The sequence below is a fragment of the Pinus tabuliformis genome, chromosome X (genome assembly GCF_031772625.1).
Source record: "Pinus tabuliformis cultivar Carrire ecotype Pingquan chromosome X, CPIR1, whole genome shotgun sequence".
Classification (NCBI taxonomy): Eukaryota; Viridiplantae; Streptophyta; class Pinopsida; order Pinales; family Pinaceae; genus Pinus; species Pinus tabuliformis.
The window spans coordinates 409,037,483-409,109,571 of NC_142308.1; the positions used below are offsets into that span (position 1 = coordinate 409,037,483).

The 72,089-nt window shown below is 39.2% G+C and overlaps 1 protein-coding gene across 1 annotated transcript; it reads right to left on the reverse strand.

Moving 5' to 3' along the window:
- Positions 1 to 11,776: 11,776 nt before the first annotated feature.
- Positions 11,777 to 53,666, reverse strand: IBR5 (indole-3-butyric acid response 5). The gene is made up of 5 exons (XM_089452894.1): positions 53,168 to 53,666; positions 50,035 to 50,134; positions 13,323 to 13,380; positions 13,122 to 13,228; positions 11,777 to 12,592 (listed from the first exon to the last, which is right to left on the reverse strand). Exons 1-5 carry the CDS (start codon positions 53,402 to 53,404, stop codon positions 12,297 to 12,299), a joined length of 798 nt encoding a protein of 265 aa, XP_089309020.1. The 5' UTR covers positions 53,405 to 53,666; the 3' UTR covers positions 11,777 to 12,296.
- Between the last annotated feature and the right edge of the window lie 18,423 nt (positions 53,667 to 72,089).

Below are 72,089 nucleotides of genomic sequence, written 5' to 3' on the forward strand. Positions count from 1 at the left end.
GAGTAACAATTATATGGAAATTATCTGGACTTTGCACTTAAATAGTAACTAAGCAACATGGAAAGTCGGAAAGAGATACAAAGTGAGGATTATTAGAAAGACTTGTATATTGGTTATAAAGGAAATGTTTAGTTTTCAAAATCACATACAGATTATTTTGATGCATTGGAGATTTTCTCATTGAAGAAGCAACAAAAGTGAATGGATCACATACATGGTCTTAAGATTGAAAATTATCAAATGCTTTAAACCTTCATGATGAGAAGGCAAAGGAATGGTCTCGATATGTAAATTTGTTAAATCAAAGTGTTATCAAAGTTTTATATCAAAGAATATTTAATAAAATGGTCCAGAAATAAAGGATCAAGGTAATACACAACAAAATTGGGCCATTTAGAATTGATGGGGGAGTTCTAGATAGGAGACTAGGCCAGATCATGGGTATACTAGGAAACTTTCTTCTTAATATGAGGCAAATAATATTCCTTAATTCAAAAATATTTCGATATTCTAGGTGCACCAATAGGGTGTGATGAAAATTGATTCTGGGAGTCTGTCAAATTCAACCCCTTAAGGTTCAATCTCCTGAACCTGTGGGTTATGGGCCCACAGCTTGACTTTCCTTGCCTTAATTGCAACAATGTGGACTCATGGGTTTCCAAATTCCCCCATGATTTAAATGTTCCATCCTTGGCCAAACCACATACAGGGCCACCATCCTCCTCGCCTTCTCAATTGCCTCATATCTAAACTCGCCTACGCTTCCACGTTCTCTTCTAATCCCAAACTCCAATTAATCGGCTCAACGATGGCGCTGGTGTCTTAGGTCCACTAGCGGCGTCGTGTGAATTTTGGACCAAACAACTCTCGACTAACCACACTCATCGAAGGGAAAATAAGAATCCACTTTGCTGGGGCCCAACAACTTCTACGCACATCTCCCGTGGGCCCAAACTCACAAGTCCCACCCCACATTCGGGGGTAGGGGCTTCAGGCTTGTCCCCCTTTTCTCCTCTTGGACTACCCCAAATAGTCTAGATCTCGAATTGTTCGCGCTTGGTCCCACCAGTTAGGACTTCAGTGAATTCCGCTATGGTTCGGTCTTTTTTGGTAATTCAAGGGTTCGTTTTTCTTTCTTTGAGCCACTTCGCATTTTTTCCCAAATGTTGAATAGTCCACTTTGAGGTCTTCCTTTGTGATCCCAATGTTGTCTTGCATTCTACTCCTCGTGGCTTTGACTCTCTTTGTCGAAGGGTACATTGACAAGCTCCCTTAGGACCATGACTGCACTCTCATTTGAACCTTCCTAACTCGTAATTCATGTGGCTCTCAAAAACCATCAAAAACAAGACATCATAACACACACAAAATCAGACACGGGTTGAATAACACATTTAACACACAAGAATTCTTATATAAAAAAACACAATTACATTTGACCTCTCAGGCCTGATGATGCTCAGCGTAACTTTACATTCTTCTAGCCACTTCCCTCGGCCTGATTTTACAATGATTTGGTCGCCCCCTTGACATTTCACAGGCAACCTCTAAACACCAAGAAAAACAAACCCTAAAAGAGACCAAGAATCTCATCCTCTACCAAATCGCTTTGTAGTGGCTTCAAAATATTCATTAAAATTTACATCAAAATAAGGGAAAATCATGTCCTTTGTCCAGGACTGCCATGTCACCCTTCTAGAAGCTTCTAAGAATCAAATCTAATTTGGGGTGGGTTTTATGCCCCCACATCATACTCACGTAGTTGAAAACATTCAAGATCCCTTGATCATGTGTGGTCATTGTTGCATCTCAATCATCTCCATTTCGGTCTTTCTTTTTCATCATGTATCATTGTGCTTCTGCTCGTACTCATCAGTGTGTTGCAACCAAGCCTCGACTGACACCTCCCCAAGCTCTCTCCTTTGGATTAGTGTTTTGGTATCACGGGTTCACTTCCTCTAGAAGATCTCAAGTTTCCTCTACTCCTTTGGTCGTTGCATGTTGCTGACCTCTCTCGACAGTCTACTCACAATCGCGATTGTGGAATTGTCTCAACAACTTCTACCCAACTACAGCTGAAAGTTGTTCTCCCTTATTTTGCAGGAAATCTTTCCCTACTTTGGTAACATTTGATGAAAAATGATTATGAGGGTCTATCAAATTCGACTCCTCAAGGTTCAATCTCCTAAACATGTGGGTTATGGGCGCACAACTTGGCTCTCCTGGTCTTAATTGCAACAATGTGGACTCATGGGTTTCCAAATTCCCCCATGATTTAAATGTTCCAGCCTCTATCCAAAACCATTTACAGGGTCATGATCCTCCTTGACCTTCTCGGCTGCCTCATATCGGAACTCCCCAGCGCTTCCACATTCTCCAATCTCAGACTCCAGTTAATCGACTCAACGATGGCGTTGGTGTTTCAGGTCCATTGGCAGCTTCATGCTCGAGCCCGGGCAGTGCGCTAACCACACTTAGCGAAGGTCAAATAACAATTCTGCCCGAACAACTTCTACGCACATTTCCCCCATGCCCAAACTCAAAGGTCTCACCCTCAGTTCAGGGGTCGGGACTTCGAGCTTGTCCCTGCTTTTCTCCTCCGCGACTTCCCTAGACAGTTTAGGTTCCAAATTGTTCGGAACGGGTCTTGCTAGTTCAGACTTTGGTGAATTCCACTATGTGTCAGTGCTTTGGTAATTCGAGGGTTCGTTTTTCTTTCTTTGCCCCGCATCACTTTTTCCCCAAAGGACGAATATTCCGCTCTGGGTTCTTCCTCCGTGGTCGCAACATTGTCTCGCATTTTCTCCTCATGGCTTTGACTCTCTCTGTCAATGGGTACGTCGACAGGCTCCCCTAGGAACATCACTACACCTTCATACGACTCTCCCAACTCGTAATTCATGTGACTCTCAGACACCACAGAAAACAGGACATCATAACATACAAAATTAGGCAGGGATTGATTAACACAAATTTAACACACATGAATGCTTATATAAAAAAACGATTATAAGCCTGATAGCGCACAACCTGACTTTACATTCTTCTTGCCACTTCCCTCAGCCTGATTTTACAATGAACTAGTCGCCCCCTAACATTTCGCAGGCAGCCTCTAAAGACCAAGAAAAACAAACCCTAAGAGAGATTAGGAATCTCGTCCTCTATGAGCTCACCTTCAAGAGGCTTCAAAATATTCATTTAAATTTACATCAAAATAACGGAAAATTGTGTCCTTTGTCCAGGACTGCCACATCAACCTTTTGGATGCCTCTAAGAATCAAATCTCATTTGGAGTGGGGTTTATGCCCCTACATCAAGGTGCCTTGTTAACTTATCTTACAATGAGATTCTTTAGGTACACACTCATCCTTGACAGGTAAGAATTGATACTCTTAAAAAATATTATTCCAGGGTATTAAGTGTTTAATTCTCTCCTGGTTTGCTTATCTCAAGTTCTTCTAACACCTTCGGCCACAAGCTTGTTCCTCCCATACCTTGTTTTCCCTGCCAAAATGTGCTCGAACTCCATCAAAATTCTAACCATAATTTCTTGCCAACCAATTAGCGACTCCACGTCCTTGATTCATAAACATATTAGTTGTGAATACGGTATTTAACTCTCCCCCAAGTTAGAATATACAAGCATGTCATCAGAAAAAATACACATGTACTTATCCATAGACTCATTAAAACATTGTTTCATCAGGAACACAAAATTTCGAGTGTTTATGAATCATTATGGCACTGCAAAAAATTCGCAGCGCTTGCATTTTGTTTTGACAATTGTTTTATGAACTTCTTCATCCTTGATTCTTTTCTGATATGTGCATTTAAAGAATATGTGCACCTCATTTGATTGAAGATATTGTCGATCTTGAGCAAAAAGGTATTCTTTATAATATCATTCTTCACTTATGCTTAGTCAATGCATTGAAGGGTTCCATTGTTTTACAGAAAGAAAAAGACAGATTTAGTTTAAGAAGCTTAGGTGTACCTTGTAGAAATAGTTCGAAATTTGTAATTGCTAATGAATTCAAACTAAAAACAATAAACACAAATTTCTTGTACTCAATCTAGGAAAAGGAAAACATACAATAAAAACACATGCAATACCCTGAAACCATTCAATCACAATGAACACAATATTTTTACTGGGGAACCCAACTGGGAAAAACACCTCATCTGTTTTGCATTAAATTAAATGAAAATATGGATCTATTACAATGGCAGCGTCAATCCTTGAAGCACCACCTGCACTGCAATATTGATCTCTTGTTTAATGACCTATTCTGACCAACACTAAGCCAAAATAGGCCTTAGCCTTCCTCCTATTTCCCTGTGCAATCCTTGAAGAAATTGGCCCCTAAAAAGATAGGAGAATTCCCTATTTCCTTGTGCAAATCCTGAAGGAATTGACCACTTGCGCCAATGCAAAACCTATACACTAAACTAGTATACAATTGACAATTATAATGTGTCTTTTCTTCCACCTCAACTAGGTAATTCGAATTCCATGCATGACTAAGGTTATTTTTAGTAAATTGATCAATTAACTGAGAGATCGGTGAATTAACAATAATTACTACTATTCAATTGAACTCCTACTAACTATATTCTAGACTAGAGCTCAGATAATTGATTTTAACTAACAATAACTCCACTAGATTGCTAGATTTTAGCAATCAACTCATGCACAACTCTACTTCTAGCCTACAAACTCGAATTAACTGATTTATCTGAGTGATTTGACCATGTCACTCGTGCTAATTGCAACTCAAGTCATCCTGCTAATGTGGAAAATCAAATTTCTCCATTTGACTAATGCATAAATCAAATGAATTCTTTTCTTGCTACAATTTAACACTCCCTCTTAGCAAGAAAAAGGGTTTTGAACCACCCCTAACCTGCTCCTATGGAATTCAAAATTGTCTCTTAACAAAGCATTTGTCAAAATGTTTGCATCCTGCTCCTCTATAGGAATGTATTGTAACATGATGATCCTCCTCTACACACAATCTCTCAGGTGATGGTACCTGATGTCTATATGCTTGGACCTATCATGAAACACCAAATTTTCAGAGAGTTTGATGCAACTCTGATTATCACAGTGGATCAATATAAGATCCATCCCCTAACTAACATCCATATACTCAGAGTCTGTTGAGTTGAGTGCTACAAAGCTTTATTTCTTGCTATACCAAGAAACAATTGTTGACCCAACATTGAAGATAGCTCCTAATGTGTTCTTCATGTCTAATTGACTCCTTGCCCAATCTGCATCTGTGAAGCCTTGGAGCTTCACTCCATCAGTGCTCATGTACCATAAACCAAAATCTATTGTGCCTCTAAGGCCTCTGAGAACATGTTTTGTTGTTGTGAAGCTTGGTAGGCTCCACCATAAAATGACTAAGCATAAACTGACTAAGATTATTAACTGCAAAACAAATATTGGGCCTAGTGTTCACCAAGTACATCAAGGACCCCACTGTCTATAGATAGTGCCATCCACTGCCTCGCCTGTAGAAGCATCCTCTTTCCTCCAGTTTGTAGCTGGAGGAGTGTCCATGGGCTTGCAATCTTACATATGGAATCTCTTAAGGATTTCAGAGGTGTACTTCCCCTTACCAACAAATAGCTCTCCATCTCCTTGCCACACCTCCAAACCAAGGAAGTAGTGCATCAAATCCATATCCTTCATCTTAAACTCTTTTGCAAGGTCCTCCTTACAAGACTGAATCAACCTCTCATCTCCTGTCAATATCAATTCATCTACATACAGGACTAAGATGAGCAAATTATCATCTACCAAAATGTAGTAGAGATTGGCATCTGTTTCACTCTTAGTGAAGCCCAATTCACTGGAATAGAAATACATGCGAGTGTACTAGGCACGAGGTGTCTGCTTGAGACCATAAAGGGCTCTCTTGAGTCTATACACGTGTCTCCCTATCAAATGTCTCAAATCCCTCAGGTTGCTCAATGTAGATCTCTTCCTCAACCACTCCATTGAGGAAGGCAATCTTAACATCCATTTGGTGGATCTTCCACCCAAACTGTGTTGCCAATGCTAGTATGGTCCTGATAGAAGAATATCTTGCCACAGGGGAAAATGTCTCCTCATAATCAACTCCCTCTACCTATGAGAAGCCTTTGGCCACAAATTTGGCCTTGTACTTCTCAACACTGCCATCAGCTACATGTTTCACCTTATACACCCACCTAGATCCAATAACAAATTTTCCCTCAAGTCTAGGCACAACCTCCCAAACATCATTCTTCATGATGGAGTCATACTCCTCCACCATGGCATCTACCCACCCCTGTTAGGAAACTGCCTCATCAAATGAAAAAGGATCAAAATCAATAAGTTTTGTCATGAGTGTCATATATCTGGTATATATGTCCAATGATCTCCTATGTCTATGCAAGGAGCTAAGAGCTCCAACATGCTCTTAAGCATCCTTCACCAATATTTTTGCCTCCCTAGTTCTCTTCCTCAACCACTCCTTTGAGGAAGGCAATCTTAACATCCACTTGATGGATCTTCCACCCAAACTATGCTGCCAATGTTAGTATGGTCGTAATAAAAGAATATCTTGCCACGGGGGAAAATGCCTCCTCATAATCAACTCCCTCTACTTGTGAAAATCCCTAGGCCACAAATCTGGTTGTGTACTTCTCAACACTGCCATCAGCTACATGTTTCACGTTATACACCCACCTGGAGCCAATAGCAAATTTTCCCTCAAGTCTAGGCACAACCTCCCAAGCATCATTCTTCACGATGGAGTCATACTCCTCCACCATGGCGTCTACCCACACCTGTTAGGAAATTGCCTCATCAAATGAAAAAGGCTCAAAATCACTATGTTTTGGCATGAGTGCCATATATATGGTATATATGTCCAGTGATCTCCTGTGTCTATGCAAGGAGCTAAGAGCTCCAACATGCTCCTGAGCATCCTTCACCAATCTTTCTACCTCCCTAGTTCTCTTCCTCCCTTCTCTGGAAGTCTCTATGTAAGTGGATGCCTCCACTCTACCTCCTCTCTACTCCTTCGCGTGTGGTTGCTCCACAACATCTAGTGGATCTGACTGGGGCTCCTCCTTTGGAACTAGAAGCTCCTCTGGTGGAATGCTCAGATATCGCTCTAGAGAGCTTATCATGGCCTTCTCCTCATCAAATTTGACATCTCTCCTCATCATAGTCATCTTGAGTGAAAGCATATACACCCGATAAATTTGAGGTGTCTTTGTGTATCCTACAAAGATTCCCCACTCTGTAGTAGGCTCCAACATTTTCCTGCTATCCTTGGAGACATGACAATAGACCATGGATCCAAAAATGCGAAGTGGAATACATCTAACTATTACTTAGTCTTGGCTTAGTCCTAAGATACATACAGGAGCTTTTGTGAGAGCTCTTGTTCTGCAAATAAATTGTTGTATTGCATGCTTATGGCCATAGGTATAGTGGCAGTCCCTGATAATGCAACATTGTTCTTGCAGCGCCTACAATGCTTCTATTTTTCCTCTCTGCCACCCCATTTTGTTGTGGGTTGTGAGGTGTAGTCAACTCCCTTCTAAAACCCTCCTTAGCACATAATTCTTTGAAGGCATTAGACACATATTCTCCTCCATTATCACTTCTCAAGGACTTATTTTTTGTCCAATCTCATTTTCAACTAAGGCTTTAAAGTCAACAAACTTTGAATAATCCTCATCTTTCTTCTTCATGAAATAGATCCAGCATTTGCGAGAAAAATCATCTACAAAAAACACATAACACATGTGCTTTGAAACTGAGACTATAGAAAATGGTCCTCACACGTCTGAGTGAACTCGCTCCAAGATGGCTCCAGATCGCAACAACCCTAGAAGGAGGATTTAATATATTTTCCAAGAATGCATCACTTACAAACATCATGTGGATCAAGGGTGCATTTTGGAAGTCCAGTGGTGATCTGTTGCATTATTTTCAAGGCTCCATGGTGTAAGTGTCCCATGCACTTATGCCAAAGCTCTCAAACATATCGGCCCTGAACATGATTTGCTTTGCTGCTCAATGAATCGCATGCATCCACCTCTAACTTGTAGATATTTTTAACCCGAACACCAATTTGTTTTACTTGTCCAGTAGCAACATGCTTCAAATAACCTTCCCCTTGTTAAACACCACATCATATCTACAATCTTCAAGTACAGCGACAGAAACTAATTTTTTCTTCAAACCAAGCACATACATTACATTCTTTAGGTGAAAATCGCAGTTTGACTCCCTCTTAAAGGTAACAGTGCCAATCCCTTTAGTACTATACCTCCCATCATCTCCAAGTTCTATCTGTAATTGTAGGTCCTTCTCATCTAGGCTGCCAAAGAACTAGTTATTTAATGTTCGGAATCTAAGTACCATACACTAACATGTACAATACTTGCCATGCATGTAATGAGGGTGAAATCCAACTCGAATTGTGATGTGAGAGCATCTACTCCTACAAACTTCTTACTGGATTTCTTGTGCGCACACTTGGTTGCATATTATCCATATTCATGGCAATGAAAACATTTGATTTTACTGAGGTATTTCTTCTTGCCATGGTTCTGGTTGGATTATGCCTTGCCTTGGGCCTTCTTGCCCTTGGTCTTCTTTCCAAGCACAAAAATTTGAGGTGCCCTCCAATGCATACTCAAGCATCAATCCATTGAAAGACATTTTTCCTGCACTAAGGAAGATTTGCACCAAAAAACCTTGCAAATCGAAATTTCTCTGAGAGAAGATCTGGAACTTGGTTTCTATGTAGTCTTCAAAGGCTCTGATACCATGTAGAAATAGCTCGAAACTTGCAGTGGCTAATAAATTTTCATTGAAAACAATAGACACAAATTTCTTCTCTCAATCTACGGAAAGGAAAACATACAATAGAAACACATGCAACCATTCAATCACAATGAACACGGTATTTTTACAGGGAAACCCAACTAGGAAAAACCCATCCTCTGTTTTGCATTAAATTAGATGAGAATATGGATCTATTACAATGACAGCGTCAATCCTTAAAGCACCCCCTGCATTGCAATACTGATCTCCTGCTCTGAGCAACACTTAGCCAAAATAGGCCTCAATGTTCCTCTTATTTCCTTGCCCAATTTTTGAGGAAATTGGCCCCTAAAAAATAGGAGAATTCCCTATTTCCTTTCGCAAATCTTGGAGGAATTGGTCACCTACTCCAATGCAAAACATGTACACTCAACTAGCATACAATTGACAATTACAATGCCTTTTCTTCCACCTCAACTAGGCAATTCGAATTCCATGCATGACTAGAGCTGTTTTTAATAAATTGATTAGTTAACTAAGAGATCAGTGAGTTAACAACAATTACTACTACTCAACTGAACTCCTACTGACTCTATTCTAGACTAGAGCTCAAATAACTGAGTTTAACTAACAATAACGCCACTAGATTGCTAGATTTTAACAATCAACTCATGCACAATTGTATTTCTAGCCTACAAACTTGAATTGACTGATTTCACTGGGTAATTTGGCCATGTCACTTCTGCTAACTGCAACTCAAGTCATCCTGCAGAAGTGGAAAATTGAGTTTCTCCTTTTCTTGCTATAATTTAACACTATAAGGTGTCTTTGACATGCAGCGTTATGATCCTTGAACAATGACTAGCAAAATCAACCTCCTTCAAGGTGGTAGTCCTGGTAACGCTTCTCATGATACACAGGGAAACCCCTACAAGACTCGTAGTTAATTATTTCGGTTCTTTATCAAATGATGGGCCAAATACATGGGTTGCAAATAGCTGGAACCCCTTTTGTAGACATCTTAACTCGTATTGAGGATATTTGTTTTTAGGATATCGATTTGGGCATTTATTGGACTAGCCAGAAGTTGAGTCTCACCTAAGGCAGCAATGCAAATGTCTTTTAACTCATATTGAGGGTACTTGTCTTAATGAGACGTTGGTTTGGGAATTCCATGGACTAGCTAGAATTTGTGTTTCATTTATGGCAGCAATCCAGCTTAGCTCTATGGAGTTCTAACAACTAATCCAATCAATGCTTCATAGCAAATGTCAAGACATTAATCTTTGTGTTAGCAGGGGATTGCATTTGTTTCTAGAAGAAATCCTTGGCTCTCAGATATGTCTTCTAGTTCCAATGGCTATCACTGCACCAGCCATGGCTCTAATGTAGTTTTGTTTTTATATTGAAATCTGTCACTATTCTAGGATATACAAAGTTATGGCTAGCTTCAGCATCTATCAAAATTGGAATGGATCATACCCAACACTCAATTGCCTGTTTATATTTTAACAAAGACTCTAAAAATGATCAGAGAATAGAGGTCGTACAGGATAGGTTGAGGCAATTAACTACCCAGTAGGAGAATAAACATAACGATATGTGTCCTCCTACCCTTCGTTGTTGTTCACCCTCACAAAGACCAACTGACATTCATTCTCTCTCTCCAAATTACGAAGACAATATCGATTGCAAATAATGAAACACATTGATGATTCTCTCTCTCCAAATTATGAAGACAATATTGATTGCAAATAATGAAACACATTGATGATACAAACCCGCCAAATAAATAGTAATAGACAAGAAAAAAAAGGAAAACATAAACTTCTTGAATTTAGATACAAAACAGAACAAACTAATAGTTCAGAATAAGCACTCTACAGGACTGAGAAATCTATTGTCACCTCCAAATGCAAAAATTATTCACCAACAGTCCAAAAAGGTAATAGGGAGACTGCCCTTCTCTCATCATTTTCATATGGGAACGTTAATTTCGTATTGTTTAGCACATTCAGTCATGTTTACTGATAAAAATAGCAAGAATGATGAAAATTGTTAATGCCATGTCTGAAAAATTTAAAACCGTGCTTGGAATTTATGTTTGCCATCTTGTTTTGCATGAGATGCATATTTTTTCAATGATTCTCAGTCACTGAACGAGGAGACAGACTCATTCCCGTGACATGAGACGCATGATAAATACAGTGAATTTTCAGATAGTCACTCTTCTTTGCCCTCTTGATCCTAATATGCTAACTGCCTTGATTTTTGCTCATTCCCACTCGAATATTATCAGTCTATGTATAGTCAGCACTTGAAAGAAAAGAACCTAGACATTCTACCTCGGGCTGGAATGATGATGCGGAGCCCGCAAAGATCACATCATAGTAAAGAAGTTAAAGAAACAGAACTCAGGCCAATTTCACGTTCAGAACATGCCAACAGACCAAAACTACCTAGAGCTTCAATCTCTGAATGCAGTACGGAAAGTGACATTAGGATAATATAAAAGTACCAAACTATTTCTATATAGAGAATTTCAACCGACAAAACATATAGTAAATACAGAAAGTCCCAAGCAACCTCGACTGAGCCAACTCTCCATGTTATTTTACTTTCTTAAAATTCAAGACAACAATAATCTTAAATAGACAGTCTTATCATCAATACTTAACCTGTATAATCCTTGAAAACTGCTTCATTTATAACTTTCGTATAAAACCTTTTTAACAATTGTTGTGCATATCAACATTATTTTGCAAAATATATAGAATGTCAATACAACAAAACCTTAACATAAGCTCCGAAAGTCAGTAACATATATATATATATATATATATCAGCATAAACACAGATCAAACATAATAAAATAACATCAACTTCACTGTAATGGGATGCCAATGTTATTTGATTGTAATAATAAATTTAAAAACACAAACGTTGAACAGAAATATGTGACAGGATGAAGAAGCTAGTCCATACTGAATATATTTATATGAACAAAATTATTACATTCAAAAATGTTTTACATCAGTAGATGCCTAAATACAGGCATATTTTATGCAGGCGCGTAAATAGAAAATTTGATAATACAGGACCTTTGACCTTGATTTTAGATCAAGAAAGTCATGGATTTGATAATACTTGAATAATAAATGCATTGCAAACAAAACATGTGTGTACTATCCATCATTGAAAGACCAAGGAGCTCACCAAAGTTCATTGACTATTTGAAAGTTCAAGATCTAACAGGAGCCCTGATACAACTTACCTAATACCCTCAAAGCTGACAATTTAGGTTCTGTTATCATAACAAATCACCATCTTTTACCAGAACCCTATTAACATTGACAACCTTTGTACGACAAAAACTACCCAAACTGTGTGCATAACAGAGAGCCACTGTTTTCTGAATCAGTAAGCTCCCAACACTAATTAATACCGAACAACATTTTAATGTCCATAAAAGGAAATGTCAGGTGCTGTCCATGCTATTATCCATTGTTGTTGCTGTCACCGTACCTAAAGAATTACCATCTTGTCTAGTAGCTGAAAAGGTAAAGCCTCCAGAGCTAGGCATATTTGTTGCCCCAAGATTGAAATGTGCATTTGATGAAAGCTCACAGAAGGTTGGAGGTGTAACAGCAGCCTGGGTGTTATTTGGAAATCCAAACCCGAATGCTAGACCAGTTGAGGTTGTGAAAACTGGAGTTGACGAGGCATTCATTCCAAAAACTTCCATTTCATAATCTTGCAATTGTTTAAGTACAGCTGCAAAAGCAATATTACATAATTATTACTTACAAATAGAACTTTTAGTTATGTGCCTGAACCTTTCACATTGATAGAGATATAAATGAAATTCAAAACAAGTGATCACTGCAATATTCTTGACTTATACCATCTTTTCTCAATTTAACATGTGAGACTGAGAACCATTGCTGCTCTTGGCAGCAATTCCATTCTGAAAAAAGCAAAATTTTTACTTGCCATCTCAAATTCTTACATCTTCCAACAATAATTCCAAACAATTTTTGTTCTACTTCATTTCTTCAAATAGAGGAAATGCAAAACCCAAGAAAAACTAAAGCATTTGTCAATCAAGTGAGAATGGTAGCCTAACACTACATAAACATAAGTGGGCACTGAAAGCATACAATGAGATCAAGGCATACATAAGCTATTATGTAAATACTATTTAGCATTATCCCAATGCTTTGATTTAATATTTTATTGATAGGGATTCAAATTTCAAACAAAGATAGCTGAACATATATATTACTCTTTCGGACATATATACCTGGAGTCAAATTAATTGTTGGTCTCCTCTCCTTCACCCATTGATAGCTTTCTGCGAGTCTCCACCCCTTGTAGCGCATCAAATAGGCAATTACAATAGCAGGAGACCTGTTAAAGAAAGAAAAATGAAATCCCTCAAAGTCTTCTTGGCATAATTCAGGACAACACCTTGAACTGTATCTGTGCTTCATATCAAACTAACCTACTCTGGCCTGACATGCAATGTACAAGCACTCGAACTTGATCATTTCGGCATTGCTCTGTAAAACCCAGAAACCGAACTTATCAGAAAACATTTATACACACATATTATTTGAACACTACACAACAGACAAATCAAAGTTTACAAACCAATAATATAAATATTCTATTCTAATCGTTCACCAACTCTTGCACACTAAAAAGAAAACAAGAACTTGGAATAAGTAAAGGAATTTATTTGTTTCTAAAAAAAGCAGGTAAAAGATGTGGGTTGAGGTATAACTTTTACAGGTCAAGATATAAAGCATGCAAGTACCAAGTTGTAAGGCTAATGCAGTGATAATAATGCAATGGTTGTCTCCAGTAGGTGACTACACAATTACATGACTTCCACCCTTGGCTTTTGTCATACACTGCTGGCTTTTCTTCTGGTTTTGAATTTGAATAATGCTTCCCGTATAACAATATCAAACAAGAGGTTGATACCAGATGTTACACAGTACTCTGGTTGGTTAAATGATCATAAAAGCCAACATATCAGCTTTAGCTCCAACCTTCAATGAATCAGCAGCTGTTTTGAAATTTTCAACTCTACCTGCTTCCTACACCTCCAACTTGAATTTGAAAGCTGGCATTTCCCTAGATTGAGCTGGGAAGAATCATCATTTGAACTGCAAAGTAGATCTGAATCTCTTTTATAATAAGAATGGAAGACCTGCGAGTCAAATGGTTCACCGAATTCACTTGCAAAGTTGTCTGATAATACACTTGTCCATGAAAATTCTGCCTCTGATCTTCAGAAGAACCACAAAAAGGATTCAGCACTACAATCCAATCTCAAAATACAGGAGTCACAATCAACTCCAGGCATATGTTTCATCAACAATCATTTACTGTGAAGCACACGATGACTGTCTGAGCATCCATTTCTGTGCAGTCTAGCTTTGAAAGCCAAACTCATTAATTATCATCCACCCAATGAAAGACACTCCTTTTCCAGATGGACTGATATCTTTTGATTGGATTAAAGATCCATATTCAACTTTTCTCCCACCGTCTTGGTTATCTTTCATTTCGTTTATTTTACTTTTTGTTAACTCTTTTTGTTTTGATTTTCTTCGTCTTAGTTGCCAACTTAGATCCTAGAGATGTTTCTTGTAGCAATATTTTGATTAGACACAAGTCATTTTTCCTTGCAATTTAGTTATGCTCTTATGGACAAGATAACCATTGCATAGACATACACTGCTAAATTTTTCCACATCGTACCCTTGACATAGTTTAAACATTACTTCACACCAAAAGATTGGTATTAAATCCTTGGAGGTTTCACATATATATATATATACACTAGCAGTTATTGTTCTCTTCAGAAGTTAATGTCTGCAAACTCTGTGGAATTACTATGGAAAGCATGTTGATGCATGGTGGCATAAACATCTGTGTATATAAAAACTCAAAAATATTGATCACGCATTACAGATGTTTGATAAAAGAAGTTATATCATATGGAGATTGCAATCTGCAATTTCTGCAATTTCAATTGCAAGTTGCTTCCAGAGAAATAGTCCGCAGTTGCATTGATAGGCCGCCACTGCGAGTTGGGCAGGAGTAGCTTGTGGAGCGAACTACAAGAAATTAACAAAAAAAAATCACTGATACTTCTGAAGTGTTCGGGCAACACACGATTTCCAGGCAATGAGCAAGAAGGCTCTATGTAGCCTCAGGGAATGTGCAGGAAGCATACAGCAAAAGGCTAGGTAAGCAGCCACAGAGATACACTGGTACATGGCACTTATGACTGAAGCGATAGACTCATAAAGCATGGTTGGAAAGAACAGGTCTTCAGATCAGATTCCGCAAAAAAGGCAGAGACGTCCTCTAGTTCAGAGGGAGCAATTGCAGCAGTGGAGAACGTGGTAGTGTTGAAGACAAATCCAGGTGAACGGTGTTCTTCTAGAAGCACCTTCCTTGCTAAGAGGGAGTGTTGAAAATTGTAGCAAGAGATCTTTTGGCTTGTGCCTTAGCCAGAAAGACCGAGTTTGTCTTCCTTTGACCATGGATGAGTTCATGGAGTTTGTAAATTCATGCATAATGTTCGAGGACTAGTTATAAGGATTATTCCTTCAATTTGACTACAGATCGAGTGGCAGTTACAAATTTAGATAAAATGAATTGGAGCTTTAGTCTTTGATTGGGGAAAAGACGAGTTTACCTTTAGTTAACTTGTCATAAACATCTCGAGTTCTAAATTTGTACCTATCAAATTTAGCATGGATCGATCCTGTAAAGGAAGGACAAAGGCATAGATTCTTGTATGCATGAACTTTTGCGTGTGAGAACCTTGTTGTGAGAGCATACCTTGGAGGAGCCAATGCATTGTGATAGAAAGACTTCTTGTTACCATATTTGCTCTAGGATTTAGGAGGTTTTTCCTAAATAATAGGGGCCAAGACTGCACTAGGAAATAGGAGTAACTAGTGCAAGGAAATAGGGCCTGGCACGCTACAAGGAAGTAGGAGTAGAGGTCGAGGTTTTGTATGGTGTGTCCAGCTAGTATAGCGCGAGGATCAGTATATTTATTAACGTGATCAATTGCCCTATAAAAAATCAGATTGCTCAAAACACTACCAATAAAATTCTACAACAAAGAAGTTGGATTTCCCAAGAAAAATTATTGTCTCTTGTGTGATTGTGTTTTTTCTTTGTTTATTCCACTATTTATGTGTGTTAATAAATTCAGTGTCTCGATGAAAAGAAATCAGTTTCAGATTGTTCATCATAGCAGAATTTCATGGAATTTAGTAGGAAGGTCATGGTTGATAAAGAAGCAAAATGGAGACTCAAAAACAAAGCTCTCCAGCTCGCAAAATGTGATGGTAATACATAGTTTTCTCATTATATGCAATACATACAAAAAATGTAAACACTAATTGGATGGTTTCCATGAATGATGGGTCTATAGATACTATTTTCAAGGACATTGCTCAAATAAATGTTAAGCATTTTAATGAGATTTATAGGGAACAAAGCAGGATTACTATAGTTGAAGTGCCTAAAATGACAACATATTTTTCCAACATTAGTGAGGAAGATTCCAAATAGCAGTTACAAACAATTCTTCGTTCATTTCAAAAGGACAAAGGTTCAGGTCCTAGTGGATCGCCTATAGATTTTTTTCATCAACTTGCTTGAGACTATTAAAGAGGACTTACTAAGAGTTAATGAAGAGTCAAGGGCTATTGGGATGCTAACAACATTCAATTCTACCTCCATAGCCTTTAATCCCAAATCTAACAATCCTTCTTCATTTGAAGAATATAAGTCCAATTCTCTGAGCAATTGTATCTATAAAATTGTAGTAAAAATCAAAGTTAAAAGAGGACATTCCACCCAACCTTAGACATTGTAGCTCCAAATCTTTCAACAGCAAGTCACCCACAATCTAAGGCTAAGAATCAACAAGGTTCGGTGCCTATGTTGACTCTAATCACACAAGCAATCAAGTTCACATGATGTAATAGTCTACTCAAACATTCACACAACAATCTCGACTACCTAGCTCTCTTTCCCCTTTAACCTACACAACCCAAAGAAGGGAATCCCCTTCTCTACAATGCAGTCCCTCAAGCTATTATATTACTCACCAAGGCTCCAGTGTAGTCTGATCAAGATATCTCAATGTTATAAACTCTTGAGATTCTCAGTTGTGGACAGTTTTTCCTCAAAATGTGAATGCATCCATGCACTTAGGCATCCTTACATTGTTGAAAAATAACCAGTCTTCACATACATCCAACTAGCAATGGCTCTCTACTACAGAAATCGTCCTCACCAAATAGCAAGAACAAGAACGAAAGATCTGGAAAGAATGAGGAATCTTTTCGCAACCGTCAAAATATAGTTAATATATGAATGATCACAATACACCACATGGCTTCCTCAATGGGCTCATGTAACTCATTTTCCAAGCTAATTCAAATATGGATTTAATAAAATATTATAATTATGTCTAGCCCCTTTAGCTACCCCTCTCGTGAAATCATAGCCCCTTATAACTCTTGTATTTGTTCAACTGCAGCTGATCGTGTCTTTTATTATTAACATTCAAAAAATATTACATTGCTAAGCTCTTCACCCTCTCATCATGTGCCAACATCATGATTAATCTAGGATTAGAACTGGGGTATTACATCCCCCTCCCCCTTATTTTGGTATTGTCATTAATGCATATCACCATGCAGGTGTACATATACATAGAATTTTATAAAACTTCAAAAATGATTGTGAGTATGCCTCCCACATTGCATCTTCTAGCTCCCATGTCGCCTCTTCAGTGATATAGCATATTCACTAGACATTTACCAACCCTATGGAATTGTTCACAAGCACCATGACCTTCCTATGCAGTATACGCATTGGATGTACCTAGAAATCTCTTTCTAGCTCCATCCAAATCAATGTCCATGGCATGGTTAAGATCATACACATACTTTTTCAGCAAAGACACATGCAATACATTATGCACATTCATGGATGCAGAAAATGCAAGCATATATGCAACTAGTCCTATCTTATACAATGTTTTAAATGAACAACAAAATCTATCTGTCAACTTGTGACGATTGCCCAGCTTCAAGAAACTTTTTCTTAGGGTTCACTTTCAAAAACTCATGCTCTTGTACTTTACATATATTTTTGTCTTTCTACCATCTACATAGCTCTTCTATTATCGTGTATAGCATTTAAATTTGGCTTAACTTTAACCATCTACTCTTCCATCTCCTTGAGCAATTTTCACCCAATACTACTCTATCTGTTGGGTTATCCCAACTCACTAGAGTTGTGCATTTTCTGCCATATGAGCTTCAAATGGACTCATCTTCAGTGATGCCTAATAAACATTATTGTAAGAAAACTCAATCAAATGCAAATAATCCTCTGACTTGGATGGCTTGTACATCAATACATTCTTAACATGGCTTCAATCACTTGGTTGACTCTCTCTGTCTAAGGATGATATGTTGTGCTAAAATTCATATTTGGACCAAATCCTTTAAATACTTCTCTCCAAAAGTTTGAAGTAAACTTTAGATCTCTATCTAAAACATTTTCTTTTGGTATTCCATTCAATCTAACAACTTCATGTATAATTCCACGATATTTGATTTATTATGACTTAATTTCACTAGAGTAAAATGGGTAACCTTTGTCAATTTATCCCACCACCATTACTGAATCATGTTACCTTGTTGTCCAAGGAAATTTAGTTATAAAATCAATGCTTACCACTTTCCAACCCCACTATAGCATTAACAACAATTGTAGCAAACCTACAAGGTATCCATGCTCAGCGTTCACTCCTTAACATTCCATGCACTTGGCTATGTAATCAACCACATCCTTTTCCATTCTCGGCCAAAAGTATTGGCTTCTTATTCATCCAACTAATGCCATAAAGATCTAAATCTTGAGACATTCTCTAGCGTTGGCCAAATAGTGAATCCCCTCCCGCTAAAAGGAACACTTGCTCGACTTGACATACAATGAATGCTCCCTTAACACTTGCAGCACCAACTTCAAATGATGCTCGTGCTCTTCCGCTCACTTAGAATAGATAAGTATCTCATCCAAGAACACAATGACAAACTTATCCATATAATTTCTAATATGCCATAATCAAACATATAAAGGCAACTTATGGATTAGTCAATCCAAATGGAAACACTACAATTTCACAATGCTCACACCTAGTTCCAAAAGTTGTCATATTGGTGTCTTCTTCCTTAATTCTCACCTAATGATCTTGATCTCAATTGCTCCTCTTAGTTGTTCAAAGAGGTCGTCAATTATGGGTAGAGGGTTTATTCTTCACTATGGCTTTATTCAACTATCTAAAGTCAATGAATAGCCTGGATGTTCCACCCTTCTTTTCACAAAAAGAATCGATGCTTCCCAAGATGAGACACTTGGGCATATGTACCCTTTCCTCAACAACTATTCTAGGCTTACATTTGTAATTCATTTAATTCTTGTGTGCTCATTTTATAAGGATTCCTTGATATTGGGGTGTTTTTGGGCACTAGATCAATAGAGAAGACTATATTCCTCTACGGCAACAATCCTAGTCATCAAATATATCCTCCAACTCCTACAACACTAAAAAAATACTCAAATCTTAGTCCTTTGGTCTAGTCTGGTTGTTCCACATAAGCTTCATACAATTGACATCCTTTCTTGAAACATATCTTCAGTTGTAAGGCTAAAATATCCATTTATATAAATGGGTCATAAAATTCCCTACACAATGCTCTACTTTCCTTCTTCATCAAGACAAATGAAAGTCTTGTTATGGCAATCTTAGACAGCATGATGTTTGTCTAGGAAATCCATCCTGATTAGAATATCATAAGATCCCAATGGTATGACATTCAAATCGAGATCTAAATGTAATCCATTTCGAGTACATTCTATTGGATAGACTTGGACAATCTTGTCAATCCTTTTCGTTCCAGTGGCTAGCTGAACCAACTGTGATCTTTCAAGCTTACTTTTCATTTAATAAAATATGTCCACTTACCTAGGATCAATGTAACAATGGCTTGTTGCTAAGTCAATTAAAATAGCAACAGGATGATTTCTAATCTTACCTTCCATGTCAATCATATGAGACTGGTGTTCTACCTGTCGATCCTCTAGGGTTGCATATATCCTTAAAATATTCATGTCCATTGATGATTATTGTAATGGATAAGTAATTGTGCAGAGGCTAAGTGTCAAGCATGTAGGAGTCGTCAAAAACTTCTCTAGGTACATGCTTACTATTAGGATTCTTTCCTAGGTCTAAATTAGGAAAAGCACATTAATTAATTAATTAATTAATGTTGGCTTCATGCTAAGGTTTTCTAAAGAAAAGTGAATTATTCCCTTTAGTGAATTAAATCTAAACTCTGTCGTTGATCTCACATGAGTTAGGATAAAATCCTATCCATCCATCACTAGGAGATTTAGGGTTAGGCATTTAGCTCAATGAGAAATTACAAAAGAAAGCCTAAGGAGACGAGGAAGCCACGTCAAATCGCTGAGAGAATGATTTTCTCACGTGACAAGTGAGAAACTCAAGGCTAACAAGAAAGAAGTGTTGCAACAAGGATTTTTAGAGAAGGAAACTTGTGAAGGTCGAGTTGTCGAGCACCGGATTTGCAAACGGTCAAGACTTAGCTAGCACAAGTTAAGGCTTGCACAGGGAGTTTGTACTAGTTACTACTAGGTTGAATTCGAGAGGATCATTCAATGCATAGGGTCGTATGAGGGCCAGCTAGGAGAGAGGAAGGTTGAGTTTGTAGATTGCAAATTTTCAGTGAGCCAAGTTTTTAAGGGGGCGAGCTTTTCCAAGGGGAAAGATTTTCCAGGTTCTATTGTTGTATAAAATTTTGTAATTCTCAATGGGCCATTTTCCTTGTAAAGGAGCCCTTATTTATTTTAAGTAATAAAGCAAAGAATCGGCTGGAAAGTTTTATAATTTTATGCTATGTGATTGATTTTCTACTTGTGCCTTAAGCAAATTCTATTGTTAAATATCAATGTATTTTTATTCAACAATTCAAAAAATAATTTATTGTGTTAAATATATATTTTTTGGGTAATTGCTTGGGATATAAATGAGATCTAGTATTCAGGAATTAGAGGGCAATCTTAGTACATGTGATATCCTTCATATACCCAACATATGATTGGTGGTCTTCCCCTTTTACCAAGGTAGTCTATCATTTTGAATTCAACTTGAACACACTGATTTTGTTAATATGTATTCGGACTATTTTTATTGAATGAAGGTTTGAATCCCTTCTTCCTCTGATCCAATTTCCCCTTCTTATCCTTTCAATACTTTTGATAAGTCTCTTTGCATTTGATTTGCTCATGCATGTACTTGGCTTTTCTAATGGTTTCTACCAGAGCCTTGGGTTCATCAAATCGAATTTTGTCTTTATAAAGATATAGCAGTCCACTAAAGAACGTCTAAATTTTCACCTACTCATTGATAAAGCCCACATACCTCAAAAACTCCCAAAACTTCTTTTCATGTGCCTCTGTTCATGTTCCCCAACTTGAGTTCAAAAAACTCTTGCATCTTCTTATCATTAGTGCTCTGAAAGATATTGCTACTGAAAATATTTCTTGAACTGCTTCCAAAAAATATTTTTCTCATCGATGTGCTTGACTCACTTCAACTGGTCCCCCCACATAGAGGCTTTCCCTAGTAGATGAGATATGGCAATTCTAACTTCTATATTAGATGAGTAACCATGTAGCTGAAAATATTTTCTGATTCCAAACAACCAAGTTTCAGCATCATCTCCTCTTTTGTTTTCACTATAAAAAGGTTGATGGCTTAACATTTCTAAGCTCATATCTTCTTCTCTAATGCCTAAAAGGGAATACTTCTTGGCTGCTCCGTGACTCTTTAGATGCATAAAACTTCCTAACTAGATGTGTAGGTGAGTAGTGCTGTCTTTGAGCTCTATTAGCACTTTTTGAGTGCCTATATCCTCTGTAGTTATCCCTCCTTGCATGAGTTCTAACTTCTTCCTTACATCTTGAACTAACCCATTCTTCATTTGTCTTTGCAGCTGATTTAGACTTAAAGCAACTACGTATTTAATTGATTTTGTTCCTCCTATGCTCTTATTATACTTTCATTATCAGATCTATAACTTTGCACTTCCATCTTCAAACTCCTCATAGTATCTACCAACTCTACTAGCTCCACTCCAAGTCTACATCCCTTTCATGATTATAGGCTCTTAGTGTGTCTTCTATGTTTCCAAACTATAATTCCTGAGCTAGGTTTTGTTCAACTTGTACCCCCTAATTTTGGAAAATGTATAAGCAACCATTGTTTTTAGAAATTATGCTTACCGTAAAATTTTCATTAATTAAGCTATAGCCTACAGGACATTCTTCATTTCAATTCATCAAGATTACAAATGCACTAAACTATATTCTAATACTTTAGACACATTCTCCTATGGTTCATCTTTCCAATGACTATACTCCTGCCTCATTCTGCTTTCTGAGCTAAACTTTACAATCTTATGAAGTTTGTTGTTTCTACTCCATTGTGTCCCCTTTCCACTATGTAATTATTCCTAAAGGTTAACTTCAACCACCTGTAGAAGGAAATCCATCACGAACGAAGAAATAATTTATATCAGGCAGAAATACGATTCTTAAATGTGAGTACACCACAACTTTCAAATTGCAAATCTGATGCTTCAGTCAAATTTTATATTGATTTAGAATTTTCAACTTTGCTCTTTTTACATTTTTCCCAAACTCAATTTTCTGCAAAAATTGCTATCTCCCGAATGTAGCAAAACTGAAAAAACATTAGTAAGACAAAGTTGTCCAGAATAGATAATGCCAAGTAAAAAGATTTTTCCAAATTTTGCTTCTCTTCCAAAACCCTTGGAATTTGGCCAAAATCCCAACTAGGTAACTGTTAGTTTTTGTAGCATCGGATGGTTTTCTAGTCTCGAGACTTTGTGGAGAGGCTAAAACAAAGGAGTTCTCCAAAACCCAGAAATCGTTTCTGGAAATTCCACCTAGAGATGGCTCAATTAAATTAATTGACCATAATTAAAAAATTCCTAAGTCTAACTTAGGAAAAGTGGTTAATTAATAGGAATTAATTGAGAAAGGTGAGAATTCTCTAGAAACTCACACAGATTGACTTGGAGATGATCTCAACCATCGATTAAGTTTTAATCGTGGCCGTTGGAGTCCCAACTGGAGATTATAAGAAGAGCTCAATGGGTAGATGCTACCAGTGCAAATACTCAGTGATCTAGGCAATTCAATTTTCCAGTGTTGGTGATTCAATAGGAGAAATTGAGTCAGAGATCGAGTAGCAGGTAGCAGAGGGGCAGCATAGCAATATTCCAGAGGAGTTTCCAGTTCCGAAGAGTCAAAAAGAGGAGGCCAAAATTATTCTTCAGGATGCAACACAGGGACTGCGCAGTTGTTTTAGCAAAGCAATTCGATTTGGCTGAAGGGAAGGTCGTTTTCAGTTCCAGAGGCCAAGAAGATTTTCCAGAGTGCCACAGAGACAATTTCCCAGTCAGCAGCACGCAGGACGGCTTGATTGGCAACAGTTCTGGGTTGAGCATGAGAGGATCTGTGAAGAGGTGACGTAAGGCCTGCGCAGAGGGTTTGGACAGCTAGCTTTTCAGAGGCAGTTAGGTGTCAAGATTGCTTAGAGAGAGGGTAAAATACCTCAGTATATTTTTTGCAGTATTTCTCTTAGAAAGAATCACCAGTTTGGCCACATTTTATTGTACTCAGAAATTTTGCTACTGCATACTAATAAAAACCCTCACTACTGCACCGTCTTTCCCACAATGGGTTTTTTCTAGGGACATTTGTCCAAAAATAACGATGTCATAATTTTTGTGTGCTATAGCATTTCTTAGTTTCCTGCATTTTTATTTCCACAAAATTTATTTTATTTTATGAAGAAATTGCAGTGTGATTAATTCAATATTAATCACAAAATTAATATATTGAATAATCAATTAGGAGAATTAATTCCAGTTGCTACACTTCAAGAAATTTTCACAGTAACCCCTAGAAGAAAATTTTCTCCCATTCTGATTAGGTTGCCAACCAACAACCCTACATAATCTACAAATACCTAGCCTCAAAGGTCCTTCATCAATGCTCTAATCAATGCTTTGTGACATCTCGCTTACTTATCAAATGAATATGAGTCATACATTATAAAGTACACTAACCATTTTTTTAATCAAGTGCTTTCATTTAATGTTTAAAGGCATTCTAGTATGGATCACAGGTTGAATTGGATACTTGACCACTTTTGGTTGTATTCTTGTTCCCATGCTTTACCTTGACGGTTATCCCCAGTCCCCAGTCCAATGTAACCTTCTTTGAGGCCTTTCTTTCCATTGTCCAACAAGAGAACAAATAGGAGGCACTAATTGATGTCGTGTGTCCATGGTAATCCATAATTAACACATTTTGTCTAGCCCTATATCCAAATCCCATATTCAAGTTGATTGCTATCTATAACCAGTACTGGCTCCCTGTTTTCCTCATTCTTAAGTGGGCCTGGAAACTTGGCCCTAAGAGGTTGATGTAGCAGAAAGAAAGGAAAGAACATGAACCATGATTATAAAATGCACAAAATTGGTTGGGATTGGTACACGGACAGAAACCTGAGCTCTACCCCACTCATTAACCCTCATCCAGTTCCTAGCTAATGCATGAAAAAATTAAAATGAAAGGAATTTTGATATCCTACGCTCGATAAACAATGAATCAATTCATCAGGGGTGATTGATGCATAAATAAAAGCTTGTGACCCAACTTATGTAAGACAGAAAAATCATTAAAGGTGCACAAGACGGATGGTAAAAATAGGTCAAGCAAATGGGTAACCCAAGTTCCACAATTGCTCCATGTTCACATTATAATGTTAAGATTAATGGTATTTCATAGTCGGTACACAAATCCTAGCATCTTCCATGAAGTAAACCCCCACCATACCACTATCCACTTGCACCTGCTAATTGATGGGTCGGCCTAAAAATTGTTCATCCCCTTAGGATTGGAAGCACCTAATAGGGCCTCTAGATAATCGTCCTTTATCTAAGTGTGGTACCATGTTTACAAACCCTATGCTAGAAAGATTATTGAAGATGATGCTTGTGTGAAATAATAATTTGCTTTTGTATTATATATGGTCCATTATGATACCCTTATGGTTACTTTACCTATGATGGTGATCTCACTTGATTTTAAGGGTATGTTTCAAACATTTTTTCCCAGATACAGTTGTTATCCCTAGAGGGATTGATTGAAACTTCTCTAACACTTCAAATATGAAGTCTAACCCCACTTGACGACCCTTAGAGGAACCATATCTAGGACATTGACCACTTTGATAAGAGCATTGACCTTGGGATGTATCCAACATTGATGATGATCTCCTCCTCTCCCTCCAAACAAAGCCTGAAGCACTACTCACTAAAGCCAGGACATAGCCTAGAAAGAAGATGAACCCCAGAGACCACAATACACCCAAAGGATGGCATCACACCTTTCTCATAGGCATTGCCCAATTCATGGACCAGTTTGATGATGATGATGACTTGAGATTCCTCTGGGAAGGATGGTACACCTTTCTAGATGATGATGGCATGCCCTAGCCTTTGACATCACCCTCATGAGGCCTAGAGTGATGATGTGGGCTTGGTTGATCATGATATCTTGATGAGGGAGGTCTTGCTTGATGATGCATACTTGATGAGGAGATAGCTTTGAGCGAGGAGCACCCATGTAACCCATCCTTAGCACCTTTTCAATGGTGATCTTCACCATTAAAGGGTAACATCGCCCGTGAAGGACCTTTTGCTCACATTCGCGTATTAAAAGGATGCTTTTGTTTTGTTTATTCATTGAGATATCTATCTTTTAGGTCAACTTGTGACCTACTTAACTTGTAAAAACTTAAAATATTATTTTCAAAACAATGATTTGTCTTATAGAGGATAAAATTACTTAAGGGATTTTCTCTCAGAATGATGAAGTGATGTTATGGTGAATTGTGCTATTTTATTGTATCTTCTTCCATTTTGCAATGTTATCGAATTAGGGTTTCTATGAAGTCTTCATAATATATTGAATATTTTATGGCTCTAAACTCCTTTGCAAGATTTGGCTCCTAGTATCCATCAATGAAACTCATAACAGTGTTTGTTGACCTTAAATCTCCAATTGATTGAAAGCCAATAAGGTTTTATTGAGAGTTCCTCTGTCTTAATCAAGGTCTTCCACCTTTGACCTCTCCTTTTTTACTTCATATACCCAACAGTGATAAAGGCACTAATCTTTGTGTCAATATTTAAAAACAAAATATTCTTCTTTTTTTATGGTAAACAAGGATTAAGTTATAGCAAAATACGCATTTAATAGCATAAAATACCTCAAATATCATATTCTTAGGGTGACGCTTTGCATCCCTTAAATTCAAAATGGAAAAATAACATTTTTATGCATTTTTTGGCCATATTTCTAGCGCTGACATCTAGGGTTTAGTAGTAGTTTTGTGCATTTTCAGTGATTTCCAACCTTTGATAATTTATTGTTTATCAATAATTGGGGAATTGTGTTCCTACTACTATCATAAATTATGCATGTTGTAATTAATCCTTATTATAAACCCTTATTTATAACAGTAATCATTCAATTGAGGTAGCATGTGTTTGGGATTTGTTTCAGCATCTCCAGGACTTATCTTAGCCCTCTAGACTTAGCCATAAGTTCTTTGAACTTGCTATCTCACTTCATCGAGAACCACACCGTATTGAATATTATTTTGGAGTGTTTAATTAGTAGTGTCTTTAGAGGGTGTTAACCACTAAGTTGTACCTAGCATAAATGAAGACCCCATGGCCCAATGTACAAGGCACCTATCAGATTTGTTCAAGAGTAGAAGTCCAATGGGGCAAACTTTGCCCCTTCTTCTCTCTCTTGTATCTTCTTCTCTCCATGCAAATTTTGTACCCCCACAGGGGAATTATAATAAATGACACTAGCATGGTGAATATATGTAACAAGCTTAGACCCTTGGAGTAAGGAACTCACTCGAGAGTGTTTTTTTCACTAGACTAATTATTTTCCACTTTTTAGCGATAAATAGCTAGTCAAGTTTTTTCACTCATAACCTCCAAAGTTGGAGTGCGTCTTAATAGTTGGACAGTGAGTGTGTTTCTAAGTCTAGGGTCAATGTATATTGCCATGCTACGAATTTCCCAAAGTCTCACGAAACTGCATTAGGTATTTTTAGGGATTTTTAATAATTAAAAATTCCTCGCAAAATGGGAATTTTTAATTAAAATTGTATGTAATAATTAAAAAGTGGCACTAGGAAATGTTGTATGGCATGTGAGTACTCAAAATTCATACTCAGAGTACCAACATTATCCTCATACCCACTTTGGAGTCCAAAAAATAAATATTTCCTCACCAAAATTCACTTTTACTCAAAAGAAGAAAAAAAGACAAGGAAAAACAAGAATTAATAAACTAGGGACACATTAAAAACATGTTCTCAGTCACACCCAACAGAATGCTTGAAGCGTTGTTCAAACTCCCTCACTGGAAACCTTGGATAATCAACTTGGCCAAACAACTCATCTTCTTGAACGTCCCAAGCAAGGATCGCCATGAAGACCGAAATGCAATTATCAATTTTATGAATGATCTCCAACATAATCAATGGCATATGCAAGATTGGTCGATCCATCTCCAGAGAGGTCAAGTAAGAATCCAAGAGAAATTGGACCACCTTGAAGGTCGTCTTGCACACATGGAGAAGCATGTCCACTATGACTTTAAACCCCTTTGTCTTCGAGTTCTGGTCCCAGTAATCCTGCTCCAATTAATTCTTTTGAATTTTAATGGTTGTAGGTTGCATTTTGATTTTAAACTTTTTCTGCTTTATCTAGTCTGTCAATATCTGGTTATTAAGGATGTTCAGACGATTGGTTATTTGTTTTTTATTACATCTGTTGGCCAACAAATCTAGTAAGAGTGAGGCCAACAGACTTTTGAACAAATGTAATCATTGTTTTTATTTTGCTAGTCAATAGAAATAGTTTGACTTACAAAAAAACATGTTCCCAGTCAAAGGAATGCCACAACTTGTCAAGTAAAGGACTTGACATCCAAAGGCTAACTTAAAGAGTTGAGTTGGAGACCATATAGGAAGGTTGAGTTTGCCCATGCGGAGGCCGATTTCTCTCCTACCATTGAAGGTCGTGTTTGCCCATGTGGAGGCCAAGTTACCAATTGGAAATGACAACGGGTTGGAAGATGTGACGTGTGAAAAGGAGTTGAGGTTAAGGCCTATTTAGGCCAAGTTGAAATGGGGAGTTCAATCATCCTTTGTCCCCTCTCTAACTGCAGATCACTTACACATGTCTACGTTGCCAACAAACAGAGATACAAAGCTCCTATCAATCCACGAAACAACTATAAATTAACTTGGAGTGGGGTTGATCCATGTGGAGTATAGCCACGGTTAAGTGGGTCATGACTCCTCATCTGCTACACTTGGTAGATTTCTCCCATACACACCAGCAAAAGGATCCACGCATCTCTCTACAGGATCTATACACTACCACTTATAGCCTACACGCAACAATCCACTCGACACTTGTTTTAGCTCGATTCTACTTGGGAATTTTCACTCAGCCACTTGGTCTAATTCGTTGGCTCCTTGGGATTGTCATCCATGACACTTGTTAACAGTGTTTTCATTGGGATTTGCTCCCAAATTCATATAAATTGTACCCCTAACTCTCATTACTCTATAGTGCTGGAAGCTTGAGCTTGGGTAATTGTTAGCAAATTGCTTTTGTAATTTTCATATCATTCATCAATAAACAAAGACTTTGGAGGTCTAATGGTGCAAGATTTGTGTGGTGTGCATTGAGCTTATTGGAGGTAACTTGTATGTATTTTTTATGTTGAATTTGCTTTCAATTTTGTAGCTTAGGCCCTAGCTAGGGGCATTGTTGTCCAAGGAGAAGGCCATAAGTGTTTATTGCCTTCTTGGCTTGCTTATATTCTAGGCTTGATTAGGACATGCATATTCTCGGTTGAATAGCATGTCTAATCTTGTCATTATGTAAGCAGTCACCTATGCTACTAATGTTGTTGTGCAAGTTTTCTTTTAGTGTGATACAGGTTACTCTCTAAGCTTGGAGTTGGCCACATTCTTGATTGAATCAACCACCTTCAAGCCATTTGCAAAGCACTATTCCCACCACACCAAGCGCTCTCCAAACGGCTATCAAAAGGATCTCAAGAGGCCTTCAAAGATCACCCAAACTTTCTCCTTCCATCCTCATTTGATTATCACATATTTCTTGGTTCTTTTGTTGCACTTTACATTGTCACATCAAGCATCTAAAGCTTTATTTGGATAGTTGTCTTAATAGCAGTCCTTCTTGCTAAAAAAGACCAAGTCCCCTTAGCCTTTCCCTAGCAAATTAGAGTAGGAATTTGGAAAGATTAATTGTAGGGATTTTACATAGTTTTTGTTTGCTAACACATGCTAATTTTTTCATGTATTTCTAATCTCTTTTTCATCATATTCCGTGCTAATTGTTTGCTGATTTTTAGCAGGTCCTTGCCATAACAAGGGGAGATGTTGGCAAATTTTCGTCAACATTGAGGATTTGGAGCATCCAAAGAATATATACAACGTCCTACCTTGCCAAGCAAAACCCACCATTGTAACCTCTTCAAGAGCTTCTTTTTCCCTTTCATATTTCAAGGGAATCCATTTGTAACTCTATTAATCATTCTTCATCCCTTTACTCGTAAGGGGTCTCTTCTTCTCTTGATCTTGATCCCTTATTCATGAGGGATTTCATCAAGAATTGTAACCTTTCTTGGGAGTAAGGGGATTTCCCCTAAGCATCCCTCCCCATTTGGGGTTCTTCTTGTGGTGGTGCTTTTTGTGGTTCGCTATTATAATTGGATTTTAAAATTAACTTAAGAGTAAATAATCACATTATAACGTTAGAGTAGGTTGCAAGTTTCCTTCATTTCATGCAAATTAGTTTAGTTCCATTTCATTTAGTTTGAATAATCAAATTGCAATCTAGATAAATTTCTTTTCTTGTTCTTAGATTAGACTACTTGTAATTTTTTAGCTTTATAGCTAGATTCCATTTCCTGTTATTAGTTAAATTTCATTTTCTTGCAAAAAATAACAAACCTCTAGCAAGTTCCAACGGCTCGCTGGTTGAAGTAAATTAACTAGAGACCCTTCCGCTTCTATGTCTTCTTATTCTAAGACTGGGGGAAACTGGTGAACGCTTGACTTGAGAAGTAAGGCTTTGGGCTTGTTCCCTTAGTGGTTTGACTTGTCGACTCTTAGTTTAATAAAGCCTTAGTTTATTTTGTCTCATAAGGCCCACCCCCCTTGGCTTCATTAGGAGTTAGCCTAGATGGAGGAGTTGAGATTTGAGCGACAGCTACTCAACTCGAGACTTGCCCCCAAGGCCACCCCAAGTGGAGTTAAAGATTTTCTCCATGTTAACCTGCGTGTGGATTTAGGCGACAACATAGGGTATTTAGCCTAGGAATGCTTGGGTGAATTAATCTTGAAGGCCTATTGGGGAAGCCTCTTGGGGAAGCCTCCTTTGTGGGGATAACATCCATCCACAAAACAGTAGGCCAACAACCACTAAGGTGATAGTGGTGCTTTATCTCATTATTGCCCCTAACCTGGAGTACATAGTAAGGCTTTGCACTAGGTTGTTAGATTCTGCGATAACGGGACTCACTACAAAAATTTCATCAATAAGAGATTTTTTCAGAGAATGACTATGTTTTTCAAAAATCACTAACTTGCTAAGCAAAATTAGCTAGTGACCCTCAATGGCACTTTTGTAGCCCTTCCCACTATGGATTTAACCCCAAATTTTCACTTGATTTGTAATTAATATGCTCTTGTTATGGCCAAACAAGTTTTAGTTCCAAAATATTTTTTACACCATCATTTGGCTGTCATGGAAATTGGGTAATGTGTCACTCATGTCCACTTGCCATCCCTTGATTCAATCATGTCATCATCTCCCTTGGTGAGTTGAAGAATCCATTGATAGTCACCCAATTTCTCCCATGGTTGGTTGCCCACTTTTTTCCATTAGAGGTTGCCAAATTCTTCTTCCATAACTTACAAAAAGCACCTCAACGATCCCAAAAATGGTCTCTTTGACTGGTTAAAAGATTCATCTTTCAATGAACTCAAATTTTTTCCTCCATTGACCTACAAAATGGATTTGCTTTTTAGGAAAACTTGGAAAAACATCTTTTAACAAAGTTTCGAGACTTATTCAACAAGTTTTGAAAAACTCTTCGAGAATTCTTTCAACATATTCTCTGAAACTCTTTTGAAGGTTCTTGGAAAATTCTCTGATAATCTCTTTCAGCAAATACCCTAAAACTCTTTTAGCAGTTTTTTTTAAATTCTCCAAAAAGCTATTTTAGCAAATTCCCTAAAACTCTTTCGATAGATTTTGAAAAACTCAACAAAAACTCCTTTAATGGATTTTGAAAGTCATGGAAAGCTTATTTTGGAGGTAGCAAAAAAAAAAAACTCTTTCTATCAACGAAATTGGAAAAAAAATGCATTTTATTGGTCGTTAAAATGCATTGCCTTCTTTTTGACACTCTGAAAATGAGTACAAACTTCTTTCCAACGATCTTAAAAAACTTATTTTTAGTAGTCTTAGAAAAACTTGTTTCAAAGGTCTATGAATAATTTCTTCATCAACATGATAGTCCACTACTTGAACATGTGAGTTTATTGTTAGCTACTCTGAATCTCTTTTTTTGGCTAGGGTTTTTTTGAGGTTTTTTCACAGAATAGGATTTCATTGAGCGACACCATGGCGCATCCATCTGGGGGGGCGATCTCCACCTACAGAAACATAGTCTTTGGAGATAGCAAGACTTAAGGGTCCATTGCCACAGCACCTCCTTGCTCGCCACTAGCCTCCAATGGCCAAGACATAGACCAAGATCTAGGAGGAAAGAACAAGGCCCTAATGGGAGCCTACTGACAGAATAGAAATCAAGTCAGATGCTTACCAAAGGCAATGAAAGACCCCAAATTTGAAGATCGATCAAGAATACTAGAAAACTACATCCAGTACATGAAAAACTACACCTTAATTTGTAAATTCATAGGCATGTGGCCAACAGAAAGAGGCTTGATCCTTTGGAACCAAAACAAATGGCAACCTAAAGGACAAATAGACCTAGAGCTAGGGGCTAAGGGGTTATTTACAGTAATTTTTTGAAACTTGGAAGATAGAACAAGGGTTTTTGAAAACGACCCCTACTTCAACAACACAGCACTTATATGTGCTTTTGGAAAGAGAGATACTCAGATACAACACAGAAAAGGAGGACTTCTTGGAAGCCCTTGTATAAGTCCAACTCTACTCACTCCCCATATAGTTTTGGAATGAGGACACCTTAGAAGGGATCATAAATACAATAGGTACCTTTGTCAAAGTCCCAGAGGTTACCAAGAGATGTCAAGACTCAATACACATTGTATGCTCGCATTGCGTTTATATGAATCTTTTAGAACCCCTACCAGCCTCCATAAACATCTACTATCATGCCAAACTTCACGAGCAAACTCTGGATTATGAGCATGTCCCATTACATTATCGAAGATGTCATGAATATGACCATTTATTCAAAGAGTGTCCTAGGTATCAGAAGGAAACCCCCTAAGAGAAATCGTAGTAGAAAGATGCAGTGTTTCGAGAAAGTCCGACCCCATAGAAGAAATTTGCGCCACCAGGAAGCCCCTCGACCCATGAAAAACCAACAATTCAAGAATAAATATGTCTTCTTAGATGAGGGCACAGAAATGCAGGATAACCCAGCATAGGAAACACAATTAGCCAATGACCATTCAAATAGAAGCACCAGAAACTAGCCAAGAAGAACCTCAAAAGGGAAACCAAGAACTAGAGGAAGAAATCTCTGGGGCCACCTAGGATAACACAGAAGAAATGGATGTGGAGGAAGCCACCTTAGCAAGCATAGTATAGAAGTTAAAAGGAAAAGATATGCAAACAATCCAGAACGAAAAGGTATAGATTCTTCACCAGGCTTACTTAAAACTTTGTAATCGCAAAGATATATCCTCTCAAAGCTCAAACTCGTCAAGCTATGGCATCCAAACACAGACCTTCAAGGAACTTGCAAGGCATCACAAAGAAGGAAAGAATAAGGGAAAAAAGAGCAATAAAAATCTCATACAACATGCACAAGAGATGCTAGCAAATTCAAGTAAAGTGACTCTCATGACGAAGGTATTTCCCTTTGTTCCTCATCCTTCTCAACGAAGTTAATCACATGGATCAATAGAGGTCTCAATTGCAAGGGTAAACAGAGGCTCCTACAAGATGGAATGTGTAGCGAAAACCCTACAATAATCATGCTTTAGGAGACAAAATGCTCAAGTGAATGATTAGAGGAACTAGCGAACAAGTGTTGGAAAGGTTGTGCCTAATTAGTCTTGGATGCAGCAAGACAAGAACGTGGCCTAGCTCTAATTTGGAACCCTACTGAGATTAACATACTGATTTGATTGCAACTCCCTGCATTCTCTCGAGTGAGTTCTAGTTCACATGATCCAACATCTTAGGTAGAATAGTTATTGTCTATGGTCCAACAATCATATGTTCCTATCTTCATCGGGTTCTTAAGGCTTTTGGATTCTTAGATTATTGAATCAATTAGGTGGGCTCCCTTGTTTCTTCCCCTGTCTTTTCCATCCTTCTCAATGGATCCCCCTCATACACTTTTGCTACCTCCCAAGGTATCCAGCAAGGTGATCCTCTTTCCCCTTTACTTTTCATCCTATTTGTCAAAGGTCTCAGGCACTCCATCCACCCAGTTGTCATGCAGGGATCGCTCAAAGGGCTAAGGATTTTGAGCGATGATTTTCTTGTCTCGCATCAACAAATTACGGATGACACCCTTCTAATGAGGTCTCCAACAGTTATAGAAACCAACATGTTCAAACGAATCTTTGAATACTTTTCCCTTGTCGCAGGCACCACCATCAATCTCTTCAAATCTAAGATGCTTTTTAACACCCCTTTCGCCATCCAAAGACACATAACTCGCATCTTGGGCTACCAAAACAACCATCTGTCAAACAAATGCTTGGGTCAATGGGTACTCCCCTGGTGGAATCCACTATGAAATTCGAAATTCAAACACTGGAAAAGTGTCCTTCAAAAGCTCAAAGATAAGTTGAACTATTGGACCTTCCAAACCCTCAATATCGCAGGTCATGCAATCCTTCTCAAATCCATGTTACATCTCTGCCAATCTTTCTCTTTTCAACCATGGCATTTCCCAAAGGAATCCTAAATACTATCAAGAACATTCAACACTCCTTTCTTTGGGGGGGTGCCACCATGGAGAAAAATCGGCCCTGGTCTCATGGCAGAAAATTTACATACCTAAATCAAAAGGTGGTTTGGGCTTTAGAGACCTGAAAATCCTCAACAGGGTTTTTGGGGCAAAAACTTGTTGCAGATGGATACAAGGAGATAAAGAACTATGGAAAGAGATATGGAATCAAAAATACAACCATGCTCTTTCATTCCAACAGCAGATTGGAACTACTTCCCTAACTTAAGGTTCATCAATTTGGAACCACAGTAATGCGAACAACGACCTCATTCAAATGCATAGTTTTTGGAGATCAGGGACGAAAAAAACAACGCCCTTCTGGCGGAACTCGTGGCAAAAACTTCCTAAGCTAATCAACAATGACTCTCTCTTTGAAATTAAAGAAGCTATGCTAGAACATCATCTAACCAATGTAGTAAACTACTAGCAAGAAAATGCTCCACCACCCCTTGGCGCACTTGGAAAAATAAAAAAAATCTTGCTTCATCCGAGAGAAGAAGTCAGTCTAGATCAATCTTGGGAAGATCTCCAAAAGAAGAAAATTCCAATAGAAAAAGGCCCGAATAAGCTTCGATGGGGTTATCGAACCAATGGCATGTTCACCATTAAAGAAACTTACTCCTTGTTGCAGGGCACATCGACTTTCCATCTCAAAAATTGTGGAATCGCATATGGTCTCAGAACCTAGGGCCAAAAGTAGCCCACTTCCTCTAGCTCCTTGTCAAGAAGCAAGTCACTTGCAATCGACTAATTAGATATGGCTTGGAAGGACCTTTCTTCTGCCATCTATGTCGCAACAACTCTAAAGATGCTACCCACCTACTCAACACTTGCAGCTACTCAAGAGAGCTTTGGGATGAACTGACAAGTCTCTTTGAACATTCCGATAGAGACAATGATAGCATTGAAAATACCATCACCAATTGAAGCCCATCTCAGTTTAAAAAACTATTTGAACAAACCCTGGACCCTGATTCTTAGCCTTCTATTTTGGAGCATCTAGAAGGAAAGGAAAGCAACATTATCAAAAACTAAAGCCTCCCTGATCATATAGTCTGCTCCAAACTTACTCCTTGTTACAGGGCACATCAACTTTCCATCTCAAAAAGTGTGAAAGCACACATGGTCTCAGAACCTATGGCCAAAAGTAGCCCACTTCCTCTGGCTCCTTGTCAAGAAGCAAACTCTCACTTGCAATCGACTATTTAGATATGGATTTGAAGGACCTTTCTTCTGCCATCTATGTCGCAACAACTCTAAAGATGCTAACCACCTACTCAACACTTGCAGCTATGCAAGAGAGCTTTGGGATGAACTGACAAGTCTCTTTGAACATTCTGACAGAGACAATGATAGCATTGAAAATACCATCACCAATTGAAGCCCATCTCAGTTTAAAAAACCGTTTTCAACAAAGCCTGGACCCTGATTCTTAGCCTTTTGTTTTGGAGCATCGAGAAAGAAAGGAATGACCACATTATCAAAAACTAATGCCTCCCTGAGCATATAGTCTGCTCCAAACTCTTGATAGCCCTTAAAGAAACCATCGCCCTCACCCTATGGCCCGCAGATGCTTGGTCATCACCTTCCTCTGAATTGAGAATTTTAAGAAAGTTCTTCCCATTCCCATCTCTTCTCCATCCTCTTCTCTCCCCCTGTCGCTCCCAGCCCTTCTCCCCATTTGGGGTCTCCTCCCCCTTCCTCTTTTGTCAAAATCAACTTTGATGGGGCCTCAAAAGACAACTAACGTCAAGATGGATATGGAGGCATCTTCAAAGACAATCAGGGACATGCTTTCTTCTATTATTATGGACCCATGGGGCACAACACCAACAATGTAGTAGAAATTGTTTCCCTGGAAATGAGCCTCTCCTATGCTATCCAGCTCTCCTCGAAGCTAATAATATAAAGGGATTACCTTATGGTCATTAATAGAATGAAGCACTTGCTCAATGGAGGCAATGTCAACAAAATCTCTGATAACAGGAAGCTCGAAAATTACCTCAAGCGCATTCAGTCCCCCCTACCCTGCATTTTGATTGTCCTATCCTCTCACATTAGAAGAACAACAAATAAGATTACGATTGTCTTCCTAATGTCGGAAGTATCAATGAAGCTACCTCGATAGCAGCCCCCTGGCCACCCACTCGAGAGCTCCATATTCATCAGGAATGCCAAGATCTTCTCCAACAAGATCTTAGCTACCCAATAAGGGTGCCCTAATGCACTAAAACAAAAGCCCAGAAAGGATTGGCCTCACGTACACGGGTGGATCAGCAGTCATGCAACCAGCTAAATGTGATCAAGTCTCAAGGAATGGAACATGGCAGGAGAGCCATCGGCCCAAGGTGCACTTAACGCTTGCCATCATTTCACTCACCGGATCACTCTTCCAAGCAGGAGTCAAACCCATCACATTCCCTCGACAATGAAGAAATCAGAGGTTTTGAAGACCGCCATTAATGGCACCATTGGTCCCAACGCACTCAGCTTTAAATCCATGAAGAATTATGAAATGTTCCTATTGTGGTGGTTGATTTATGCCGTCGGGGGGGGTAATTGCTATTGCTATTGTGTAGAAAGGAAAAATCTTGGAGGTGAGCCTAAGTTTCACTCATCAATTTGAAGGACTAGGCCCTCCTAACCTGATCTCCTCCCTCCTTTGTGTTTTATTTCTCCACTGGTGGATTGTTCTTAGCAGTATCGTTCGTCTCCAACGAGTCCTCTCATGTGGTGGAACTCGTTCAGTCCTGCAAGGATTTTCTTTCTCGTGCAATCACTAATGACATCTTCAGGTATACAGCATTGTTATGCTTCCATGTCACACAGTAGTTGTTTGGTTTTGTCTCTGGTTTATTACTTGTGCGGTCTACTCTGTTGGCAGCTCGCTTGCCTTTACTTCTTTTCATGTTCCCAAACTCTTGTTTGTCCACGCCACCCTCAACATTTAAGCACTATGTTCTGACTTCCCCATCAGCCTGTTATTCCCCTCCCATTACCCATCTTGCCAAGTGTTCTTCACTACATCTTCATGCATTCCCATGTCACTATCTGACTTGACTCTATGCAGTGAAGGAGGACTTGTTCAAGGAGGGGTGTTCGAAGCCATGGTGCTGACAGCAACACCCAAGCTCAAGCCCAAGCCCAAGCTTTAAACAATAGATATCATGAGCATATACCACTGGTTTCCTAGAATGAAATTGTTGACATTAAATTGGAAATTGTGCACAAGAGAAATGACGTATTGAACTCGGAGATCTTGGAAGAAGGGGCGAATTGGGTTCTAGATTTGGGCACTCCAAGAGCACATCGAAACCAGTATCTTCATACTGTCGATTTATACTGTCACCTCAAGTACCTACTGGGTAAGGTCTTATTTGATCGCAACAAAAGTCGCGACAAGCTTCTCCTCCGTATGGAGGAGCTGCACCTGTTGTACCTAATTATGGACAAGTGCATGCAAAGAATGGAAGTCATCATCCTTTGCAACAAAGACCTGGCACCACCAGGCCAGCCTGCACACCCTGCTCGGAATAAGTAGCTTCATCATGGTATGATGCAACCAGCAGTTATCTTTTTGGTTTACATTCTATCTAGTTAATATGTTTTCTTCTCTAAGTTGATATAGTTTTCATGGCTTTGATGCCAATCTTTTGTAATGAAAAAACCTGCTACATCAAGCACAACAAGCTTATTTTGATGTATTCAGAATTGAACCCCAATTATTGCCTCTGTTCTGGTTTCCAGACTGGTAGATCATGGGCTAAATGGGGTGTCATCCAAGCATATGTATTGAACATATTTTCTCGGTTAATCTAAAATTTAGAGCCTACAAAAAAGAAACCTTCTTCAACAAACTCAATAAAGCTTAGAAATTTTTAATCAACTCCACGGTGAATCTAAACTGTCCATCTCAAAATCAGAACTGATCTGGGTTATTAATGAATAGATATATAAATTTTTGAATAAAATTTACATAGGGCCACCATGAAAGCTCTCGACTAAGCCTTTGCATGCTGGATTCCAATCTGATACTCGCCCATTCAACACACTACGTCATACACACTAAATTTCACCCAAAAATTGGAGATTTCTTTTGTATTTAGTCATCTCCACCCAATTTCAACACAAATTGGAACTCTACAGCTGTGAATTTAATAAATTCACATTGATCTCTGCTCATACAAGTTCAATATTAGAATCATCATCCTCATACCGCAATGTAATGTGCCCAGCTCCACGTTGGGCCTCGTTACCACAAATTTCTACTCTAAAGCCAAACTGTAATACACCCAAATCACAGGGTAACTCAAGAATTTGCATTCTTGAACTAATTTTCAAACTTTGATTAACAATTTAATTAAAACAAGAAACATGCAATGGAAAAGGACTCATGCAAAGCCATCAAGAAACATATATATGAACAATAAAGAATACTTCTCACATAGTGCATAGCATTCAAATATATACACAGCATTAATCAATGAGAAAACAGAGAGTATATGCAGCATGAATATATCGAACATAAAACACTTGGCTTTATCGAATAACCATACCAATTGGGCGTATATGTTGGATGTTCCACCCAACCGTAAACATTGTAGCTCTAAATCCCTAAGCACAAGGTCACCCCGAGCTAAAGCTATATCCACACGAACGAGTGGCTATGCCAAATCTAATCGCACACAGACTATCAAGTTCAAATGTTGCAACGATCTACTCAAACACTCACAAAACAATCTCAACATACCAGTTCTCTATCCCCATTACCCTACACAACCCAAAGAAATAAATCCCCTTCTCTGCAATGTAGTCCCTCAAGATATTCCATTTCTCTTCAGGCCTTCAATGCAATCTAGTCAAGAAATCTCAATGTTGGAAGCTCCAAAGATTCTATTTTGGACAATTTTTCCTCAAAATGCCAATGCATCCATGCACTCAGGCATCTTTACATTGATGGGAAATGACCAGTCTTCTCATAAATCCAACAAGCAATGGCTCTCTACTAAAAAAATCTCTCCTCCCATAGAAGCAAGAACAAGATTGAATGGGGAATCCTCCCCAATTATCAAAATATGGTTAATATATGAATGCTCAAAATGTGTCATGTAGCTTCACCAGAGAGCTCATGTAACTTCTTTTCCCAACTAATTCATATATGGGTTTAATGGAACATTATAATTATGTCTAGCCCCTTTTGCTATCTCCCTCTTGCGTGGAATCATAGCCCCCCTATAACTCTTGTCCTTGTTTGTCCAAAACCAATAATGTATTTTTTATTATTAATAAAAACTATTACATTGTGGGACTCTTTGGCCTTTCATCACGTACCAGCATTGATTATTAATCTAAGGATCATAACCAAGGCATTACAGTTTGAAGTGTTGTATGAGGAATTGGTGTGAGAACATGAGATTAAAGAATTACAGAGTTCTGCCAATTATTATCACATGGGGTCTTTGGCTCGCAAGGAACACTAATTTGTTTGATCATAAGCTCATTCCAACTATTCAATGTGCTTCTCAAGTGTTGAATATTCTCAATTATTTTAAACAAGCAAAAAATGAAAAAAGCCCAAGACAAATTGTTGGGGAAGAGATGGGAAGTTCAAAAGCTTGTGCATACTTTGACGGTGCTTCTCGAGGAAATCCTTAGGTCAGTGAGGCTGGTGGTGCTTTATTCTCGAGGGAAGCTCATGTATTAAAATTTAAGGGTGTACTAGGAAAGGGTTCCAATAACTTCATAAAACTCATGATTTTGAAACTTATTCTCATGCTCGCAACAGAAAAAGGTGTTATGATTATTCAATTTTTTTGTGATTCTCTTGTGGTGATGAATTGGATGCAGGGGCTATATTCTTTAGAAAAAATGTTGTTAATGTGCAATTCAAGGAAAGGAATGAAAGGAATGAATTAGTGAATGGACTATCCAAGGATGGATTATTGCTAAATTTAGGTTAATGGCACAACTAGGAGGAAGCAGATGGACAATTCTTTGAATGTGGTCACCCATCTTTTCATCGAATTCTATATGTATGAAATATTTTATATTTCTTTATTTGGGTATTTAGGACAATATTTGACATGTAATTATGTATGCCTAGGATAATATGTAATGTTGTTGATGTTCCCTTGGGAGCTTGGGATGCGCCCCCACCCTCTCAGATCCTGCAATAGCAGCCTTTCAGGCTTTAGTTTCTGCCATAGGGAAAGATGGTAAAACCCCAACCCTCCAAATTTGTCAAGAGGTTGAATCAAAATTCCTATATTTATCATCCCCTCTCCTTTTTCTCAGTATATGGCACTGGCCCTAGCTCACTTGGGAGCTTGAGATGCACCCTCAGCCTCTAAATCCTGCAGTAGCAGCCTTTCAAGATTTAGTTTTTTCTATAGGGAAGATGGTAAAACCCCAAACCTCCAAATTTGTCAAGAGGTTGAATCAAGATTCCTAAATTTATCATCCCCTCTTCATTTTCTCAACATATGGCACTAGCCCTGCCTAAAAGAGGATAGATTAGACAATTTATAGGGATATGGCCTTCATCAAAAGCCATGGCAACTTCAGTACGAAGGAAGTAACAAGTTCTAATAGAAGGCAAGCTCATCCATTATTTTGTTGAAGAGGCTTCTATACCACTCTTTTGAAGGCCAAAGAAGACATAGTTCTTATATTTCGAAATTAATATTATTTCTTTGGAACAACGAGAATGTACCTAAACAAGTGGACCCTCAGTATTTATCATCCCCTCTCCTTTTTCTCAGTATATGGCACTGGCCCTAGCTCACTTGGGAGCTTGAGATGCACCCTCAGCCTCTAAATCCTGCAGTAGCAGCCTTTCAAGATTTAGTTTTTTCTATAGGGAAGATGGTAAAACCCCAAACCTCCAAATTTGTCAAGAGGTTGAATCAAAATTCCTAAATTTATCATCCCCTCTTCATTTTCTCAACATATGGCACTAGCCCTGCCTAAAAGAGGATAGATTAGAAAATTTATAGGGATATGGCCTTCATCAAAAGCCATGGCAACTTCAGTACGAAGGAAGTGACAAGTTCTAATAGAAGGTAAGCTCATCCATTATTTTGTGGAAGAGGCTTCTATACCACTCTTTTGAAGGCCAAAGAAGACATAGTTCTTATATTTCGAAATTAATATTATTTCTTTGGAACAACGAGAATGTACCTAAACAAGTGGACCCTACATTTTAATCCAAAGCATGATGTTCCACCAGTTGTTCCAATGTGGGTTCCTTTGCAGCATATCCCATTGCATTGTTGGAATGAAGACACTGTGCATTGCATAGGAGTCACACTAGACAGGTCCATTTAAAAATCGAAACCTAGTGATGGTATGTTTGCTTGTGCTTGCATATGTCTGGAAATAGATATGGAAAAGGGGCTACCTGAAGCAATACCACTATCTCTAGAGTCATAGACAATTGGAAACACATTCAACCCATGGATTATGAGCAACTCCCTTTCAAGTGTAAGTGTTGTAATTGAATAGAACCATTTTGCAAAAGATTGCAAAAGAAATCCAATTGGACCGACCAACACAAGAGAAGGAAGAACAATGGAAACTAATTAAAAAAAATAATAATAATAATAGGAAGCAAGCCAACCCCTCAACGAATTTCAAACCAGTATCAATAGCATCGGGTCAATCAAGGGACTCGAGATCATGGCAAGTAGATATGCAAACTCAAATGGCTGAACCCAACAAGATACATTCACATGAACCAGCAAGCAAATATCCAAATCAATCAAAGGAAGGAGGAGTAAATCCAAGGTGGAACAAGTTCCAAAATTCTGGTCCAGGAAGAACCTATTCTATTCTCAAAAATTTTAGTTACAACTTTGTTGGATCTAAGGATTCCCATCTCAATGCCAGTAGTAGAGGAAAATATAGAAACATTAACCTCTCTTGGACAAAAAGCAATGTATCCTCATCAGAAAAAGCTTGACAACCTTCCAAAAAAGCTAATGTATTCATCTGGAATTCTCACTCAAATTCCACTGAGAAGGAAGAACAAACGGAAACTAATTAAAAAAAAGAAACGAATGTGAAGCAAGCCACCCCCCTCAACGACTTTCAAATCAGTGTCAATAGCATCAGGTCAATCAAGGCCCTTAGGATTAGGGCATGTAAATATGAATGCGACTGAACCCAGCAAGATTCAATCCCATGACTCAGCAAGCAAATCCCAAATAGATCAAAGGAAGAAGGAGCAAGTCCAAGGTCAGACAGGTTTAAAGCACTGTTCCAAGAAGAACCTACTCTATTCTCAAAGATTTTAGCTGCAACTCTTTGGATCTAGGGATTCCCCTCTCAATGTCAAAGGTAGAGGAAAATCCAGAAGTGATACCCTCACTTTGCATAAAAGCCAATGTATTCATCTGGAATCCTCAATTGAAGAAAAGCTCAACAACAAAATGATGAAGAAGAAAACCAGCCAAGATAAAAAAGGGAAGAGATAGCAAACAAGGAGAAATTATTGGGCACCCAATCAACTACGGAGAGATCCTTGGTAACAAGGGCATGAAATATCAAAAATTTGGGATCTGACTACGTCTTTTGGTGGGAATCAAAAACAAGTTGGTCAGTAATGATAATTATCTCCTTGAAATGCAGAGGCATGGGTAGTTGATTTAAGGTAGAAAAAATAGGGGTTTATAAAGTCTAGAAACCCCTCTATCCTCCTACACCATAAGACAAAACTGGAGGCTTTGGAAGTCATTAAATCATGTAAGTTACAATGGAAAAATTGTTAAGGGCAAACAATCAGCCCAGACACCATCTAGAGACCTATCCACCATATGGAACAACCTACTCTTGCACAAGGAAATTTCTTCACTGAATTTTGACAAGTTTTACTCGTCAACAAAAAGAGAAAAAGTTAAATATCAGTATATGCCTATAAGGAAAAAGGTGGACTGTTGGGAATCACTTTCAGCATTAAAAGGCTCAAAATATTTCCAAAACAGCATTATTGCAAGTGAATTTAATGTAACACTCAATCACAAAGAGAAAAGAGGAAGAAGTGCAGTCAGAGAAGCCTTCTGGGAAAGAATGGAAGAATTGATGTCTGGCTGGGATCTAGTGGACATCAACCAATCAAAGGAAATGCATTCAGTTTAACAAGAGAATACAACCAAGGCATATAGCAGCGCAACTAGATCACTTTCTGGTTCAGAATCACTCACTTCAGAAACACAATGATTTCTTATAAAATTCTTCCTTCGGCAGCTTCAGATCATAAACCCAGTGCTCTTACAGTGTTGGATTCTTCATACTATGGGCACTTTCTGGTTCAGAATCACTTTCTCTTCAGAAACACAATGATTTCTTATAAAATTCTTCCTTCGGCAGCTTCAGATCATAAACCCAGTGCTCTTACAGTGTTGGATTCTTCATACTATGGACCCATTCCTTTCCGATTCAATCCTCTTTGCCTCCAGGATCAAGCCGCTATAGGAAAAATCTCTGAAGAATAGAGTAAGTGGTTTGCAGGCTCCCCTGTCTCTAGTTGGCTGATAAAACTGAAAGCAATGAAAATTGCTCTTAAGGAATGGGTTAAAAATGTTTATTCTCCCCCAGAGTGTGAGAAAGAGAATGCAGATTGGAGCTTGCTTCCTTGCATTGTAAAATGGAATCTGAAGTAATAACCAGTGATCTGATTAAAGAAGAAAATTTAGTCTTTCAAAGATTCCACAGTTTTTAGAATGGAGGAGAAAATTTGGAGGCTAGAGTCCCATAGTGGTTAAAAATATGGGGGCAGAAACACCACTTCTTTTTTGAAGGCAAGCAAGAGCCCAGACATTGAGACACAATGTCAAAGAAATTACAATGGAAGATGAAACGATACTTGGAAATTTTGCAGAGATAAAAGAGGAAGTGCGAATTCATTTTATATGAAGCTTGAAACCCGAAGGACACAGCAATGCATTAAATCTAGAGGAAACAGCAATCATGCTTGAAAACTTACCCTTCTTCATTTTCCCATGTGAGAAATCTAATCTGATGAAGGAAATAACCAAAGATAAAATCCAAAAAGCAATATGGGGCTTAGCTGCTAGCAAAGCCCTAGGACCAGATGGATTTTCAAAAACCTTCTACAGAGAATATTGGAACATTATAAAGTTTGATCTCAAGAGAACATTACAGTATGTCCAAAATTTGCGTAGGATCGGGGGGAAGCACCAACTCATCCTTCCTCACTCTTATTCCAAAAGAGGCCAACCCTTCTTCCTTCTCCAGGTTTCACCCCATCTCAACACATGGTTGATTTTGTAGCTTCAGAAGGTCTTCTGCATAGACTTGTGTCTAGCATTGCAAGAGAAGAAGTCCTCTTTAGGTGGTTGTTCAAGAAGAGCAACTACTATGGTTTATTCCCCAAGTCTAACGTAGGAAAAGCACATTAATTGATTTAATTAATTGATGTTGGCTAATTCAGCAAATTTATAAGGATAAATAAGTTAATTATTAATGTGACTTAGATCTAATCTCAACCATTGATCTACGTGCGTTAGGATTTAATCCTACTCGTCTATCACCTTGGAGATTGTGGGATTAGAGATTTTGCTCAATTTGAATTATAAAGAAAACCTAAGGGAGAGGATGAAGACACACATATCATTTTTGAGGAAGAAATTTTCTCAAAAGTGAGAGGCTCAAGCGACTGAAGAGAAAGAGGAAAGGTGTGCAGTAGAGTTTTAGAAGGAGAATTTGTGTGAGGGCCGAGATTCCTAAAGGGGCCAAGACTTGGAGGAGAGAGGGTGAAAATCCTGAGCAACCTGAGACTATAAGAGAGGGCCAAAAATTCCAGCAACTGGGCCGAGACTTGGAGGCTGAGTTCCCCTAGACAGCCTGAGAATTCTAGTGCACACATTGTATGGCTAGGAGGACCAAATTTTGCGAGTGCAGCCCAAGATCTGCCAGGGCCGATTCATCTTCCACTGAAAAAAGTTGGAACAACAAACATCTACTGAATCAAGTTGAAACAACCAACACAACATACTCAAATAACATGAACACATACTACAAAAACTCACTGGCACTGAGCCAAAAGCTGCTTTATCTCTTTATTGTAACTACTACACTAAATTCCTTCCTCCTTAACGTTAGTTTTAAATTTTGGCCTGTCTTTCTTTCATTCAATAGTTTCCTGCATGCATTTGTAATCCATGAATCGCCCCACTGAGTAAATGGGAGATCTACCCCATTTTTTGAAGGAAGTAGAGGTACTAGGAGCCAAGTTCCTTTGTAGGATTATTTCAGATCAGCCAGACCAATGGAAAAAGGCACTTCACAAAAAATCCTTTGCTGGGGACTGATCAAGGTGTCTTGACAATCCTCTGGAAATAAAGAAAAATCCACTCATCTGGAGACATATTAGAACCGTAGTGCCTATCATGCAGCATAAAATTGCATGGGTTTAGGTAATAGATGAGATATTAACATCTGGCATGAAAGTATTATGGGCAAGCAGGCACTAGATAGCATTCAAAATCTTCATCCTTCAAGAGAATGGATGGACAGCAAAATATTGAAAACATTATCCTATGTCTCTTCTTGATCCAACAATTGCTGGGGTAGATAATCGGTTCTCCCCCATCTCATCTACTTCCTCTCCTCTTTCTGCTTCTCAATTCTTTCAAAGGTTATGCACCTCAGAACATCTACTCTTCAAATTGCAGAGGATGAGCATCCACTGATTACAGTGTTAAGCAAGGGTATTTATATCAGCTACAATCTTTCTCTAATTCTCTCCCTCAAAGGTCAATGATATGGAACCGGGTATGGCACTCTGATGGCCTTCCCAAAGTCAATATCTTTCATTAGACATTGGTTTTCAAGAAGATATTGACTACAGAAAAATTGTAAAGGCAAGAAATCCTTGGCCCCTCAAAATGTGCTCTTTGTCTTTTCGATGCTGAATCTATCCCCCATATCTTATTCGAGTGTGAATACACAGTCAAAGTTTGAAAACAAGCCTGCATCAGACAAAATCATAGAATGAGAGTGCCATATTTTTGGAATAAGGGGAGTTTTCTCAACCAAGGAAATTATACAGGAAAGCTTTAAAAGATAATCCAGTTTTCTAAAGAGTATGGTTAGCATTGCCGCAGGGCCAAATTCTTATTCTAGAAAATATGGCTAGCCCAGAACAGAGTTGTTTTCAAACAAGAATTACACAATCCCACATGATAGTAGCAAAAGCCAACAGATTGTTAGCGTAATATCTCATCACTGTGGGCAAACAACTCAATGCAAATCAACCTTTGAGTGAGGATGAAGAAGAATGGTATTGTCAAGTTCACATAATTCCTCAATCCACAGGCCTGAGTATGGACAAGTTCAAAACCAGACCAAACTAGCAACTTCGACTGAGGTATTATAATTTCCAAATTCCAGAAATGGAAATCTGCTTGGCACTCTTATATTTTATTTTTTGATGGAACCTCAAAGGGGAATCCTGGGGTGGCAGGTGTATAATGGGTCATCATTGACCCTACAGGAACAATTGAAACAACTTTTATGTGGGGTCTCGGTATCTCTTTTAAAAATTAAGCAGAAGCTTACACCTATTGCAAGGCCTAAGATTAGCCGATGACTCTCAAATTCATTCATTGACTGTGATGGAATATTCAAAGGCTACCATAAATGAGATAATATTAAACCAGTGTTCCACCAAGGTTCCGGGACGAGGGGGCGCGGGAGCGGCCTATGCAAAAGCTCCCTACCATTTTTTAGGAAACGTGGGGGAGCGTCAGGGTCTTAAAAATTTATAAATATAAAATATAATTTATTAATTGAGTCCACTATGACAATTTGCCAATTTGGTTTGAATTGAAAAGCATAGTGTAGGCCTGTTCATGGTGAGATATGCATTAAACTGTTCATGGTTGTTCATGGTGAGATATGTATTAGACGTTGTTCATATATCAAACGCTGTTCATATATTAAACGATGTTCATGAGGCTGTTCATGGTGTGATATGTATACAAACGATGTTCATATATTAGACGCTATTCACATGTCAAATGCTGTTCATGTCATATGAATATGGAACCACGTTAATGCAATATGGAGTCCATACATGGCATATACGCTGGAAATATATACATTGAATATATATGTTGGGCATTCATATAATACACCACGCAGTCATACACAGTCATGAGGATATCCACGCTGCTGATGAGGATGAGCCACGCAATAGATCCATTGACATGATACAGCCGCAGGCATAGATGGCAGCCACGCAGATCCGTTGTCATATAGCCGCAGTAAGGAAAGAAATTTAAAACACAGTCATGAAGGGAAATTACACGCAGATCAGGGAAACTTCTACGCAGTCTAAGAGACATGTAACTTACAGCCAAAAGAAGAACTGTTCACGCTGAAAAATGACAGGTGTGGCAGCCGCAGTCAAAGTTATAAACTCAGGTACAAGGTCCCACATTAATGGCACGTAGCTGTAGATGACAGCGTGGTAAATCCAAGGCTGTCTATAACAGTCTTGACATCTGATCTCGGTGGTTCTTCTGTAGCAATTTAAGCATGTTGGACAGCATAATATAACAGTGATTAGAAGATGAAAATCTCGGACGAAGGGACTGTGTTATACACAGCAGTCCTGGGATATCTCAGTAAAATCTCAGTGCCAGTACAAACATCTTGTACAGCAAGGAAACGCCCCCTCAGGGAAGGGAAACGCCCCCCTGGCACATCCCCCTGAGTTTCCTCATTTTTGGGAGCGTGGGGAAATGTCCCCTTATAGTCCCCACTCCCCAAGTCCCCGGAGCGCGGGGGAGCGAGGAAACTAGATCCCTGGCGGGGGGGGGTGGGGGCGAGTCCCCGTGGAACACTGTATTAAACACCAACCCAATTGATAACATCCTAGCATCAATTATAGCCCAAGCAAAACAAGAGGATGACAAATTCATCAAAATCACATATTATCATGTTTTGCGGGAGAACAACCATCCAGTGTATTGGTTTGCTAATGTTGTTACAATTCTAACAGTGGGGATCCCCTTAATATTAATGGCATCACTAATCATCAATCAGTTCATTAACTCATCACATGGCACACAACATCAGACTCCAAACTAATCACGGAGCTAGTTATGACTCGTGAGATAAGACTTGAGTTCTCTCACAGCATGCTTAAAGGCATCGATATGCACAAATTTGAAACTGCATCAGGAAATTTCCTTGGTCAAAGTGGTTTTATGAACCAATTCAATGGGAAGCCCAGAATTCAGTTTTGTGCTGTGGTTTGGCAAGTTTCCTTGCCTGTCTGACTGGGGCTGTGTTTGCATTGTTAAATTATGCTGCTGTTGGGCCTTGAAAGCCCCTCCCCCTCCCCGAGACATTCCAATGCAGGGTTACTCTTGAATTCTCTAACTGCCTTTTGTTCAGGCTTCTGTTGATTGGTCTGCAACTTTGTCTCTTCTCCAGGGAGAATTCAGCTCCTATTGTTTGGTTTCATATTGAACGCTGGAAGGCATCCTCTGTGAGTTTGGTGAACAGGCATTACAAAGTTAATCCGGCGTTTGAATGTGTGGCAAGGAAATTGGATATTGGCTAGCATCAGCTATCTGGTATCAGTTTGGTATATCAGATCCTGCACAGTTTTGACAGATTATAGGGAGCTTCAGGAAATCAGACATGTTCTCAAGATCCATGAGGAATCAATACAATGCATTAGGACTTCCATTTTCACAGCCACTTCGAAAGTCCATGAGAAGGAATGCCAGGCCACTTCTCAGATAGCAATAATCATGGAAACTCTTGTTCAATAGAATATACAGATAGATGCTCTTGAAGTGGAATGTAATCTGCTCAGAAACATGGTTTTAAACTTGAGTTCTCTTTCAATTAAAACATCATGTTCTATCAAAAAGCATCATCTATAGATATACCTGGCAACAGGTAAAGGTGAAACCTGCACCCTTTGAGAAAGCAAAATTCATTGCACAGCATCTTGAAGCAAGAGATTCATGCAATTGAAATATATGTAAAGGATAGTAATAAATGTCTGAAGCAAACTCCAATTACAAGATCATGCCATCCCTGCATTCTTAATTCCATGGTCAATCAATGGAAATAAAATCACAAAATTTATCAGTGGGTGTTAGGACATATCTAAATGGAATACGCATATCTAAGGAATAGGAAAACATAATAACAATACTTGTCAGTGGATTTGGCTAATGAGATCTAACTGGAACTTAGTAACGTTCTTGAAAACAGTGGCCAAGATACACCTCTGCTTTATCAGAGCATCTTTCCCTTAGCATACTGCTGGCATTTTCAATGTGTTCCCAGAATCCTTTTAAACTCAGATGTTTTCTACAACAGATTGAAGTTTTCATATAGCTCATTTTTTGTATTTAGAAACATTATTAGATTGGCATTAAGTAATAGAATAAGTAAGAATGATGTTTGCTCACTTCCACTCAAAGGGAAGACTTCAAGAGCATGTTGTCCCCTAATCCATAATAGAAATGAAATGCATGCAGATAACAACCATGAAAATATTTAGTGCTAATGCACGAAATTTCAGCACAATAAATAACCATAGAAACTTGAAAGCAAGACATGGCCAACTTGTTCAATTTGACAGCAAAAGCAAATAGCTGAAAATAGGTCAACATTACCAATAAAGTCAACAGCCTCGTTGAAAGGTAAAGTTTGTTCTTCTTTAAGGCAGTGGTAAGTGAAGGAATTCTTATATAGATTTTGGCACTTGGGCACCGTCTGCATGCAAACAGAGAAGCAGAAAGTAAATAAGTAAATTGATTCAAAATATAATATTAAAAACAACAACATTTCCTTGAGACTGTACAAACAATGGGGGAAAAAATGGGGGTTAAAACTACTAAGGACAAGAAAAATCATTTACAACAGTGCAGACTTAATTCTTAATTTCTTCATATATTTTACAAGCTTGAATCTGGAAGAAATATTAATATGAGGGGTGTTTTTAACTTTATACCAAGGGGAGGCAACGTTCCTTACAATTCTTTTATAAGTAAACAAGAACCTGGACTGTACAAGCACCACGAGCCACTTCATACACTTTAATTTGGTAGCTAATATAGCCTCCTGAGCTTAAATTGTAACTAAGACAAAATATGAGAAAAAACATAGATGTATTGCAAAATAGTTCTAGCAGATAGAAGACTTAACATCAAATTTAGAGGACATTTTATTTTACCTGAAAATAAAATATTCTCCTTATTCTATTTCGATAATATCATCATAATGCATTCTCTATCCTATACGCCATCCAAGATGTGACAGTGATAGAGATCTGTATCTCAATGACTATGAAATCTTTTCATCCGTTCCTCATAAAGCCATGCAATCGATGATGAACCATTAAATAAAATAAATAACTGAATGCTGGCTAGGGCAAGAGATATTCCTAACTAAGTAAAATTGACCTCACCTGAAGACAACAGGATACAATCATATTCTTATGGATAAAATAGGGACACCAGGGATTAGCAAAAGCACAGGAATGTAAATACTAAAAGCCTGCCAATTCTGCTCAATTTCAAGAAGCACGTGCAGTTCCAAGAACAATCAATAGCATCTCAAACAGCATAACGTTGAAGATGACAGGAAACTCCTTGAATGGCTATGTTAAAATAAAACTTGATAGTGCTCAACCTGATGAGTCGACCAGTCATTTTGAATTGTATAGACTTCTAAATAGTTGTTTATCTTGTTCAAACTCGGAACCAATGTGTGCTGCAAAGCATTAGTCAGGCTGGGGATAGCATCTTCCAAGGTTCAAAGCATAGACTTATAAAAGAAGATAAGTGGATTTCCCACTCTTGACAACTTCAGAACCCGAGCTCCCTATTACCCTGGCAGAATGTTATGCTGCACTTCACTGGATTCAAAATTATGGACAAGGTAACTTATAGACAAACAAAGTGACTTAAAACAGTGCCACACTCTTCAATTTATAATTGTATAAAAAGACATCAGTCATTCATTACGGCCAATGCTATTTAAACAGCTGCTTACTATACTATGACCAATATGGTATCCTCTTTGCTTATTTGCTTAGGCAAGGTACCTTCTTTCCCATTAAAGGCTAACTATAGCATAGACATACCAAGAAAGATATCAAGATCAAACTAGCCATTCAGCAAATAAAAACCACTGGTTGTATCTCAGAAAGCCACCAGCTCAATATCCAGGGAATCTCCATGAGAACCTCACTGCAGCTTAAAAATTACAAGTGCACGCCAATACAAAGAACCACAAAATTCAACATTTCAGTTAAAATTTCAACATGGACAGATAAAAGAATCGCTGCAACCCAGTGAAAAAGGACTCCATAAAACTGGACAAGTACTCCCAAGTTGACTCGGCTCACCAGCTCAGTCTGACTAGGCAACCTCGTCAAAACTTGGTCAGTCGGCAGCAGAATCAGGGGTCCATGTGTCAAAACTCAGTGGGCAATTTCAGAGATCCTTTTTAACCTAAAATTCAAAATGTTTTGCTCAAATTCTTCTTTCCGCATCATTTTACTCACTGAGGGAAATTGTTCTGCTGCTAGAGAGTTTACGCCGTTGGAACGGATCTTTGGAGGCATTTAGAGAATTTGCAGAGAGATTTCGGTATGAAACATTCGCTGGCCCAGAAACACTCCAAATTTTCTGGCAATAACTGATCCATATGAATGTTACAAAACCTACCAAGTTCGACTCAAAGTAACGCCAACTTGGATCCACATAGAACGCACAAATGTTTGGCGAGATTTTCCTGAGTTTTTGCCAGGTCCAACTCAAACTCTTACTCTCTCACCTCGCAGAGATATTCACTAAGCCCAGTTTGGTAACTTTGATACATGTTACTTTTCACGATCCATGATGTTTATGTCATAATCCATGATCCACGATCCATGGTATTCATGTCATATTCCATGATCCATGGTATTCATGTCATATTCCATGATCCATGGAGAGTAAATTTTAAGCTATTTTTGTTTTGAAATTTTTGGTTTTCCATATAAATTTTGAAATCTGGAGCATGGATTTCTATATAATTTTCATACTAGAGTATTGGTCTGTCTAACTTCAATACTAAAGTATGCATTTTATACAAATTTAATACTGGAGTCCGCGTCTATGTTTTACAATATAATTTTATGGATTTGTTATAGATTTGCGACGACATAGAGAATCGCTGATCTTTTTTGATGAAATTTTACATGTGTCATGAATTTTCTGCTAAACCGAATTATAGCCAATTTTTGCCAAGTCGCTCCAGTTGACTCTCCACTTTGAGTTGGAGTTGGAATCCAAATGTGTGACTTTGCTACAATACAGATTCATTTTGCATTTGACAAATCCAGAAGATTTCCTTCGAATCATACAATGAAACAACACCATCTTCCACCTATCAAGGGCAGCCAATGACTTGAAGGAAGCCATTCAGTTTTCAAACAAGCCATGCCAAAAAACCTAGGCATTTTTGGTAAACGATATTAAACCGTCCCAAGCTCACCAGAGATTAAGTAAGCTCACAACAGGATTCGAACCCTCGTCAGGCCAGCAACACATGTCTCACAGATATCTAACTCGGAGAACTTCATAACAAGAATTTTATGTATGGTAATTATTACAAGTTGTGAAGGGTTTACACTCAAAATAAAGAAAGGAAATAAAATCATAATTCAAATCAGGAATTTAAAAGGAATGAACATATACTCATTCAGTATCCTTCCCGTCGCGAATTGAATTGAATTCAATTAATTTAATGACGACTTACATTGAGTATCCTGGTGATTCCTTGGATCTTGAGAAGCTCGGCTCTGGAGGCATTGTCGTAGCTACCAACATAGAGAAAGTCCACTAAAATCTCTGAGGGAAGCGCACTGGGTGCGTGGGCAGATTTCTCGTTGGCTCCCTGCAATCGATGCCCGCAAACGGTGCACACTTCTCCCTCTTCAAATTTGTGATAATGCCCACAGATTGCACAGGGATTCTCGCGCTCGCGCTTCCGCATGGCTGCCTAACACAATAATCGATCTCTAGCTCTCCAAATCCGGGCCAGATCGAATTAGGGCTGCGGCCCGCTTTAATGGCTCTTCCTGCGATTCGAACTCGGGTTGATGGAATTTTCCCGATAGACCTGCACGTCCCTCAGTGCAAGAGAAAGAGCAAGCTGACCTTGTGGGTTGAGGAAATGTATCTATTAATCGCAGTTGCGAAAACAATAGCCTAAATAACTCTGGTTAGCCTACCAGGATCTCATTTTCATGAAGTCTATAAGCATAAAAGAGGATAAGGCTGAAGTCACTCCTCTCCTTCCTCGGTGGAATTCATATATAGTACATGTGGATTTAGATTTTAAGTTGGTAGGGAAGGTGTCTATCTTATTATTAATTAATTTAGTAAGGGGTTTGTTGGAAAGCTCGAATGTTATTATTAATTAATTTAGTAAGGGGTTTGTTGAAAAGCTCGAAGTATTTATTGTGAAATTTTATATAAAAATTACCGAATATATTAAGTCGATGAAGAAGCAACCGATCCAATAGGTTATTTTTAGTGTTGTGGACGTTAAAATAATTTTTTATTTTTAACTTTGTGGATGTTAAAATAATTTCTTTTCGATCCAATAGGTTATTTTTAGTCTTGTGGACGTTAAAATAATTTTTTATTTTTAACTTTGTGGATGTTAAAATAATTTCTTTTTTTCCTTCTTTCAGGTTGGATTTATTAGAAAACATGTATATTAAATTACTTTTATATGGTTTATAACTATTTTATTTATTTATTTTTGTAAATTAATGGTTTTTATTAATTCATCCAAATTTACATCATGGGGAGTACAGTTTCAAAATAGCAAGGGCCTCACTCCTACCAAATTTGTTGGTCATCAGATACAAGCAAAAGGACACAAATATCAACAAAAGAAAGCTCTTAGACCCAATATCGATGGCCCAGATGGACCAAAACTTATCAAAAAATCAAAATACACCCCACCTTCATCACTAGCCATCCAACTTGCCGGAAGCCTAAGCATCAATACCACCATCTCCAGGGCGGTGGAATGCTTCATGAACATGAGATTCCATGTGTGTCATTCACCCTTAAAAATTATCCATCCACTCTTGGAGTCGCTTTTGACCTCTTCGAAGGGAGTCTTGTCGATCAAGAATATGCCACTGATTATGATGAATGTCATTTAAGAAGTTGATGACATCATTTCAGTCGTTGTGTCTAACATGTGCCAATTGTTCAACCGCTACTAGCACTTGGCAAATTTGAACCTCCAAAATGTCAAATACGAGGGGGAGGGAGCGCAGATCCACATGCCCAAGGGAGACACCATGACGTTGCTCCAACTCTCCCCCTTTGTCTTGTGAGATTACTGGATGCATAGTGCCCTGCCTTCTATGGCCCACACCTATCCAGGGCCTTCCTCTTTGTCGTAACATGGATACAGCGGTGAGGGTGTCTCTCGATCACCTCTTATTCTGTCAGCCAGCAACTATATTGCTCGCACCATGACCACGACCACAATGCCTAGGGATTACAACCTCTCCATTATCTGAACCCTACCCCCACAATGCATAATTTCACCTTTCCCACTTGACCTCTAAGTGTCTCGCCCAAGTTCACAAGCCAATCCACATTGGCCCGAGGTTAAAACACAAGGTTCTTCTCCCACCACCCTAACTATCCAAACACAAGATACTCCACCCCCCAACCCAACTAAATGGCGCTACGCCACAGACAGAAAAGCCCTGATTGACAACTCCTCCCACCCCTTAACACCGAATAAATATAAAATTGGGCACCCCAAACTGAGCACTAGCCTTCTTACACAACCCACACTTTCCTCCAGGAGCATAGGAAATCACTAACCATCGAGTTGAAATAGAACCAGAGGAATTTAAAGCCTTCCAACCATATACAAAAGAGCAGATATAGGGAGAAGGTCGTTAGGCCACTAGCAGGCTCTAGAGACCCCCTTCTCTGACCCCACCTCCACAAAATATTGCCTACCAAACTACGTAATTCAATAATTAAAAACAACAGAAAACAAGCAAAATAATATTACCTACGAGAAGGATTGGGTTGTGATGCTAGTACCGAAGCCAAAAAGGTACCAAACTACGAACACCACCTCTCGTCTCACTAGCCCAACATAAGCTTCAGTCTCCAGAATTCAGTGCGAGCCAAGATCCCAAATTGTGTTCTACAGTACTAGTGGAACCCAAACCTCTCCAAGCCTCCTCTCTTCATCATTTACTAAATGCAACAATAGGCCAAAGAATAGGAATTGCTCGCTTGATAAGCCTCCCTGCTCTCTTTAACACTCTATTCCCTCAAGTGCCTAAACCCTCATCTCCCAACCCTTATGAATGCACATAAGCGCCAAAATCATGCCAATTATGCCTCTAGAAAGTTCTCCCTCGGAGCCCCAGTCGATGCTTGCACAACACGCTTCATATTCATTGTTGTTGTGTGGAGTAGTTATAAATGCCTGAGTCTTGAGCATCATTACTAATGTTTGTCACCCCCATCGAGGATAAATTATTAATTATTTATTTATATTTTTTTGTTTTTAGTTTAGTTTTTTAATATGTGTGTGTGTGTGTAAGAGATGATTCCAGATGGAGTGTTATAGGAATGACATGTGGGGGTGTATGTTCATCGCCCCCATAACACATATAAGTCAAGTGATGTGGCTATACACTACCCCCATCATTCATCACCCACACCAATGTAAGTTGCATACGAGATCATAGTTTTCAACTTGCACATTATGATAAACCTCACCTTGTGCAATATAAGAATAAAAGTAGGTGATAAATGGAGTTTTTTCACTTCAATGGAGTATAATTTGGGTGAATTACAATTGCAAATAAGACCAATACAAGTCAATCTTCCTATGCATAAAATTCACCAATGGGAAGAACCCTTATTGTTATTACTAGGCTCATCTCTTCTCTATCGGCCTCTTCGTCTACTAATGAATTGATGTCCTCATTGGTTCTTAGAGGTTTTCTGTTGTTGTTTCCTTAATATTATTCCTCTCTCCTTGGCTCGTCATTTAAAACCTTGGTGTTTTCCTTCCTTCTCCTTTGAAGGTGTTAGTAGTCTTCTTTTGTCTCTGGTTTGTCATTCTTCAGCCTTGGTAGGGAAAATAGTTAAGGTTCATACACAAAGATCTAGTTTCCTTCCTTTGTGGCCTCTCCTTTGCTCCTGGCCTTATCAGCCTTCAGTCTCAAGGTGCCCCTTACTCTCGTATCTCGAGGTCTAGATCCATCTTGCCTCTTCCTTTTGCTACTCTTCTCTCCTCAAGCCTCTGTTAATGATTAACAACCAACTAAAAATGCCTTGTCAATGGGCATGGAGCCATTGTGGTGCAACCTACTTTTGCAAGCATGGTGGCTATTAGGCTCAGTAGAGAGCTGAAGGGCCATCTCAGTGTTATAGAGAAAATATACCTCAAGATATCCAAGTTGAAATCACTGAGGTGGAATGGGATACAACTAGTGAGAGAGCTTGTTTGATGGACATAGAAGTATTGGTTGGAATTGCATATTAGGTGTCAGATACTAGGCACACCAAAGGGAGATACAACCAATACATGTACATAGTTAACATTTACTAGCACTTAAAGCTCCTCATTGGCCAGGTTCTTCTTGAGAAAAATAGGGCCAAAAAGGAAAATATTTTTATGTTAGATGAATTGCAACTCAATATGAGGAGTCTAGATAAGCATATGAGTCGCATTGAAGATCATTTCAGCCTCCTTTTGGCTCTTTGATGCTCTCTCAATAACAAGGAGCCCATCCCTGAGGATGCCTTTGACTCATCAAAATCTAAATGACTAGTTCTATTTGGTCTAATTTTTTTAGCCTCTTCAATGAGTTATATTTTTATCTTCTAGTTTATAAGTTATTTTTTCCCTTCTATTAAGTTTTCTTATTCAACTACTAATGAATTGTTATTAAGTTTTCTTAATGAATTGTTACAATTATTTGATATGGATAATAAAACAAGTATAGTTGGCCATTGGTGTGGTTTAGGGCCAACCAAAATTTGTTACCTTGAGCTTAATTGGAATTTTTACATAGCTAAAAAACAAAAAGATAGAATTATTTTTAATAGATATGGATTTTCAATCATTCATGTTAATTTTGGGTATACTAGCTAGCTATATAAATTAAAAATGGCTATTAAACGTGGATAGACATCAATTCATTATCAGTTAAAACACTTACTTTATTATATATCTCAAGTTGATAAAACAGTAAAAACTAACTAAATTATAACTCTATTTAAAATTATTATTATTAATTATAAAAATAATTAATATATAAGTTAAACATATATACATTTAAAAAAGTGTGTAACAATATTCTTAACCATGGAGATTTATCCTACTTTATCATGGAAATTCTTAATTTGTATATATTTTTTATTACAATACTATGGGTTAATACCATGGCTTATCTATACCAGATGCCCAAAAAGCCATAACTCACTTCATATGACATTTTTTTATGGATCAATTTAATTAAGAAGGCAAAAAACATAACTATTGTAGAGATAAATCTCAACATTTGATTTATGTATACTATTATGAATATTCTAGAATATTCCATATAGATTAAATCTCTACCATCTATTTAATAATTATTGATAATTGAATTAAATTATAGAAGTCCAATTTCAAAATAAACAGCTATGTAATTATATATATATATATATATATATATATATATATATAAAGTACATTTTAAAAATGGTCACCAAAATAAACTCTAAATTATTTACTGCACAATACCATACATGATTAATAATATAACTTCAAATTGTTATAACGAGCCTAGATTCATCTTAACCCCGATCTATCAAGCGTCGAGCGGGATCAAATCTCTCAAGGTGCAAACCTCTTTTTTGAGTGCAAAATTTGAGGAAAGGTTTGCACCACAAGATATTTGATCCCTCTCGACGCTTGATAGATTTTGGGTTAAGATGGATCTAGGTTGTTTATATAATACTATATAATATGTGTATTTGTATTTATGTGTCTCTTTCTTATTCCCTTTTTCTATCCCACCCCCCAAAGATACACACTCTCTCTCCATATCTATATATCTCTCCCTCCCTCTCCATATCTCCCTTGTCTCTCTCTCTCTCCCTTGTCTCTCTCCTCTCCTCTATATCTTCCTTCCTCTCTTTCCCTCTCTCTCTCTCCCCTCTCTCTCTCTCTCCACCCTCCAACTCTGTCACTATCTACTTTATTTGATCCCATTGTATTATGTTTAAGAAAGTATATAAATTTAAAAAACTCAATTGGTTGTAAAACATTAAACCTATATTTTGGATCAATCATATCAAAGAAAATACAATAATGAAAAACTTAAAAGAATTAGGCACTATCTTTCATTCTTAGTCACTTTGTTTGGTCTAACTCATAAATTAAAAAAACTCAACTGGTTGTAAAATATTAAACCTATATTTTGGATCAATCATATCAAAGAAAATACAATAATGAAAAACTTGAATCATGCACTATCTTTCATTATTAGTCACTTTGATTGGTCTAATTGTTTGGATCCTTAGTTAAGATGGATCTATGATGGTTCTTAATAATATTAATTACATTATATAAATTTCACAACTTTATATATAAAAATATTCTCATTCTTAATTTTATTTAAACTTTGATTTAATTTCTAAGAGAATATTTTTAATAGTTTCTATGAGAATATTTTTAGTAGTTGTGAGGATAGAGGGTTTAGATAGACCTCAAAAGTAACATTTTTCCTTTTAGATTAAACAAAAAAGTTATAAAATTAAATTAAAATGAAATATTCATAAAATATCTTGATTGTGAAATAAGTTATGGTTTTTGGCCATGTGGTATTGATAAGCCATAGTATTTTCCCATGGTATTATAGCAAAGCCTATTTACAAGTTAAAAATATCCATGGTGAAGTGGGGGTGAATATCCATTGTAAGAATCTTGTCATATTTGTTATAAAATATTTTGATTGTGAAATAAGTTATGATTTTTGGGCATGTAGTATTGATAAGCCATGGTATTGGCCCATGATATTGCAACAAATCATATTCACAAGTTCATAATATTAATGGCAAAGTGGGGATGCATATCCATGGTTAAGAATCTTGTCATATTGTTATAAAATATTTTGATTGTGAAATAAGTTATCGTTTTTTGGCATATGGTATTGGTAAGCCATGGTATTATAACAAAGTCTATTCACAAGTTCATAATATTAATGGCAAATTAGGGGTGAATATCCATGGTTAAGAATATTGTCATATTGCTATAAAATATTTTGATTGTAAAATAAAATATTGTTTTTGGGCAGATATATTAACAAAACCTATTCACGAGTTAATAATAAAATGAAAATATAATAAATTGAATTTTATTATTTTTATTATTAATTAAGCCAATATTTAAATGTTTGAGCCCATCCTTGATACCAGGTTTTATATTACTTTTAATTTTTTATTTATTATATTACTTTTAAATTTTTATTTATTATTTTTAACTTTGTGTTTAGTACTTTTTAGGCAACATTTAAATGTTTATATACATTCTCCATATCACTTTAACTTTTAATATTTTTTATTGAATAAACGTTTAAAATTATTTACATACTTACATACATTTACACATCTACCTTATACAAATTTTGGGCAATAATATACTCATTACAAATTCAATATATTACCTATTAAATAAAATTTATATTACAAATATATTACCTATTAAATAAAATTTATATGAAAGAATAACACTCATAGTATAACCACTTAAACTAAATCTACTACTAAATGTCACAACCAATTAAAATAAACCCAATTAGCATTATTTTTAAGACTTTAATTTTTCTATAATGCAAAAGTATTAAATACATGTTTTTCCTCAATGCAAAACATTAAAAGTAATAAGCGCAAATAACACCTCATCTCTATAATTCAAAAATATTAAATACCTAATTTTCCTTAATGCAAAAACATTAAATTAACGTGTTAAATAAGGTATTCACAATCATCAATTTTCTTTATTATCCCGCTGCCCGGCAGTATAACGCAATTAGTATTGGCCACTACCAATTAGTTAGGTCAAATTTATTCTATTTGTTTTAATTTAATAAAGTTTAATTATATAAATAATACATAATAAACTGCGATTTTACAATAAACTGATATTCTTGTGATATTAATATCTTTTATAGACTAATAATTGTAAAAAAAAATATTTGACTATTTTAAATTATATATATATATATATATCATTTTTTGGGTAAAATTTAAATTTAAATGTTTTTTCGGTTGGTTAACAAGCTTTCATTATATTATCAGCTTTCATTATATTATCAGAAAAAGACTGAGTACAAAAATTATCTCCAGAGGCTCATCTTTCTCATGCAGAGTAGTCTTGGGGAGCATAAGGCCTCGAGGAAGACAGTGACAACTCATGCCAGCAGTTATTTTCGAGTGGCCTATTAGCCATAACATATATCTCCAAAAAAGAGCAAAACTCCAAATAGTAGACATCATCATTAGAGGGACGGATTAGGCAAGAAGACAGGAGGGGCAACAATGAGGCCATCATGCTCATGCATGTAGAAGTCAATATGCTCCACCCTCGCCTCTAAGGTGCAAAGGTGGTCGCTTGTGCGTCAATGTTGTCATCAGAGACTTTCCATCGTGTCCAGGGTCTTGTTATAGATGTCCTTGATGTAGGCGACTAATTTGTTACGGTCCTCATAGCACTGGTCCCTCAGGGTGTCAATGTTTAGCTGGATATTTTGTAGTTGGCCTACAATTGAGTCCAAAGTGGTGGGAGCTTCGAATTGGCCCATTAAACGAGTAGGAGTTAATGTTGCTCCCTCTTTCCTGTCCTGACTGTCTCAATGGTCAGAGGACAAATGACTACCCTCACCCTAATGTTGTTGCCCTTCATGGAGAGGAGTGACTCCCCCCTGCCTCAGACGACCTTATTGGTGCAACATAAAGACCAAATGAAACCAAGTGGGGTAACCGAGGCCGCAAAGCAGGCAGAACTAAGGTGGGAGGTGAGGCGACGATTCTATGGAAGGACTCCAGCACTGTCCCATTGAACTCCCGCTCTGGTATTACCACTGTTGTCATAGATAATAGAGATCGTAAAGTAGCTGGAGGAGCACAAAAACGTTGGCACCACATCGGCCTTGCCACCCCCCTATCACGCCCCCAGGCCTACAGTAGTCTTTCAATCGCTCTTGGCGAGGTGCGACACCACCGAACACTTTCTTTTCACCAATACTTATGTTCATGGACTACGCCTAACCACTTGTCCTACTTAGTTTGTGTTTCTCAACCAAGTAATTATTATGTTTCCTTTATACCAATGAACACCCATACACATTCATTATCAACAGCAATTATACATGAAGAACACAATTGCACAGTATAAAGGGAGGGGCAACTCCCTGAACAATGAGTCTGCCCGAATATATTATATTAATCAACTTCAACTTCACAAAGCTTTACAAGTATACTTGGGAAACACCAAGTTTCATACTTAGCCAAATTTACAACTTGTCACACCTTCGTGTGCCAACCAAAGTTCCTTGCCCAAGCTGGGCGGGCGCGCCCTCACACGCGCTGCCAACCACACTTCTCAACCGAACCTTGTATCGTGCATGACGGGCGGGTGACTCCACCAAGTCACTAAGACACCCTCGTTTCTCCTTCGCGCGGCTTCACCAAAACTCCACCCTGTTATGTTTGTGTGCTTGGCGGGCGACTTCACCAAGTCTCCACCCGCGCTCCTTCGTCCGAACGCACTCCTACCTGCGTTCTCACCCAAGACTGAGATAATGCGTTTACCTTCGTGCGGCCTTGCCCAAGGTTGGGCGCATAGAATAGCGCCTTCCCTTCTTCGCTGCGGCTACACCTTAAATCTGCGCACTTCTCCTTTGCTTGAGTTTGTTGACCGAAAGTTCAATGATCCAAATGAACCATCAACGCGCCAATAAATATGCTACGTCGTGTGGTCATGCCACCTCTCGGCTGACTCTTGTTTTTCATCAACAAATGCCTTCGTTTGTTATTTCATACGGGCGGCCCATCGGCCAACGCTCTAAGTAACAATCCTCCACCGTCGGCTTGTTAAGTGAATTCCCACGCTCGTTCACCGTATAAACATGTAACTTGGTTCTCCTCTATGCGCATTTTTAACTTGTCACCTCGCACATTTGGTCCAAGCTTGCACTTCGGTCATGACTTCAACTCACCGTTCACCAAGTTAAGTCACACCTCATGCCAGTGGTTGTGTCAAGGACCACAGGTCCTTACATCCTCCTCCACCCGAAGTCGTTGTCGTCCTTGACAACATGCAATCCTAGTAACCATCCACCAAGATCAAGATTTTTATGTCCGAACAGTCTTATCCATGATATCAACTCCTCCACATACTGCAAACATCTCTGCAACATATGTAGAACTATCATCTTGATCATGTGTCGTCCTCCCATGTAGTCTGCCACGATAGTCCCCTGATTCTGTCATCTATCTGCACACTGGTGCCCCTCATGACTCAAGCTACTTGGGTAGCTAATCCAACCATATGCCCAATCCACGAGAATGCACATCCTTATGCCATCATCAGTCTTTCCCTAACTTCTGCTACATCTCGGACTCATCAAAGTCTGCTCGAAACACCATGCTCAGGTCCATGGAAACTCCATCCCATCTGCAACATGATCGGTCCATAGTTTTGTTGCACAAAGAGTACAACCTCTCCATTGGATCATACAAAACACCTCCATGTCACATCAACATCTGCATAACATCTCTGCCTTGGCACTCCCATAGAATTTCCATATGACACCTCGATCCATGCTCCTGCATCATGTCCCTGCATACTCATGCTTCATGTCTCCAACCTGATGTCCATGACTCTAGTTGTCCATGATGCCTAGCCAAGTGGTCTCATCCCAACATCTGATCATCTGCATCCAAGTCTACAAACTGTCATAAAGAAGCCTCCTCCAAGGCCCCTTGTTAAGGTGGTGCAGCCCCTTCCCATCAAGGTCCCTGCACCAACCCATCTCCAAGGTTGTCTATAGAGAAAGGAGGGCCAGGAAATTTCCTCCCTGACTCTCATCCACCCATGTATCAAATTGATATTGTGTCCTCAAGTATCTATGCACAGCCTCAACCTCCTCACATGTGCACCCAAGCTCACCTAGCTTGTCTTTTGTCAACTGAAAGTCATATATGCCCATAGCATACCTACAAAAGTCCACTATACCAGCTGGATCTCTACCTGCATAATCTTCTCCAACCACTGCAGAGCGGACTCCCTTCATTTGCAACTCCATTGTGAAGATCGTCAGTAGAAGATGTCTCTGTCAAGTGCTCCATGATTCGTGAGATTGTCCTCTCACTTCCTTCCTTCTTCCTCGCTCTTGCAACGAAGTCAATCACCTTCCCTTCCTTCATTGTTTGAGTCATACTCCCAAGTCCTCTTTGCTCCACATCCTTATGCTTCACATTCGAATCTTTGGGATACAAAGTCATAGAATTCATCCTCGGTCGATACCCCAAGCAACTCTTTCTATTCATCGGAACCAACATAGTTCTTCCTCCAGCTGTGATCAAGAGAATGTCCCTGTCCACCATTGGTATGGCTTGTGCAAGCTTCATGAAATCCTGCCCCAGCACCATAGAATGATCATCCATGTCCACAATCCTCAAGTCCAACTTTCCAAACCACAAGCCCACTCTCACCTGAGTGTTCTCCATCACACCAGTAACAGCTTTCATGGTAGAGTTGACTGCTTTGTAAGCACTCCACTCCCTCTCCATTTCAACTTTCTTTCCAAAAGACTTTGTTGCCTTCTTACTCAAGAAGCTATGAGTAGCCCCCATATCCACCAAAGCTGCAAATCTCTTACCCTTCACGGTCACCTGCACAAAACTCAGCTTCAAGGCATTACCTCCTTCTGTCGGCTTTATCTTGTGTCTCACATCAACGACCTTCTTCAAAAACTCGGCCTCAGAAGTGTCCATTGGCTTATGCTTCAATTTGACATTCCTCCTAAGGTACTTCACTTCCTTGCTTGGCTCCTCTAAGCAATTTGGTCCTGGCTCAGCTTGACTCGCTTCAAGCTTGTCCTCCATCGCATTCTGCTCAAGTGCACCAACCAAGTGCCCATTGACTACTTCCATGGAACTAAGCTTCCGAACATCCTTTGGATTGTTACGGTAGTGAGTCCCCAGCCTGTCAATGTAGTCGAGCTCATCCTGCTCAATTACAACCTTCTTATCAAGAAGTTTCTCCTTCATTTTGTCCTCAAGCTGCTTGATTTCGGTCTCCACCATGGCACTTTTCTTTCTTAACCGGGCTCTCTCATCCAAGAGCTCTTGAAGATCAAGTCCATTCTGTTGGATCTCCTCATCAAGTTCCTTGAGTCCACCATCCATCGTATTTCCGTATTGGGACTTGAGTTCTTCAAGTTCCTTCCTCAGCTTCGAACAACTTTCCCGAATCTTCATATTCTCAGCCTTCATCGAAACCCAGTCAGAACTCCATCTACTCATCTGTTCCAACACTTTGTATCGGAAGACATCACCTGCATTATGGCTAGATTCACCTTCCATAGGTTCATCCACCATCTTTTCCCTTTCAGCCTTCTCCATATTCACCAGCGTCACCAAGTTGCTGCAAACTGAACCAGTTCTTGTTCCACTTGTATGTGAAACCAACTTCCTTCGTTTGCAAGTACTTGTTTCCATTGTCACATCGTCACGAACAAACCTTGCTCTGATACCAACTGTCACACCCCCAGGCTGGCGGTAGTCTTTCAACCGCTCTTGGCGAGGTGCAGTACCACCGAACACTTTCTTTTCACCAATACTTATGTTCATGGACTACACCTAACCACTTTTCCTACTTAGTTTGTGTTTCTCAACCAAGTAATTATTATGTTTCCTTTATACCAATGAACACCCATACACATTCATTATCAACAACAATTATACATGAAGAACACAATTGCACAGTATAAAGGGAGAGGCAACTCCCTGAACAATGAGTCTGCCCAAATATATTATATTAATCAACTTCAACTTCACAAATCTTTACGAGTATACTTGGGAAACACGAAGTTTCATACTTAACCAACTTTACAACGTGTCACACTTTCTTGTGCTAACCAAAGTTCCTTGCCCAAGTTGGGCGGGCGCGCCCTCACACGAGCTGCCAACCGCACTTCTCAACCGAACCTTGTTTCGTGCATAACAGGCGGGCGACAGACACCCTCATTTCTCCTTCGCACGGCCTCACCAAAACTCCACCGCATTATGTTTGTGTGTTGGGCGAGCGACTTCACCAAGTCTCCACTCGCGCTCCTTCGTCCGAACGACGGGCGCTCTTACCCGCGTTCTCACCCAAGATTAAGACAATGTGTTTACCTTCGTGCGACCTTGCCCAAACTTGGGCGCATAGAACAACGCCTTCCCTTCTTCGTTGCGGCTACACCTTAAATCTGCACACTTCTCCTTTTCTCGAGTTTGTTGACCGAAAGTTCGATGATCCAAATGAACCATCAACATGCCAATATATATGCTATGTTGTGTGGTCGTGCCACCTCTCGGTCGAATCTTGTATTTCATCAACCAATGCCTTCATTTGTTATTTCATACGGTCGGCCCATCGGCCAATGCTCCAAGTAACAATCCTCCATCGTCGGCTTGTTAAGTGAATGCCCACGCTCGTTCACCGTATAAACATGTAACTCGCTCCTCCTCTATGCACATTTTTAACTTGTCACCTCGCGCATTTGGTCCAAGCTCGCACTTCGGTCATGACTTCAACTCATCATTCACCAAATTAAGTCGCACCTCATGCCGGTGGTTGTGTAAAGGACCGAAGGTCCTTACACCCCCAGTCACGACCCAATTTTTTTTATTTTTTTTATTTTTTATTTTTCCCCGAATTGAGCTACATGCGGCACCGCCTAAATGACTCCAACCATTAATTTCCTTTACATTTTCAGAACTATGCCTAGAGACACATTAATGCAAGAGACACATCATTTATTCAATAATTTGGTTTTATATAAAAATCTGCAAATTTTACAATTTCTAGGGAGACTATGTCTCAACTATTTCATAAGACTTTACAAATTTCGGTGCGCTGCCCGGTCAGTTGGCCCTGATGCATGACCTGACCGAATTTGCACCCCTGTTAGTGTTGCCAGCCTTGGGCACTCGACCCACCATGTCACGCCCCCAGGCCTACAGTAGTCTTTCAACTGTATTTGGCGAGGTGCGACACCACCGAACACTTTCTTTTCACCAATACTTATGTTCATGGACTACGCCTAACCACTTGTCCTACTTAGTTTGCGTTTCTCAACTAAGTGATTATTATGTTTCCTTTATACCAATGAACACCCATACACATTCATTATCATCAGCAATTATAAACGAAGAACACAATTGCACAGTATAAAGGGAGGGGCAACTCCCTGAATAATGAGTCTGCCCGAATACAATATATTATAAAATCTTCAATTTTTACAAAGCTTCACAAGTATACTTGGAAACACCAAGTTCCATACTTAGCCAAAATTACAACTTGTCACACCTTCATGTTCCAACCAAAGTTCCTTGCCTAAGCTGGTCGGGCGCGCCCTCACACGAGCTGCCAACCGCACTTCTCAACCGAACCTTGTTTCGTGCACGACGGGTGGGCGACTCCACCAAGTCACCAAGAAACCCTCGTCTCCTTCACATGCCTTCACCACCAAAGCTTCCACCGTTTTATGTTTGCACGCGCCGGGCGACTTCACCAAGTCTCCACCCGCGCTCCTCGTTCACACGTCGGGCACTCCTACCCGCGCTCTCACCCAAGACCGAGAACCTGTGCATTTTATCCCGTGCGGCCTTTGCCCAAGGTTGGGCACATAGAGCTGCGTCTTCCCTTCCTCGTTGCGGCTTCACTTCTTAACTGTGCACTTCTCCTTGCTCGAGTTTTATGATTGAGAGTTCGATGTTGAAATGGCTCCACACATCGTTGTTTTTATATGAGTGGAAGGGCGAGTCAAGCTGCCCAAGCTGACTCGTCCTCCATGTAATGAGCGCCCCCTACTCATCGCAAAATCCTTCATTTCACACGTCGACCTTTGCTTCGGTCGTACGTCAGCCCGTGGGCTAGCCAAGCATGCTCCCTTGCTATATAAACAAGCCTCCCCCTCCTTCCTTATGCGTATTTCGCATATGTCTGTCACACGTTAAGTCAAGAGCTCGCATTTTGCATATTTTTCCTTTTGCACATTTGCCAAGCAAATCGTCGCACATCAGGTGGGCGTGCTAAGGAACCGCAGGTCCTTACATCCTCCTCCACCTGAAATCGTTGTCGTCCTCGACAACATCCCATCCTAGTATCCATCCACCAAGATCATCATCAATAATTGTCTCATCCTTGGTCCATGATATCGACTCCTCCACATACTGCAAACATCCCTGCAACATATGTAGAACCATCATCTCCATCATGTGTCGTCCCATCCTGTGAACTGTCATCCTTCCTGCCTGCCTGATGCCAACATCTCTCTGGTACACTGCTAGCCCCCATGACTTGAACTAGTCAAGTGATCAGTCCAACTGTCACGCTCAAATCATAAGAATGTCCATCCTTATGCCTTCACCAGTCTATCTCGGATTCTGCCACATCCCAGACTCACCAAAAATCTCTCCCATGCTTAGGTCCATGGAAACTCCATCCCTTCCGCAACATGTTATGATGCTTAATGCCGAACCATTCCTACACCATCTGTCATACCTGCTCAACCTGTTTTAAGGACTCACTGCCATGAGCAGCTAACAATGAGCCCCATCTTCTATGTCATCTAAGAAGATGTAGAGGGAGTAGAGCCTAAAGGCTCACCCTCACTAATAAGCTCAATCCATCTGTCAGGATTCTCTATCTCCATCCTCTATAGATATGCAACCCGATCCTCCTCATGGACATTCGGCCTCACATAAACCTCCTTGTCATCATCATCATCCTCAACCTCCTCTAGCTCTTTCACGACTAGATCCATCTTTGTAGTCCAGTAAGATTCCAATGCCTCCACTCTCTCTAGTATCTTGTTTATCCAAGCCTCGGTCGCATTGTGGCTAGATTCACTCGATCCCACACGAGATTCACCTGCCATTTCTGCTTCCTTCTTCCTTCTTTGTGATCGAGTATCGACCATCCAACAACTTCACCAAGTTGCCTGCAACCTGAACCAGCCCTTGTTCCACTTGTATGTGAAACAACTTCCTTCACCTGCAAGTACCTGCTTCACTGTCACCAGCTTCCAAGTTTCTTCAACCTTGAATACCACCTGTCAAGCTTTTCACCATCAACCAGAATATCAGCCACCTGATACCACCTATCACTTCGTCACGAGCAACCTTGCTCTGATACCAACTGTCATGCCCCCAGGCCTACGGTAGTCTTTCAACCGTATTTGGCAAGGTGCAGCACCACCGAACACTTTCTTTTCACCAATACTTATGTTCATGGACTACGCCTAACCACTTGTCCTACTTAGTTTGTGTTTCTCAACCAAGTAATTATTATGTTTCCTTTATACCAATGAACACCCATACACATTCATTATCATCAACAATTATAAACGAAGAACACAATTGCATAGTATAAAGGGAGGGGCAACTCCCTGAACAATGAGTCTGCCCGAATACAATATATTATACAATCTTCAATTTTTACAAAGCTTCACAAGTATATTTGGAAACACCAAGTTTCATACTTAGCCAAAATTACAACTTGTCACACCTTCATGTGCCAACCAAAGTTCCTTGCCCAAGCTGGGCGGGCGCGCCCTTGCACGAGCTACAACCTGCACTTCTCAACCGAACCTTGTTTCGTGCACGATAGGTGGGCGACTCCACCAAGTCACCAAGACACCCTTGTCTCCTTCACACGGCTTCACCACCAAAGCTTCCACTGCTTTATGTTTGCACGTGCCGGGCGACTTCACCAAGTCTCCACTCGCGCTCCTCATTCACACATCGGGCACTCTTACCCGCGCTCTCACCCAAGACCGAGAACCTGTGCATTTTATCCCGTGCGTCCTTTGCCCAAGGTTGGGCGCATAGAGCTGCGCCTTTGCTTCCTCGTTGTGGCTTCACTTCTTAACTGCACACTTCTCCTTGCTCGAGTTTTATGATCGAGAGTTTGATGTTGAAATGGCTCCACGCATCGTTGTTTTTATATGAGTGGAAGGGCGAGTCGAGCTGCACAAGTTGACTTGTCCTCCATGTAATGAGCGCCCCCTACTCATCGCAAAATCCTTCATTTCGCACGTCAAATTTTGCTTTAGTTGTAGGTCGGCCTGTGGGCTAGCCAATCATGCTCCCACACTATATAAACAAGCCTTTCCCTCCTTCCTTGTGTGTATTTCACATATTTCCGTTGCACATTAAGTCAAGAGCTCGCACTTCGCATATTTTTCCTTCGCTCGTTTGCCCAGCAAACCGTCGCACATTGGGTGGGCGTGCTAAGGAACCGCAAGTCCTTACACACCATGTCATGCGGCCCGCATTGTCCACCCGCGACCCAACTCACAGACCTGTCGTGCAAACCCACCCAACTGCACCTCCGCTCACCCGTTGTCCGCTCTACGCTCACCCGAAACAGGTGTCGGGTTGGCCTACCCAACCTACAAGCACCCAACTCGTCGTTGCGTTAAACCTGCCCTAGCCGCAGACTCATTTCTTACATCGTTCACCCGTTTCCCCTTGTTCTGTTTGTGAGTTCGGTTGATGGATTTGGGTTATGCTATCGCTTTCCATATATACGTTGCTCGAACTTCAGAAGGGGCTCGACCTTCACCAAGCCAACTCGCCCTTTGCATGACTCGCACCCCTCCGTATGTTATCACGTTAGCCCAACCTTATGTTTAACACGTCGGCCCACCAAAATACATGACCACCGCCTATAACTTTTGCTCGCCCACATGCGCCCAACATTTAGCCAATTTCGGTGTTAGTCATGTTGGCTTCCCCCAGCGCACCTTCCAACTCGTTGATTATGTGTGTTTGTCTAGCTCGTCGATTATGTGTGCTTGGCCAGCGCGTTGGTTATGTGCGCTCGCCCAGCTCGTCGGTTAAACGTGCCCACCTCAGCTCGTCAGTTGAACGCGCCCATCTGCTCGTCGGTTAGGTGTGCGCTCGCCCAGCTCATCGGTTAAACGCACCCACCATCTCATCCACTAGCTCGTCGGTTAGGTGTGCGCCCGCCCAACTCATCAGTTAAACGCACCCGCCATCTCGTCAGTTAAACGCACCCGCCATCTTGTCCACTGGCTCGTCAGTTAAACACACCCGGGTTGGGCACCCGACTCGTCCAAGTGTGACGATGATGAATCGAGGGCCTGACATCCTCCCCCCCAGAAGTCATTGTCGCCCTTGACAATCTAGCCACTCTCATCATCATACTCAACAATCTTTTTCCTCCATCTCCACAACGAATCCTCCATTTCCCACCTACTCTCCTTCAGTGCATTCTTCCATTTAACAAAGAACTCCCGTCATGTCGTGTTCTCAACACCCATTGTCACGCCCCCAATCCAGCATTAGTCTTTCAACCGTACTTGGCAAGGTGCGGCACCACCGAACACTTTCTTTTCACCAATACTTATGTTCATGGACAATGCCTAACCACTTGTCCTACTTAGTTTATGTTTCTCAACCAAGTAATTATTATGTTTCCTTTATACCAATGAACACCCATACACATTCATTATCAACAGCAATTATACATGAAGAACACAATCGCACAGTATAAAGGGAGGGGCAACTCCCTGAACAATGAGTCTGCCAGAATACAATATATTATACAATCTTCAATTTTTACAAAGCTTCACAAATATACTTGGAAACACCAAGTTTCATACTTAGCCAAAATTACAACTTGTCACACCTTCGTGTGCCAACCAAAGTTCCTTGCCCAAGCTGGGCAGGCACGCCCTCACACGAGCTGCCAACCACAATTCTCAACTGAACCTTGTTTCGTGCATGACGAGTGGGCGACTCCACCAAGTCACCAAAACACCCTCGTCTCCTTCACACGGCTTCACCACCAAATATTCCACCGTTTTATGTTTGCACGCACTGGGCAACTTCACCAAGTCTCCACCCGCGCTCCTCGTTCACACGTCGGGCACTCCTACCCGCGCTCCTCGTTCACACGTCGGGCACTCCTACCCGCGCTCCTCGTTCACACGTCGGGCACTCCTACCCGCGCTCTCACCCAAGACCAAGAACCTGTGCGTTTTATCCCGTGCAGCCTTTTCCCAAGGTTGGGCGCATAGAGTTGCGCCTTCCCTTCCTCGTTGCGGCTTCACCTCTTAACTACGCACTTCTCCTTGCTCGAGTTTTATGACCAAGAGTTCGATGTTGAAATGGCTCCACGCATCGTTGTTTTTATATGAGTGGGTGGGCGAGTCGAGCTGCCCAAGCCGGCTCGTCCTCCATGTAATGAGCTCCCCCTACTCATCGCAAAATCCTTCATTTCGCATGTCGACCTTTGCTTCGGTCGTAGCTCGGCCCGTGGGCTAGCCAAGCATGCTCCCACGCTATATAAACAAGCCTCGCCCTCCTTCCTTGTGCGTATTTAC

Bases quoted from the DNA above. Each gene is read 5' to 3' on its own strand.
- IBR5 (XM_089452894.1), bottom strand. From the start codon at position 53,404: ATGCGGAAGCGCGAGCGCGAGAATCCCTGTGCAATCTGTGGGCATTAT. The intron at 13,229-13,322 runs GTTAGTTTGATA...TTTCTTTAACAG, and splicing joins TGCATGTCAGGCCAGAGTAG to GTCTCCTGCTATTGTAATTG. The intron at 12,593-13,121 runs GTATATATGTCC...TTGCTTTTGCAG, and splicing joins AACAATTAATTTGACTCCAG to CTGTACTTAAACAATTGCAA.